The following is a 72,089-nucleotide window of genomic DNA, read 5'->3' as shown; positions in this document are numbered from 1 at the left end:
GGTCACCACCATAGGTTGTTATCCTGTAAAGGGGCAGTTACCCCGTGTGTTGGTGTTAATAAATGTGTTGCCTCCAAAGAGCACGTCTGCGACTCAGTTGAATCCACTACACATCTATCCTGCAGAGTTTTGTGAGCATTATCAACCCATTCCGTCTGTTGTAAAATGGATATTGAGAGACTATAGTCATTAGAACATCATTACGTGGAACTGTCATCAGGCAAAGTTGTATAATTGTTAAATTGCATACAATCCCTAATTTTTAAGTATTGTACCATGTAGGAGGTTATCCGTCTATGAGTATTATACTCTTACCCAGGTTTTAATAAAAACGAAATACTTAAGAAACATTCAAAAGTGACTTGGTTAAACAAACAGGACCATCCAGAAACACAATGTGAAGTTTGGTCATATTATAAAGAATGTATAATATTCAATATTTAATCATATTAATAAGAATGTATTAGATGATAAAATGACCTGGAATGCGTCCAATCTCAGATATTAGAGAATTAAGCAAGGCTGAATCTGGATAGTGCTTGGATGCATGTCCACTATTATTATAGAGGTGCTGTAGTCTGCTGCTGCACTACATTGTCAACAGAGGCCCGTGTTCCCTTTTTTTCATCAATCCACACTAACCAGTGTGGTGGAGTATGGTCAAATAACCCCCATGATCTTCACGGTGTGGGCAGGCTTTCATCCAGAAGTGGAGTGACAAAAGGTCCACACACATACACACACACACAATTTATTCCTGAAGGTACTTGAATGGGCTTGGTGAGACAACATTCTCTTACATGAGTACTGCATCCATTTGTGTACCAAATTGGCATCTCTGTATCAGTGTATCGTAAATCTACCCAACTCAAGATGGAATCTCCTGCATCATGTAATGGGTTGGTTTCTTTATAATCTAAACTTTGTACTTGCCTGTTACAATGGTTTCCATGTAGTTCATGAGAATTACAATATGATGTGCTGTACATTGTTAAGTTTTAGTTGTCCTTACCCCACACCTCCCATTAACACGGTTGGCTACGTACTGAGCGAAAGAAGTTCAACATACATACATACAAGTTGAGGTATTTGTGTTTCCTGAATGGGCTTCCACTTGGACTAAAAACGGGACTTATTATGATACATTGTTGTATCTGCACACAGCCCTTTGAAATATGTTTCTGAAATGCACGACACCACCGTGCATTGCATTGTGTTGTTCAATACTATAGTAATACTCTGAAATAAAGGAATGCTTCAGTCGCATCTGCCTGGCCACCAGACAATAAACCTCTACCTACCATGCGCATCTCTTAACGTAAAAACAAGTTGAAATCTTTTTTTCTACATGGTTAAAGGGAAGGAGGCGTGTAGCATGTGTATTCATTTTGTTATTCATACTCTCTAGAAAGACGCCGATGGTTACTTAGCGTTGTGCATTACTCTTTAGGGTAGGTATTAATGCTGACTACAAACGGTGTCGCTGTAGATAAATATTCAAAGTAAGGCACCCTAGCAAGACAGAATGGCAATCGTGTGGCGCATTTAACAGATCCAGGCAAGCACCTCATTAATGCCTTACCAGCATGTGTGCAGAGCAAATGATACTGTGCTGTGATGGGCTTACGGTATAATTATGGGACTTGCTTGCATGTTTGCAGCCTAGCAATGTGGTTCTGAGCCAGCTTTCTCCAGCCCTACGGATGTAAAAGGGATGGCATATCATTGAAATGGTATCAACATCATGATTAGCTCAGTTCTTTCCACTTAGCCGATCGGTTGAGCCTTTTCTAAGTGGTTCTAGCATATATATCATTGATGTGACATAGACCAGAAAAATATATAGAAAGCACAACTTTAAGTGACGCCTTGAAGATGACATTTGTATCTTACTGACTGCTAAAATCGCTGCACTGTGTAGATGTCATAAATTGTGTCTGCACCCGTGCCGTTAGTTGGCTGTCAGCTTTGCTGCTGTGAAAATACTTGTGTAGTCACAGTGCACATGAGTGCTGATCAGGTCACATTCCGAGTATAAACAGTTGCAGAAGTTGCGTGGCTTTCAGCCGCTGCTATGGCAATCATCTTGTGGACAGCGGCTATCGTGAAGCGCACACGTGTCTCCGTCGTGGCTTTGAGAATTGCCATACTCTGCAGGGAGCTTCTGCAGAATATGTTGGACCTGGCGGCAGCTGATTATTAAGGTTGACGACCTCGGTTGTGACTTCAAAGTAATGACTTTCAGGCACGTGCAGTCGACACTCGTGCATGACCCATGTCTAATGGATACGACGGTAATAATTTACAGCCCTTCGTCCCTTGCTGGATCGAGGCATCCACATGCCAAATCAGTTATAGAGGTTGTTTGACCATACCTCACCACGCTGGTCACTGAATATCATTGAATAGGGTGGGGGGATGGTTCCAGGATTGGTTCCGATATCATTTGAAACTTATGTTCGCCCTTGCTGTGACTCTAACTCAAGTCACTAAGTTCGTAAAGCAGTGCACAACCCCTGAAGCCACTACGAAGCCACGTCTCATATACATTGACTCTAAATATTGGCTAGTCATGTTTTAGTATACTCTAGAATACCAGTGACCAAGGATTAATTTATCACTCGATATTTTCCATAACGCTGCTAGTGTGGCTTGATGGAGAAATAGCCAGCGTAAGGCACTACCACTAGAGTGCAAGGCACACCTATCCATAATGCTAAAGTAGTCTACCCGAAATGTATAACATCCCTAAGCACTATTCACGCACGTTTTGTTGCATGGCACTGCACACCCCACCGTGGTATTAAGAGGACAAATTAAGGCGAGATGGATGTGGCGTGCCAAAATAATTCCCGCAACAGCATTTCGGACTGTTCCAGCTGAAATTAAGCACTAGCAGTGACTCAATCAGTAATTGCAAAAATAGCATTACTGTATATAGAATCACATTGATTTACACTCTTGCCGATTTCTTTCTGCTGAAAATGACCAAACATTTAATACTCTCCTTTGGGTGAAAAATGTATTATAGGACAGCAACAAATTTACATCAATACTCTGTTTAGCTGTATGTGTTTAACATATGATATAAAAAACAAATTGCAGGGATTCTTCAATGTAATATAAGCTTTACAAAATACCTTTGTTATAATTTGTATAAAATTCAATGGTGCTGTAAAAAACTAAACATGGCTATGTTTAGCCAATTTAAATTCTAGAATTATGTAATTTATACATTTATTTATGTGATGTTCTGATTTTATTCATTAAGACGCTTGCGTCATACTCCCTGGGATTAGTTTGCTAAGACATTTTTATTTTTAAAATTACCCATGTGTGGGAAATTGGACACTGTCAAATTGTTCACATTGTAAATTAACATTATCCAGTGATTCCTGGTCAACATCTGTTGCTCCTATAATGAAAAAATATTTCCATGATTTCGTTATTATCCATATCGTGAATGAGACTTTTTATTTAATCTCCCCGATGAAAAATGGTTTCTGATATTTTCGTATTACCATTTGCAAAGCTGTGAATAATGTAGCTGAACTCAAGCCAAGTAGGAACATTAAAACTAAGCATTCGATGCCATACGTTCCCAGGAACCTGACATTGTGGTCACCCATCCAACCACTACCCAGGCTGAATTTGCCCAAGTCTCCTTAAATCCTGACATCTAATAAGATAAGCTAAAGCTGCTGTTTGGTATTACCATGAGATGTATGGGATGGCTTTGAGCAATAGAGTAATACGCTTAATGTGACCGACAGCATAGGATGCTGAAGACAGTGGTGGATACATGGGTCCCCACTTCACCGACTTGCAGTGACCAGTTATCAATGGTGATGCATTTAGGAAAGACTAAATAGTGGTGATGCTAGATCCAAGCAAACTAATCTCGCAAAGGATTGTGGTCCCAAGCAGGCCAAGGTGCCCAAGATTCATGGATAAAATAAAGGTGACCAAACTGTAAGCTCCAATCAAATATGAATAAGTATACAAGCATAAAAACAGCGAATTAATGTCTCTCATTCCGATGTTAAGTGTATCTTACCTCATTGCCTCCAAATTTAACTCTTGTCCACATCTCTCATTTCACGGCATCTGTCTCGTGTGTATCTCTCTTCTTATTACTCTTTTGTATACATTTATCTAATCTCACTACATCTCTCTCTTGATGTCTACATCTCTTCTGGCATACTCACTGGAAGTTTATAAGCAGCTATCATATGCTTTCTATGATTATTTTACTTCAGTGGAGTGCAGCAGTCAGTGTACTGGGTTGATCTGTCTGTATTGATTTGTATCATTTTACGTATTGGAAATGAGCACCAAGCAAGCAAAATGCACTTCTTCGTAACTGTATAGATAATAGGAGGCTAGTTATTTTGGAGCTGTCGTACAGAGGAGAACTGTAATACATTGCTGTCATCTGCTGGTCAGAAAAAGCAAGGTTTTGTCTGGAAGTTTACCAAGTGCAATTACAAAACGAAATGGCATTTAAAAAAATATATATTTTAAACAATTTAGCACGTGTGCTATCAGCATTATATCGTGAAATGAAGGATCTGTTCCGTAATTTCGCAGAACGGTACAAAATACATCACAGGACTTCTCATTACATTCTTTAAGTGCACTTGTTTGCCTTTACACATTTGGGGGCACGCTTTCCCATACACTCTGCTATAAGGTGTCATGTGGCTGTAGTGAATGGTGAGACCCCAAGTTTCTTCAGTGTTCTGACCTCTGAGTCACCCAGCCACTTCCTAAATCCCAATTCTCAACAATGCATGGGAAGAAATAGATGGCAGGATACATAGTTTTCCTGGATGTCTCATCCATCTCCTTGCAGAGCTCAAAGCAATTACAGGTTGTTCTCTTATAGCGCGAGATTTGCATTCCTGAAAACGCCGTGTTATAGAAAAATCGCGTTATAATAAATAATATGTAATATTGGGTAAAGCAACAGTCCGTGATAACACGTGCGATATGTACACAGGCTGAACAACGACTGAGGCGCGTAGGTAGCATCTCGAAACATCCAGCAGCATCCCGCCTTGTGTGATGCTACGCGATGCAGCCGTACAACCACTTATTCCTAATCACGTGATGTAGTTCTGTTCACTCAATCACGTTGCATCCAATTAGCATCCGCGTTGTAAAAATGCATTCCCTAATACATTATTCACGTTATATCTAATTCGTGTTGTTATGAAAACACGCATCATAGAAAATCATAGGAGATCGTACTGTAGATGGCATGATACTTAGTTTCAATTCAAGATTGATACTTAGTTTCCTCGTCTCATCCATCTCCTTGCAGACTTCAAACCAATTAAAATATGTAATGGTCTTGGCATGCCATTAATGGGTGTAGATAGCAGACACAAATGGTCTAAGATTTGTATTTTTTTAGTGAACACGAGCAGGAACTAACATTGGAGCTATGGCCATCAAAAGTCAAAGCATGTTACTGCTCATGTCCATTGGTGGCCTCGAGTCAGCGATTGGCAGAAGCCCTGTCTCTCCAGAGGAAGGTAATTTGTATATGTTCCACTCAGAATAGGTGAACTCCTCTCATCTGTGAATATTACTTGCAACACTTATTAATTATGGGAGCCTATAGGGTCTGTGAGTGATATTATCCATGGCTTTATTCTGCCTATAAAGCGACAATTACCCTCCATTTTGTCCCATGTTGCTTTTTTTACAATGACTTCCTGTTATCGTGAATGTTTTGCAAGTATCCTATTATGCACAATTATGAAACATTTTTTGCACGAATATGTGGAGTGAAATCGTGGATAACTTTTCAGATAAAAAAAGATCACCACTGAGTCTCACCCCGACCAGGTTATAAACTTACTACCATATAATTGGATAATTGTATTGGTCAGCTCTGCCACGAAACAAACTGGGAGATCTTTTGTCGCTGCTGCATTGGTGTTATTTATCCTGTGTTACTTTTATTCGAACAGAACTCCTCGCGTTCAACACCACGTAACTCTGTCGCAACTCTCTTGCTTGCACTGCTCGCCTGCTTTGCTCCGCGCTCTCCTTTTCCCAGCCTCTCCACTGCTAGCCTGCTCGCTCTCACTCTGCTAGCCTGCCCGCTGCTAGCCTGTCTGCCATGCTCCACTCGCTCTCTCACTCTGCTAGCCTCTCGCTATATACTCTGCTAGCTTCTCGCTATATATTCTGCTAGCTTCTCGATTGCTAGCCTCTTGCTATATACTCTGCTAGCTTCTCCATTGCTAGCCTCTCAATATATACTCTGCTAGCCTCTCTACTGCTAGCCTGTCTACCCTCGCCTCTCCAACCTCGCCCTTGCCTCCAATGGGGGATCAGCCACCCCTGCTGGAGAGAACGCGGTGTGGCCTGGGACTTCTCTTGTGTTCACTCTTCTCTTCACTCCAACCAACTCAACCCTCTGCCTCACACTTTCCTTATTTATCCTCCTCCTCATTAAGTGGTCCCAGATGGCCCTCATTAAGCCGCTGCTCACGCGGCAAATCCGCCACGCTTATCGCCTCCATCTGCAGACTCCCAGGCGCCTCCACCGTATCTGCATTTGCAGCCAGCCAATCACTAGCATGCATCTCAATTGGTCGCCGTTCTCTGGTTGCTGTCTCTCTCCACACGTGTGTGCCCTGACGTGACTTCACTGTCCGCCACTCACACGTGCATGCACACTGTTTGCAAAACCCCGCACGCGTTACTCCACGACATATGTAAAGACAGTGCGGAGCAATAGTGGGACAGTATGGATCACCGGGACCATGGTTATTAATGGACGTGCTAAGGATGATTGATGGGACGAGCGTTTATAGGGTCACGTGAGGGGGAGCACGGGATCCAATTGGAGGGGGACGTGTAATTAGGGCGGTGATTGACAAGAGAAGGTGTGGCGAGGAGAATTCTGGAATAAGGGCGTGGCCAGACCGAGCGATAATAAGAACCAGCACGAGCCGGAGCTGTGGGCTTGAAGGGTGTGGGAAACTATCGTCGTTGTCGCCTTGGATCGGGTCATCTCCATCGTCTGCGAGTTGTCTTGAGACTAGAAGCTATGTTGTCTCTGAGCAGAGTTGTTTCACTACAGTGTACAGTCACTCGCGGTTACTTGTTGAGTTGTCAGTGGACTTTATTCATCATAAATATACCGAAGACAATACTCTGATAGTGCACTGTTTTTTGAGTTGTATGCCTTTTGGCGTGATCTGGTCCAACACCAATGGAGACTAGGCTCTAAGAAAAGCTGTCTCGGGTGTGGACCAATCAACTTCAAGGACAGTGCATATGATCATTATCAAAGTTGTTTCTTTTTGTTTGCATTTTGACTGCTTGTGTTGTGGTTATTGCAAACATGATCCCTTGTATAAAGGTGTCAGTTCTTGTACCAGTTGAAAGGGTAAAAACCTATTACTACAAGACGGTGTCCCTGAGAGCTACATTACACGCAGGTTAAACCTTGGTAAAACAGCTGCCCATTGGTTAGTACGACCCTGCTTGCCACTTTGGGGTCCCTAGTGGCTGCTGGATTTGAGATACGTGCGGTCATCTATGATAGAATCCACACTTTTAGCGCAGCAAATTGGCTGCATGATTTTCCGGGAACTGGCAACTGCAACTGTGTGTGGCTGCTTGCTTAAGCCTATTTTATTGTGGCTGTATTGTGACCATGGGGAGGACCTGCTTAAAGTTCATCTTAGCACTCTCAGCAAATGAAAGGACATCGTGCGCTATTACCATGGCAAAATGTAACCATCTAGGATGAATCATGCTCCACCACCTGTCCAAACAAAACCAAAGGCCCTTGTTAACAAACTGGCGTTGTCCAACCTAATTATTTTGTCCCTTATGATGACACTTGATGACAGCAATTAAGAACAAAATAAAAAAAAGTGTAGGAATATAACAACAGTTGAATATTACATATACTGCATCAGCAAAGGACGACCTGTACAAGCCAACAATATAATTATAATGAATGGGAGATTATCATGACAGTTACCATTGGATACCATCCTTTAATCTGACCACTCGTTGAGCAGAATTTGTACGTTATGCTTGTGGAACTCCACTATAAAAGTTGTGGTATTTTTGTAAAAGGCCGAAGTTAAAGTCTGCTGGCCTTTGGTGGGGTTTTTTGCTAGTTTGTATTTTTCTTCTTGCACTGCTGTACTATACAGACATTAGGGCACTGTATCATTGTGACTTCAAGACACATTTTTTCTTGGCTATATTGTGAAAGGCCAGCACAATGGAGCCAGTGCTTGGGCATCTGTGATCTTTCATGATGCATCTCTTCTGGCAGTCTATTTGAAACCTTGTGGTCATCGTGACAAATGGGGCTGATAAACATGCTTCCAACTGTGATATATAGAGTGAGCACATGGTAAATGGAAATTGTAAAAATAAAAAAAATCCCACCAAAAATGTGGAAATATATGTTCCCAGTGTGGCTATTAAACGCAAAAGGAAAACAAAAAGATAAGGAAACGTGAGGAATCGCAATCCAGAACATGAACTTGCACCTGCTATTGAGAACAGCTTAGAGGTGTGGATATGATGTATGTCTTATGGATAAAACTGCTGATAGAATGGCAAGTCTGCAGTAAGATGGCAGAACAGAACAGTGATAATTTTTCACAATGGATGTTGTACATTCTCCCGTCATATGTCCGAGTATTATCCAAAAACTCAGGTTTGATCATTCATGAAGAACACTTGTCAAAAAAATGATCAAATAACTTGCACGGGATACTTCGGAAAAAGGGTCCGACTATGCTGATTGGTTCTGGGGGTGCTCGTTAAACAATAGCCAAAGGTCCCTTGGAATTCATTATCAGGACTTGTGGTCACGTGTTCCAACCCTGTTTTCTCATGCCCATTGCAGCGGCATATATCTCGACACTTTCATCTTAAAATTTGAGTGAATCATAATTTAAAGTGCCTTACAGATACATTAGCGGCATTGCATGTTCTCCTTGCGGTCGCGTGGATTTTTCTCTGGGACAACCGGTTTTTCCCTTCTAATTCAGCAAAATGCTTTGAGACCATTTGGCTGCTATAAATTTCCACATGATAAGCCACTTCGTTGAGCTATCATGTGTGGCCAGGCCGCTTCTGTAGAGAGACCAACAAAGGGTGGGTTTAAGGCAGAGCCGTGATTGCTGAAAGTTTCTGACATCAGCGCTCGCGACCCGCTTCCCACTGGAACTCCACCCAGCTTGTGATTGGCTGTGGAATCTTTCTCAGGAAGGGGATCCATCCATTCCACATGACGAATCGAACCAAAAACTGCTTCATGATTTGTGGCCGAATTATTTTTCGGGGAAATTCTGAATGAAAAAAATGTGAAAAACAATATCTTTATTAATTGGACCCAAGGTGTGGAAAAAACAGTGTTACATTATTGTGCTGTACAGTTTATGTAACATAATTGTCGGTATGTCACTCTGTTATATCCACTGCCTAAAATAGTTGTAAATTATGTATCTATGTATTCAACCACAAATCTATTTTATGACAAAATAACCCTATGACCTGACTAGCATTGCATGTGATCTGAAATATCGCAACATTTTAAAATAATGCGAGTACCCAATACCGATTTTACTGCCTCACTTTCATTAAAGTGGTTTTAAGGATGCCTCTATTATTTAGTACAATGTGATTGTGTGAACAACAATTCAAGGCATACGATCTAAAGAAACTGAGTGGATCAAACACTTTAAGAGATAAAGATGAATAAACTCTGTTGACCCTGCAGTTTGTCTGTGTGTGTCCATCTGGCTGGATGGAGCTGTGATTTGAGTGCTTAGCTCAAATCCCAGTCCCTGCAAGATCTTTGGCAAGAGTGCCATTGTTTGGAGAGTGGACAAAGCTCATCTGCTGGCTCTTGTCACACTAAAGTAGATTTCTGATCATTGTCTCAACGTTGCAGATGTAGATGCTGCCGCCACTTTCACTTTGAATACAAATGCCGCATTGTGCACGTGCGCTGTGTACCTCGATGAAGAATATTGTATTCACTATGTCAAGCTCTCATTCACAGCTGAAACAGTTGGTATCTGAGAACTATCCCAGCAGATAAATTGTAGGAGGCGGGTATTATTTGTAGCCCCCCAGTAGCATTTCCACTGAGACGTCAGGGGTAGCACCCTTGTATCGTATTGCATTCGGTTCAGAGAAAGTAAAACAAAAACTTTGGAAAATCCATTAAGGGATCATCTGCTAAGACGCCCTGTGTGTTACAGCTTGGCATCCTCACACAAGAGAGGATTATGGCTTCATTGTGTCACCATCACCCACATGCTGAGAGGGCATGCAGTATCTAGTTAAACCCGCCAATGTTAATTTTGCATGCTTTTATTTAACTCACTCTGTTTGTTGTTGCCGTTGTCGTCGTTGTCGTATCCTAAAATCGTGTAACTCAATTTTAACCCACTTACCAATGTGGTATCGACTGCAAACTTGGTATGCTTATGTCATACTGATGACAATACTATATTCTATAAAAAAAAAACGTATTTTTAATCATTAATTTGTATATGTTTATTTCGGCTTGGTCTAATTGTCCACGCTCAACTGACGTTGGCTGTAAATCACCAGTCCCGGACGTTATGGCAAGCCTCGGGGCCATTTCATGGAGTCGTGGAGTTCCGCCATTACTCGTACGGTACATTTCATTAAAGCGCGTTTTAAAAAAAAAAGTATTTTTAAATGTTACTTTTATTTCCTGCCATGGCTAACATCAGTGGCGAATGACATCTGATCCAGTTCTCGGTCGCCCTATACCAACTTCCGCTGACCAGAATAAAGTGTGGTTAAAAAAACCTCTGTGGATGAGATTGTAGAGAGGCTTTGTGTCAACTGTGGATTGACAAGGGGCTAAACATTATTAAAGTACTATGTACTTTATCTTCAACAACAAGTTACGAGAAATAAGAGTGCCATTGAGAAAACACTGCTACGCTGTGCTCATATAAATATATATTTAAAAGCTTTCCAGATATCTTGAGTGCTAACGCGTAAAATTGTATTAGTAAAAAAAATATTCTTGTTTTTCTTTTTCAACATTGATTGCTTTTTCTCAACAGTGTTTTGCTCCGGTACATGTATCTTTTCATCAGCCATGATCAATCCACTGCTGGATGAGGGCCTCAAGCCGTAGCCATTCCATCGCGGTTCTGAGATGCAGCGAAGCAACCGGCACCTACTGATCTCATCGCTCCATCACTGCGGCGCACACACTCTTGAACACTCTCCCTCCTCTGGTTGCCACTTGGGAGTTATTCCCACCCACTGGGTAGCATCCCGTCTAAGTGACGTCTCCTGCATGAGCCCGCTTGCCTTTCTCATCAGTCAGAATAACCAATGTTTAACACAGTGCGGTGTAAAACTCCTGAAATGCTGCTGCAACGCATAGCGAGTAAAATATATATATACAAAAGTCCATGCCTATGCAGATTGTTTTTAGATGTATATCTGATACATCAGCCTATGGGCGTTTCAGAATCACGTTTGAACACATCATATGTTTAAATACATACAGTCTCGACAGGTGTCGACTTTTTGGGTCTAATCAGTGGAGTCAGTCCTATTACACAAATGCAGTTTATCTTGTCATTGGCAGGATACAGCCATCTAAATAAGGGCGGCCCATCAAGTGCAAAAAAAACCACGTTAAATAAAAAAACGAATTCATAAGCTCTTGCAGAAAAATATGGGTAAAACACATTTCCTGAAGAAGCACATTCTGGTCCTTTGTCTGATATTACTATCAAAATAAATTTTAACAATTGTGACCAACTGATAACTGCAGTAATGTAGTGATAGACAACTGTGGACCAGTTTTCCTTCTCAGTAGGACTCATCAGTACAGTATAGTTACCAATATTCGTCAGGAGAGTAAATTATTGTTGATTGTGTTATAAAACAGAAGGACCACAGTGCACTTCATTAGGATATGCTGATGGTTTCCCAAGTCTATTGTTCTGTTCAGATGGGTCACTTACAGATTTTTACAGAAATTTTATAGGCAAAAGTCCATTTCTACTTAATTTTTCTCATACGTAACATAAATTGAATACAACATGAGATTATGAAGCAGATTAGAAAAATATGTAAACAATTGAACAATGTCTGTAGTGTATAAATCACAGATGATAAATGTCTGGGTTATTTTTACATGTTATTGCCATGTGCTAATATGACAGCATTCCATGACAATTCGAGAATACGGAATATCATTCATTAATGAAACAAAAATTCATCAATTCAATTCAATGATACATTACACCTGAAAAAATATTTTATGAAATGAACAAAACGACCTCTGCTACATTAATAATTATCGGTTTCTTTATGGGGCTTGATCGTGTAGGTAAAACGTCCATCATTTATATACTGTACAGCAACGGCATGTTCAAGGCAAGCTGTCGCAATGGTACGTTGATATCTAGGACAATAATTGGCGTATTATTCTAAACATAAAAAACATACATAAAAGGTAAAAAAAAAAGAACGCGGCGACTTTTAAGGAGCGAAACGGAGATCATTTAACAGCTTGAATCAGATGTACAACAACATAGAACTGAAACAAACAGCTTGTTTTAAATATAGCCTCCCCCAAGGGGATATAAACAAGCCATGTGTGTGCTGCATGTTTGCTACAAAATCCTTGTAGGGATCCATCAAATGAGGTGTGCTGGGAATAGGTGCGTCGAGGTAGCTTTGGGCATTGCTGAAAAATGTTTCCCATGGATTTTACGGCCTAATTGAATCAACCGTGCATTGATCTGTTGTTAAACTAAAGCCTCTCCACAAAACTTATTGCAGGATTCATTCGTTGATTGAAAAATAACAGCTTTAAATGACGCAGAATCAATCCATCGAATGCATAAATCATGCGAAGTGCACCGCCTAATTACCTGCCAGAACATTAGCACATCATCTTGCCTGGATGTCGACAGGTTTTGCGTCTCCAGCAGCTATTTCTGTAGCCCCTAATTGATTGACTTTGAGCTTGAAAGAGAAATGGAAATCCGAGGCACAAACGTGATTGTTTTAACATGACTTTTTAAGCATCAGAACAATTACACCAACTTATGCGATGAAGTGGTCCAATGGAAAAGCATTTAGGGTTAAAGAATGCAAATGTAGCTTTTATGCAGTGCTTCTCCAGGCGTGTGCATGCATGCAGGCCTCCAGCGACTCCCAGTAACTACACGTGCCTGACAATACATTTGCCTCGCTCGTTTTGACCCTGTTGGACCCTGAACGACATCGGCCTTGGGACAAATGTCATGGTACTTCCTTCTCGGTGGCCTTGTAAACACACAATAACAAGATCTGAGGGGCAAGTTAGTGCTTTTAGCGAGCACCTATATTATGGCTGGTTACGGCACACAAGGGGATTGCGTGGCCGACACCACGTCAGGCCACCTTCATCTTCCCAGTGCTGATGTTTACACACCACACCACGTACACGTTTTAAGCCGAGTTAACCGAGGGGAAGTCGAGCTTAGTTGAATGAACAACACTTCAGAGCGTTGTTCGTTCGCAGGAATTGAACACAGGTCGCTGGGATTGCAAGAACAGGGTGTTAAATCACTATACCACTGCTTTCCACATACAACAACAACAACAACAGTCATTCGCCACTAAGTGACAGTGATGTCACCACGACGCATGTGCCAGGCGACGTGCACGTTAAGGAGGTCACGGGACAGATTCAGGTGCCATGGGTTGCCTGACTGAGATTACTTGCTGATGCACCACCTGTGCCCCTTACTGTGCCACACACGTACACACGTGTGCATACACACAGTGGAAACAAAGACACAGATCCTCCGTATAGCCTGCACAGACTGTTGGGGTAAGTGCTGTTAGCGACCACCTATGAAGGCTGGCACGGCACACGAAGGGGTGAGTGGCCAGCACCACGCCCGACCGCACCAGGTACTCATTTGAGGCTGAGTCGACTTAGGGGAGGACCAGGACCAGTTCAGATAATCGTCACTGGTGTTGGCCGTGAGCGAGAATCGAACTCTGGTCACCGCGAACCACTACACAACCACTCCCCATGTGCATAGACTGCTTTGTTTTCTTTGATCCCCCGTGTAGCCTTAACAGACTGTTGGGGCAAGTGCTGTTAGTGAGCACCTATAAAGGCCAGCACGGCACACGAGGGGGTGGGTGGCCAACACCACGCCCGGTCGCCTTTGTCTCCCTAGTGGCCATGCTCACACGTAACACCAGGTACTCATTTGAGGCTGAGGGTATATGTGTGCATACACTGTGCACATACAGTGAGGGGGGAAAGTATTTGATCCCCTGCTGATTTTGTACGTTTGCCCACTGACAAATAAATGATCAGTCTATAATTTTAATGGTAGGTTTATTTGAACAGTGAGAGACAGAATAACAACAACAAAAATCCAGAAAAACGCATGTCCAAAATGTTATAAATTGATTTGCATTTTAATGATGGAAATAAGTATTTGACCCCTCTGCAAAACATGACTTAGTACTTGGTGGCAAAACCCTTGTTGGCAATCACAGAGGTCAGACGTTTATTGCAGTTGGCCACCAGGTTTTCACACATCTCAGTCAGTCTCGAAACCCTAATGACTTGGAGAAGATCTGCAAAGAGGAGTGGGACAAAATCCCTCCTGAGATGTGTGCAAACCTGGTGGCCAACTACAATAAACGTCTGACCTCTGTGATTGCCAACAAGGGTTTTGCCACCAAGTACTAAGTCATGTTTTGCAGAGGGGTCAAATACTTATTTCCCTCATTAAAATGCAAATCAATTTATAACATTTTTGACATGCGTTTTTCTGGATTTTTTTGTTGTTATTCTGTCTCTCACTGTTCAAATAAACCTACCATTAAAATTATAGACTGATCATTTCTTTGTCAGTGGGCAAACATACAAAATCAGCAGGGGATCAAATACTTGTTTCCCTCACTGTATACACATATTCAGGGTATATTTCAATGTAAATATAAGCACATTTACAGAGGTAGCAATTTCAACAGCCTGTTTGTATGAGTGGCTACAATACGTTTCATTTTAACTTCTAAATAATCGTAAGAACAGTAATAATGACAATACAATAGTAGCCTGACCTGAAGACTTGTGTATCCTGCATCATGCATCAATATTCACGAAGGAAGAAAAATATTATAATTGTTACACGTGTAGCTGAAATATGTTACTGATGAAAACATTTACCTCACATATGTTCACAGTTCATTAGTTTAACATGTTTCCCATTATTAAATACGTGGTATTGCAATGTAATTTATGCCGTTTTTTTGTTACTGCAAAGTAGCTGATGAAATTTTCCAAACGTAATTTCCAGCAAATATACCAACTTCTTAATTATGCCTTGCAGAAAATGCATATGCGGTGCAATGGCAGCCTATTTGAAGTCAATAAATTGTTTGACCCATAAACACATGATTCAGCCTTTTCCTTTTATTTGTGACGTCAAATTGATTTTGTCGTGTTGTTCTGGTTCATTTTACAATTAGGGGATGACTGCATCTGGCAGCGAAATAGTATACATTTCCTCCTCTCCAAATGAAAATTACCATTTGCGTGAATATACCTCGCCTCGTTGCCCCATGCCGCACATGCTAACCAAAGTGTCTGCTGTTATTAAAAAAAAAAGTATAATAAATAAACATGTACAACGCAATAAAATGCGTATCATGGGAACATATACTAACTTGTCAGCCACTGTCCTCTTCAGAAAGATTTGTGTCGGAATTAATCATTAAGTTGACATTCTTTCCTCTATTTCAGTGATTTTTATATTTGATGCACATCCCATAATCGGATATATTTAGCAGTAAACAAGATTTTCTGCTGACGAAGGGCTTTACTGACCATTAATAAAGTAATTCCACTGCAATAAAGACACTTCCCTGCATGGTGGGCAAAAATACTACCCAATTACCAATTGTGGTGGTTGTCAGTAAGTACTGCCAAGACGTGAATCAGAGGCCTTGTATTGTATTTCTCTTTCACGATTTCCAATTATGGTGATGATCAATCGAGCTCGGTCTTGGCATCAGGTGCAATTTCCCACCCTGAAGAAAAACCAAATTGCAATCCTCGTGCCCCTCTGCCTTATCATGCTTACCAATCTATTTTAAAGCAAAAATTAAGCCGTTGCACATTGTATGCACATGCTGCATTGTAAAAAGAAATGAAACGTTGCACTGTGTTGTCCCCCGTGAGTGCTGGAGTTTGAACAGCCCTTCAGGATTTTTTTCTCAGTGTCTTCTCCAGTATCTACAGAGACAGACCGGAAACTGATCTGCATATGATTGTAAACAAATAGTATTTAGTCAAATGCCAATTTGCCATCCAGTAATATGGCAGAGCATCAGATTTGCTGAGTCTCCATGAAGTTGGTAGGAAGTTATACCCTAATTGTCTAATGGAGAGTCTGGCTCCCATCAATGGATAGTGGAGTCTCCACCACTGGCTCACAGCCATTGGCAAGAAGAGCTCCGGTAAATAATTGTTCGAGCATTGGGATACTTGAAATCGTTTCAAGTATGCTTACTGATGGTTAACATTCGGCAGCCTGTACGTGTATGTATAATGGCTGGGCTAATACGAAACCATGCACGGCAGATAGAATCCGTCTTTATCAAAGCGGCGATATTAATGTTTCACTTGTACACCCGCAGGCTTGGATCCTGGATCTCGGAAGTGCTTGCTCAGGACCCATGCAAGAGATCATGCCCAATACTTCACCCCTCTTCCTGAATGCAAATGCATTTTTGCTGAGAATCCAATAAAAGAGCTACACTTTTGGAAACTTGCCTTTTAATATTTCTCATTGTGCATAATGTAAAAATCCCACGTAATATCACTTTACATGAGGAACGCTTAGCCAGCATATATGTACACAATATATTTTACATATTTCTATAAATTGCATAGTGATTTGGCTGATGTCCATCAATGTATCACCTGGAAATGATATGCTTATGACAGTTACATTTTAAATATGTAAAACGAATCGCTTTTATGAGAATGTATACATGCATGTGCATGTATAATACATATGTAGCGTAACAGCGCTGGCTGGTGGACAACAGCAGCAACTGTGGTGGACAGACGGCACACACGCCGGTGAGGGTGTGCACGGGCGTGTTGGCAGGGCAGAGTAACTGGGGCAAGGGTCACGGAGGGCCCCGTCTGGTGGCCCCTGGAACCTGCTAGCAGGTTCGAGAAGGGAGGCGCGGCCAGGGTGGAGCCAGGCCGCGCTGGTAGCATAAAAGGAGCCGAGAGCGGGGGCTCAGGGCTGCCGGTTCTGGGATTGGACTCGTCTCGTCGTGGCTGTCGTCTCGTCGCCGTCGTCGCTGCCGTCTTCACTTGACATTGCGTGGCCAGATAGTTGTTGGCTGTCTCCGTCAGCGCCGTCAATGTTAGACGGCTCGCGTTGTGTACAGGCTAGGCGAAGCGACTGTGAAGAGTGTGCAGGCGAGACCGTGAATGTCATAAATAAAAGAAGGTGCCTCCTACAAACCTCGTCTCCGAATCACTGACACTACACATACACAGTGTACATGTATCATGTGTCATGTTATTTTGATGATGAATAAAGGTTTGTGCTTTTCAGCAATACAGCTTTACTTATTTCCATCCACATGTTGGCTGCCACTGATGATCTATATCTTCAGGCTGTCACTGATGTTCTTAAATATTACACAAAAATGCCAAATCCTTTAATTCCAAAACGAACTGAGATAAACAACTATGTTTCTGAAAATAAAGCCTTGATAACAATCGCACTCGCTTGGTAAAAAATATACAATTTAATTTCCCATTTCCATACATGTTAAGTTTCTTCTGCAGAGAGATGTTCCTATATTCGGTTTATGTGTGCATATATATATAGCGTCCACATATGGCCTTCAAATATAACGATTATAACAAACAAACAATCTTTGGACTTCTATTTGCCATACGTGAACATTCAAAATTGCTCTCACGCGCAGTTCTTTACTTGAAATCTAAGCATTTCCATTAGGGGCGACAGAAAAAAAAGGTGAGAGAAAGTGCGACTCGCATAATGGTGGCGAGCGACAGTCCTCCGCTAGCTGCGCGGGGCGGGGGGTGATCAGTGCCAGGCGTGCCGAGCAGAAAGGCAGCAATGTGCATGCGCTCAGCGCAACGAGCATGGGCATACTGCCACTGCAATGACAGCAATTATCAGTTTAAAATGAGAAAAAGAAGAGAAAAAAACATCTTCGCAACCAGTAATTAAAACTTGGCGAGCTTCTGAAAAATGTGCGCAGGTCACATCAGATCATGTTTAAGATTTTTGAGATTCACTTTAAAATGTCAAAGACTTCAACGTAAAATCTAAAGAAACGTACTGACGGCGAACGATTGTCTCGTCAGCAAATGAGACATTGGCATGGATCCTCTCTGTTCGACATGGGTCCTAGTTCAAAGCGAAATTATTTGATACATTACACGAAATACGGTAATCACGAGTGTCATTGTGGAGAATGACAAACCAAATAAGCTGACAACTCGCCTCCATCCCACATCTATTTTTCCTCCTATGAAGCGTTTTTTTGCACACATTTAATCAGCTACACGGCCATGTATTGTAGCAATAGTTTAATATTACCATAATCCGGACCGATTTTGAATTTCAGTGTCTTGTCATTTGCAGACGTTATTATTGTTGGAATTGGACACAGATAATGGGCCCCAAATTGTAGAAGTTGGAATTCCACATGTATAGTGCACAGAGGCAGACGTTGCTGCGTTGAGCATTGGTGACTATGCTGCACTGATGAGTCCCAATGAGAATGAAACGCGTCTACAGGCGTCTTTGTCTCACCGATGCCTATCAGCGAGTCGCATTTGCTCAAACATATTTTGATGTTAATCGTAGACAAGAGGACAACAGTGCAGTTCTTTATGCTGATGGTTTTTGCTTCGTGTATACATTTCTGCTTGCTCGTTTGAAACGTATGGTTTTACGGCCTGCACGTTTTATTTTGTGATGGTGTGGTTTTCTCATTATTTACAGATACGACTCACATTTATTCAAAAACATCTGGCCAGTGTGGACTAGTTGGTCAAAAATATCATGTTCGGAGCTCCCTCTAGTTTAGACCTTTCAACTAACATGAACTGTGAGCAAAACATTGCAGGGCTGCACCTTTACCTTTTATACTGAATTCAGGCAACAGGCAGCGGTGCGCAACTGCAATTCAGCACTTTGGAGATGGAGGTCAGAATGCAAGTGAGCCTTCCAAAATCGCTGAACCGTGAAGTGGCTAGGAGATGGCAGTACAGTTTGTGACCTGTCCGTGCAAATCTTTGAGTATTCGTCATTCAAACGCGAGTTTTTTTTTTATTTTAGTTTACTATGTATTTTGTTTTCTTCCTTCATATGAATATATACAGAAATAATCGTATTCTTTGGGTCTTTCGGTAATGCCATGTAGAAAGACCCAAAGAATATGAATTCTTGCAATCACGAAAGCTTGAAGTCAAGAAAAATAATCGTGTTGACCAAACATCTAAATTCACGATCCTCCTAAAAAAAGAGTCTTGCAAAGGATGCATCTCGTCTCAACTTCCCAACAAAAATTCACCGTGAACATTTTTGCTCGCGAGACGGTGTAAAGTGACACAAAAAGCAACGCGACGACTCTTGGCAGATCCTCGTGTGCTCTCCCCATTGCGTACATGTCATGCACCTTCAACTTGGACGATGTCTTTATGGATGGATAACGATTTATTTGTTTTACCCCTTGATGGGCTTCATTGTGACAAGGTCTGTGGTGCCCCTTGCCCATTTGTCGGAATGCGGTGCTCTCGTCTAGCATCACAATTGTCGCGTCCTGTCAAAGCACCGTGTGCACTGGCAGTCGGCCTGCGTCAATCGTGTTGCAACTGAGACACTCAGATGTGCATCGAAACCCTCTTGTCTGTAACAGAAACCTACATTTTTCGACGAAGTAGCTTGCTTTTAGATAATAGTTATCGTGCACTCTGAGTTGCATCTTCAATAATAGCACACGGACCTGCAATGCAGAGGTCACCGGTTTGATCGTCGAGCTGTAACAGTGGCACAGGTTTCTTCATCTCAACGCCTCTGTCCCACCCAGCAGTATGTATGGGTGCACAACAGATCGTCAGGTCGTGTGTGATGGAGTGAAGTGTAAGTTACTCCCACCTCTTCCAAGACTTCTGGCCAGCGTAGAAGAGTAGGCCAAATCTCCTCCAGAGGGGACTCGCTAGCGCTCCCTCTAGTGGAGAGGCCCTTCTTCCAGCAGTGGCGTGAACAAGACATTGCGCAGTTAAAATGTTACCGATTGTTTTAACAACTGTGTATAACACGCATATTCATATCATCCTCCTCATCGTCATCAAACATCGTCTATCCAAATTTCGATTTAAAGCTTTCGTGACTGCAGGAATTCATCTTCTTGGTTCTTTCGGTAAAGTCACGTAGAATGGAAATAATAAAAAATAAAATAATAAAAATAAAACATAATAAAATAATTCTCACGAGGTTTCGGCCACAACGTAAGCAGCTGCTTGCGTTGTGGTCGAAACGTCGCAGCTGCTTGCGTTGTGGCCGAAAGGTCTTTACCGAAAGAACCAAGAAGATCGTCTATCCACTGCTTGATGCAGGCACCCCCACGGTCTCACCGACCCTCTTGGTCCTGCGATGCCACAATACGCCTCGCTCGCTCAAATTAACTGATCTCGTCGCTTCATTCCCATCGGTGGTCATGCCCTTGGGTGCATTCACCCCTTTGGCTGCAGTTCCACAATTTGTTTCCAATTTTTATCAAATCAATATCACTGTGCACTGTTTAATCCCCCCCCCCCCCCAAATAAACCGAGGGATCGTACCGCTCTAAACAGTATCATAATGTAAGACATCCATCCGCATGGGTGGGTGACCTGCAGCCAGTGGTGAACATTCTACATTCCCATGGCGAGGACCAGAATAAATCAGACCCACTAAGAGATACTCACCCTAAGGGCTTAGTAGGTTGAGCCGACTCCCTGACCTTGATTTGAGTCTGCAATATCCTGATTGTATCCCAAGTGCTCCTAACCACTGTCCCAGTATATAACAGAATATACATCTATTCTGCATACCCGGACTTGTATGTTTATTTGTTCTGATTATGGTTATCCATTTTCCTTTAAAGAAACATACGCTTGTGTTGCCCTCTGTTGCCTTAACTCTGTAAATACGCTGCAAGAACATGCACACTGAGTATCGTTGCAACTGCATTATTAAACGCCTCTTCTCAACTCCAGGCTCCAACTGAAGCATTTACTGGGATTAATATTTAACCGCAGCATCTCAAGTAACTTTGCATTGTCACTCCCACATAGCGCGTTTTTATCTTTCATTCCACGCATTCTCTGTACGCTCACAAACGTAATCGGGCAAGTTAAGCCACAACAATGCCGTGATCAGTAACATACACCACAGAACGATTGGTTGTCTGTTTTAAGAAAAGAAAATTAAATGTTATTGATGTGGAATGAGGAAAAGCAGTCGAGTTTAATTAAAGATAACTTGTTCCTCTGCAGATTTTTTAACAGAACTAATTGTGGGTCATGGGTGGTGTGTCAGTCAATGCAATCTGCGTGTGTAAAGGAGGCAGGCTGTGCATGTTAAATACAGCTCACGAGAGGATGGAAAAATGTGGCTACCGACATGAAATACAAGACAAAGGTTTCCTTTTAATTGCCTTGGCAGACCTTTGGGGCAAGTGCAGTTAGTGAGCACCTTTGAAGGCCAGTATGGCACACGAGATGGTGGGCGGTCAGTACCACCTTTGTCTCCTGAGTGGCGATGTTTACACACCGCACAAGGTACTCATTTAAGGCTGAGTCGACCTGGGGGAGGCCCAGGACTGGTTGAAATAAACGTCGCTGATGCTGGTGGCTGTAAGCAGGAATTAAACTTGTGTCACGGGGTTCATAGCGCAGCGCGCTGACCACTGCGTGACCACTCCACACATATGAAATACACACACGCAGACAAAGTATAAATCTATTGAAGGTTAAGGATTTAATGAAATAACACATATTCTAGTTACAATGATAATGTACAATCCTTTGTCAATCCACTGCTAGATAAAAACCTGCCCATGCTATGTTGGTTATGAGAGGTTATGTGACCATACTTCACCGCTGGTCATTGCAGATGTATGAAGGGAGATGGAGCAGGACTGCAGGAGAGGTTCAGTAACTACTCGCCACTGATGTTAGTCATGGTCAGGAATCGAACTAAGATTATGATGTCCACAGCGAAGTATGCTAACCACTGCACCACTGCTTCCCTCAGAACAAAATAAAATAACTGTAGCATAGACGAACTATGGTATGAAAATTAGTGTTTTTTTACAATGTTATCTTATTCTTTATAAGTAATACTGACATTTTCCTCAAAAGGGCATGTCAAAGACACATCTTTGTAATTTCTCTTAGCGACAATGCGGGTAGTTACTACTGGTACAGCAAATCCCACGCTTACGCGGTCACGTGCTTGCAAATCCTAGTTAAACTTATAATCGCATTACATTGGGGCATTTAAATGGGCACTGCACGGAAACCTCGGGGGTTTGTCGAATGAATGCGACGGCCTGCTTCTGGCAGGCCCGTGTTGTTTGTGACAGCGATGAAAAGAACACAACAGGTGACTTGCGCAAGACCGCATGATGGCACAGTAAGTCCCTTGACTATTTTCGCATAGGGCTGTATTCATAATCCAGTCTTATTTAATATTGTTGGATGTTTTTGCACCACTGTGATACTGAGTACAATGTATTAAAATACAGGTTTTTTGGGGTGAACGTTCAACATGATTTTTATATGTCAAAAAGATCCCCTTTCAATTTGGAACTTTTACCATTAAATTGTTCTTCCTCTCAGACAAAAGACTGCTAAATTCATGGGGGTCAGCTGCTTGGTCATTCTGCATGCGTGTACTTACAGTCTCTGCCTCTTTGCTTGTCTCAACCCCAGCCCCCTGTATCTCTGACCTTAAATTGTTGACCTATTGTAATGCATGTATTTTGGGATTTTTATATTTAAATAGAACGATAATAAGTAAAATTACATGAGGGAAAACATGCATTTTTTTATTGTTTGTCTTGTTTAATGTATTGTATCTTATTTTCGAATGTAACATTTAATATAGTTTGGTATCTAGTCGTGTAAATAGCTTAACAAACATAATTTAGCATTCCTTATTTTTCAGGATTGAGTTAGTACCTTCCATGCCACATTATCTATAAAAAAAACTTTGATGCAGACGCTTAGTCAATGATTTTTGTTAAGTGTGAAAGACATCGATTACAGATATTATGTTGAATCTGTAAACCCACTGTTCTATCTTTTTTTTACATAGCCGCCGAAGCTTAAGTAGACTTCAAATTTGTAACATTGACACTTTAATTTGCATCTACAGCGAGATAAAAAAAAATGCTTCAGAGGTGCAGGAAATCACAGACAAGCGGGAAGGCAGCCAGGACCAGCGCCAACAATTGCCCAAGATCTGCGGTCCTATATTGGGGTGTTTGTACAAACTGGGAAGACATTGGTTCTCTTGGATCATATGTTCTATGCCCAGCGCTTGACTTTTGCAGTTGCTGTACAAAATGCATAAAAAAATAATCTATTACCTGCATTGCAACGACAACATCATTATACACAGTCCTGTTTCCTTATTTACTCCAGGTATCTCATTAGAGACTTACTGAGGTCAGGCACAATATAATCAAGGACTGGGCGGTGCGTCCATGCAGAAGTCAATATCTCTTCCTACAGCCCAGTGCATAACCGATGTGTGGAGGGTTTATTGGGCACTGCACCTCCGATTATCACGGTTGGCCACATACCGTGCGAAAAAAGTTCAACACGCACAAGGCACCGTTATGGACTAGGTGGTATAAGTAAAAAAATCAATTAATTTAGATACCACTAGAGCACATATAGTAATAGTTTTAATATATAACAATAATTTCTAAGTAAAAATATTTTCAAACATTTCATCATAAGCTTAAGTGACTCTGCTTGCACTGGTGCACGTGCACAAATCAAAACCACCCACCATGTTTTTTGTCATTAATTATTTTTTTAAAATAGAATACAGATACAGATGTCTATGGTAATATGGCAGTGTTCATGATTAAATATTTAGTGTGGATATGAAGGTGCATCATTTTGGGTCAGTAGCCCGTGTTAGGCATCATCTTAGACATGGTAAACCTACCTCCAGTACAAGTTGGCAGTAGAGAAAATAGGTTGCTGATCCATTTACCGCATATGGAATTGTGAGCGATATTATTATAGTGTAAGCCTTACATGCAGTATAAATATACACCACAGTGAGTTGATCAGCAGGTCGTGTGCGGTGGGGTAAAGTGTGGGTACCGCCACATCTTCCAAGACGTCCGATAAGAGTGGGCGAGGTAGGCCACGTTCTGCATCACCGACAGGGCTTGAAGATCATTCCGCCAGCAGACACTGCAGGTCTGCACCTTTGCCTTGCGTTACATACAAACATGAATTTTATTAATTTAATAATTAATTGCTTGATTGTATTCGGGTTCGCTAGTTTCCTTGCGCAAATAACGAAATGCTCAATATCAATTTGGCTTAAAATCCCAAATAAATCCCTCCTGGAAAAAAAAGCATCGAAACTAAAGAGGCTTTTCTGTATGAATTCAAGTCTCATACTGTTTTTTGTTTGCTTGACGATGGTGATAAGTAGGTCGTTTTCAACATCGAGCCTGTTGTTGTGTCTGCGGATTTACAAGCATTCGCTTGACTGGAACCACGATGCGCTCTGTAAGCGAATGCTATGGCTTCCCACGCATCAAGATGAACCTTGCCATTTGGCTCATTACCACGGAAGCTTTACACGGCTGTAACATCATTCAAATGCTGCAGGCATTTCGTCAAGAGTACCAGAGGAATACTGGCTAACAAGCTAAAGATTGTGCGTTGCCAGTTCCTGATTTATTAATTCGTGGATAAAATAACCATAATGGCAACAACGAATACGAAAGTATCCATGAAATAACTACAAAGAACATGCAACGTACCTTTGAACCCCCAATACATTTCTACCCAAATATGTATTAATATTGCGTGTAAAGTGACATTCTTTCCCGATATTGTTGGTTACTGTGCTTCTTTTGTATTATTTGTTATAATGAATGACACTTGGTAGCATCCAGAAAAAAATAGCTGGCAGTGTGAAGCAGAGCTTAAAAACATGAAAATATAATCTTAAGCAAGGGGATTCACTGTCAGCTTGGATGAAGCAAGCTCACCTCCACGTACTAAATATCACCTTTGTCCACGACTGTACAAAAATTTAAGAGCTGAGTGGATGGACACTTTATTTTCAAACAGAGGTCGTGACCTTTTTTTAAATAAAATTTGTAAAACACAACAATATACATGTAGGCCCAAGAAGGGCCTACATTAAAATTAGGTCTACATGGCCCCTCTAGATGCTGTGTATTTATAATAGGGAGCGTGATCCTTATTACAATACTTATTTATAATAAGGACCATGGCTAAAATAAGCTAAAAAAATTGGTCGTGCATAATTCAATAACAAGCACCAATTCCAATCATAAAACATACTTATAAAAATAAAGACCAACGTCATAAATATATGAGTTCAATTCCTGTTGAGGGGTGGAATCAGCCCATCATTGTTCTTGGGTTGATAAAATATCTACCACTTCTGTAGGATGTCATCATTGGTCATTCTGTAAAATCATTGGTCTCCACAATGTGGAATTTCCACAATTGGCTCAGGTCCACCAACAAAGATTAAGGCTACATCAATATTTTGAGTGACGAGACATTTTTACTTTTGACTTGGTTTATGAAATAAGTATTCAATGGGTAAAAGGTTGCTTGGAAATAATAATTAATCTTCTGTCACCGAGTGAAAAAAAACACCTCAACATATTGGTTGATTGCCCTTCGTCAAAAGAATGTGAAGGTCATTGAGCAGCAACAACAAAACATGTCATTTGAATCTCCTAAATTCTTACTATTGGTCATAATCTGAAGGAAATAAATGACCTAAATATAATGTAAGCAACATTTTACTTAATATATATTAATAAAAAACAGCACATTATTACCAAAAGAAACACCAGCAAAACGATTGTAAAATACTTTGTACACAATATTTAATCATAAACCATTTCAATCAGACTAAATGAGACATCGTGAGCCAACAGTTAAACACCTCGGTAAGTAGTGCTGCTATTTAAAAATGCTTTAAACTTTGTTCGTGGTGTTGGCTGCTTGTGTTGATTATGTTGGCATCTCGAGCCAAGCTTCTTGGCAAAAGTGACTGGAACTTTGAAAAGTTTATTGGAGGAGGAGACACGTGGCTCTGCCATAATGGGGGCTGACTTGGCTTGCAATAATGGTGATGATGGCCAAATGAAATGAAGATGACAAGCTTTATTGATGTTGCTCTCAGAAAAAATGCTCCCTTCATTTAATCGTTGGTTCTCGCTTAAAAAAAATCACTTTCAAATTTGAAGCAGCCTGTTTCCTTTTCGCACATTATAAACGTATGTGTGCGTGCATGCCTGTGCATGTTAGCCAGTGGTGGAGTGAATGAGGCGACTGGATGCAAGTGTGCAATGATAATAATAACCTTCAACTTGTGTGATTTTGTTTCAGAAGGAAATGCCTAGAGCGTCCCAAATGAATGAAGACGCCTTATTGTCCTTACCGAACCCTAAACAAAAGCCCCCTTTTACTGTCGCAGCTGCAAAGAAATCCCAAACCGAAAGAAGCAATCAGGAGGACTGCAGAGGTTTATCAAAGCGAAATCTTGTGCCGCCCCCAATTGTTACAATAACAGAGACTATTGACAGACCTGACATTGAAAAGCCTATCAGGAAGGAGAAAGACCACAGTGATGAGAAGTTTATACGAAAGCCCGTAAAGCTGGCTCCACTGGACCTCCCAGATGACGTGAAAAAGTCCCAGCTTGAAAAAATTGCTGTCGGATACAAGGTCGACGTTTCTCGACCGGGGAATCACATGCCCGGGAGCGACTTGTCAAAAGCATTCCATGCACAGCGAAGGACTCTGGCTCCATTAGTTTTGGACACGATGGAAGAAATGAAACGTAAAGAAAAGGCCTTGTTGGTTGTCCCAAAGGAAGAGACGATTTTTCAAAACAAGCGTTGCCTCGGCGCCGAATTGATGCCAGCGAGCAAAAGTCACTTTCTCCCGCAGAAGTCGGGGCCTGAGTTTTCGCCGGGCGGTAAAACAGCGCGTGAAATTAGATTTCGGGAACCACGGAAGAACGTAAAAGTTTGCGTAAATAACGCAGCCGCACCCCGCGAGGGTGCGCATATATCTGACGCATCCCCATCTCGTTGCAAATCGGAGATAGAGCGAGCGGGTCTCAGACAGGTTTCTGAAGCGACGAGAGCCTCCGTGCAGCAAGTGAATGCCGCCACTAACCTGCCAAAGGCCAATCGATTCAAATCAGTCGGGAATATAATTGAGAATCACACCCACTTCGAAGGGAAACCTGGGTCATCTAAGCGCACAGAAAGAGTCCTCAGCAATGCAAAGAAACTGTTGGAGGCGTCATCAAAAGCACAGCTTGTCGAAAAGAACGGCGATCATGCAAATTAATCTCTAGCCAGTGGAAGCATCTGAAAACGAATCCTAAGAGCTGCAGAAAACCGCGCGCTAAATTGATAACGTGATTGTTTTGGTGCATTAGCACAGTGCGCTCATGCCACAGAAAAATCGAATGTGCGTCACGTTTAAATTGACTGTTTATTGACTTGACTTTGCTTATTTTAAATGTTTGTTTAGCGTTCACACGAGATTAGTTTAACGTGTATGTGTGCGTGTGTGAAACACATGAGCGGTAGTATAGCGGTTAGCGCACTGCGCTACAAACCCTGACAGCTAACACCAGTGACAATTATTTGAACCGGTCTCTGGGCCTTCCGTAAGTCGACTCAGCCTCAAATGAGTAGCTGGTGTGATATGTTAACATCGCTACTGAGAAGACAAAGGAAGCCAGGCGTGGTGCTGGTCACCGACCCCCTCGTGTGCCGTGCCGACTTTCATTGGTGCTCGCTAACAGCACTTGCCCCAACAGTCTGTTAAGGCTATACGGGGGATCTTTGGCTTTTTCATTTGTGAGACTTGTTGACCAATGTTACATGGACTTAGTGAAAACATTGTCTGCTATGTAAACGTATCTGCTGCTGTAATTGTTTTCAGAAATATATATTAAAATATTAATTTCTGAAATGCAAACTACGTATTTAATGATTACTTTTACAAATGTTTAGATTTTTTAACTGCAAAATGTCCAATTCACAAATAACATGAACTTGTTTTGACATTGATTACCATGGCTTTCGGCACCATAAATGTTAACATGAACCACCATTGACATCAGTGTATGGGTCGTGTTGGTTATACACACAGGTAAAGTTCATGTTTGTCCCACCATACATTCGGACCATAATACATGCTTTTCTTTGGTCCTTGAGACCACTTCATCTACATACCTCAGATTAGCACGGTTGGCTACGTAGAGTGTGAAATAAGTTCAACATACGTACATCTCCAGTACAAAATGTGAACATGTTTTCTCCTCAGCTTTGCACAACTCAAAGGACGTTCCAGGTGCAAGTAGATTTGCAAGTAAAAAAAAAATGCTCTGCCTTTTATTCGCATGCTGACCTGCAAATTCCGTTTTTACTCCTCCCTGCGAGGGTCCCACGCCGTGAATGGAATTACTCATTCTGAAAGGTACGCAGGAGGAGAGAAACGAGGAGCCCGTTGGATACGTGCCGCTCTGTGTATTCCCCATAAAATCGTTTTTTTGGGTTAGATCGCCGAAATATAAATGTGCCGTCAAGCTCGCCACCACCCGACACATCCAATTAGTAACGATTTTGTTCACGTGACAAATATTGGCTGTGTCAGGTGGTGGTGGGTTTAACGACACATTTATATTTACGCGATCTAACCCAACAACCTTTATTATGGATAATGGATAATGTTGGTCGCGAAAGCCTACGTGTTGAACTACTTTTCGTATTCTCCGCCACAATGCGGCAACTTTGAGCGAAAGTATAATTGTTAAGTTTGACCTCCCAAGCCGGAGGTGGGGAAGGGGGAGGGTGGTGTTGACACACCTTTAATGAAAATAAAATATGGTTGCACGATCCCTGGAATGATTGCGCGACCATCAGTCACGAACTACCCGGGTCGAGGTGGCCACGTGGCTCGCTGGGGGTGCTTTCAATCCCCGTGTGAGAGCACCGAGCCATCATCGCTCGTGAGATTGTGCGTTCGCCATCACGCGATTTCAATGGGGCAATTTAAGGCAATATAGTTGGGGGAAGCAATAACAGGGTTATAGGCCAGCTGTTTGTCCGAATTAAGCAAAACAGAAACAATTCTAGATTTGAAGTTTTCGTGACTGCCAGGATCCATACTCTTTGTTTTTTTTCGGTAAAAATACATTAAATATAAACAGAAACACTCTTCCCAGTTTTTTGTTGTCGTGCCAACGATGCAGCGGTGGGTGTAAATGTGCGAATGCCTCGGGATTCAATTGGATTCTAAAACAATTGTGGTGAGTAGTGGGGACAGTTTTGCCAAGCGCAAACGCCACGCGCAGGGACAGGTTGACCGTGCCGAACCACATTTCAATTGCGGCTGCGAAGAAAACCTTGCAAACGATGAAGCGCACGCGAATTGTGCATGGGATTTCCGCACACATTGCAAACAATGAGGACGCCGTGTTTTCGCACAAGCGCACGCAAATTGTGAATGGGATTTCCGCGACAACTTGTTCGGCATGCCTCTATAAAAAAAGGAGATAATAGGATTATGGCTGTATATATATAAATATATAAAAGCAAAACTACCGAATTATCTTGCACTCACTGAGACAGAATCCAATAATAACTATAATTACATTCTTTACAATTTCCTCATGAATTGCTTGTCATATACCCACACTCTAGTCTAATACATATTGTACCTTTTGCGAACATGACGACCTGAGTTCAATTCCCGGCCATGGCTAACATCAGTGCCGAGAAATATCCGAATAAGTCCAGGGCCCACAAAGCCCCACGACCTTCACCAATCTGAACGACTTAGTGTGACGAAGTATGGTTAAATAATCCCCGTAGCCGTCATGGGAATGGGGTGACCACCAGTAAGCAGTGGATTTACAAAGGGACTGTAAAATCACGTGTTCTCTTTTGAACATCGCATGGAGTATCTCCAACCAGTTGTGCGAGCTCACGTTGCAATTATAATGATATGGCAAGTTTATGAAAGATTTTGTAACAAGAAAATGTAAAAAAATAAACCATTCCTACACGTTATTTACCTGTATTTACATATACATCATGAATGTCATGCATGACACACATTGATGCATCGACTAACATAATAATGAATACCATTGGAACCTCATTTGCCAGTAAAAAATATGATAATTGTTTTTTTACCCTTCTATCTGGCAACAAAACTGACACCTTTTTTACAAGGAGTCATGTTTGCATAGACCACAATACCTGCAGTCATAATGCAAAAAAAAAACATAACTCTGATAATGTGCATTGTCCTTGAAGTTGATTGGTCCACACCCGAGACAGCTTTCCTTAGAGTCCAACCCATGTGAGACGAGGCTCTAAGGAAAGCTGTCTCGGGTGTGGACCAATCAACTTCAAGGACAATGCACATTATCAGAGTTATGTTTTTTTTTCATTATGACTGCAGGTATTGTGGTCTATGCAAACATGACTCCTTGTAAAAAAAGGTGTCAGTTTTGTTGCCAGATAGAAGGGTAAAAAACCAATTATCATAATAATGAATAGTTGCTGCAACATATTATAATTAATATGGGTTGGATGATATTTATAACTTTTTGCTTGGATGCAATTTTCACATACGATGGGATAATAGAAAAACGTATTCACGCAGCTACTCTTTCATAAACCTACTTTCTGCACTGCATCATTCAAAAGCTTGCTTGTCCTGCAGGTGAGTGTTGCACGCAGATCCACCAACCCTTCAAGCATACCCCACCAGAGCCATCAGTTAAAGCAGGTATTAACTTTTACAACGAATTAAGTTTTTAGAAAATGTTGGCAAGAAATTGCTTTTTATCCCTCCATCGGCCAAACAAGAGTATCACTATACTCTTTGGTTCTTTTGGTAAAGTCACGTAGGCATAAAATAAAATCAACCACGACGGTTCGGGCGCAACACAAGCATCCATCATCAGGTGGGAAAGCATGGCCTGCTGATGATGACGCTTTTGGTGCGCCCGAAACGTCGTGATTTATTTTATTTTATACCTACGTGACTTTACCGAAAGAACCGAAGAGTATGGATTTCTGCAGTCACGAAAGCTTCAAATGAAGGTTATCACTGTAGAACGACAGCAGCAGCGATCATATGTCGAGACTGGTCGCTAGAATGTGGAATTTCCACTGCTGGCAAAGGAGGTGGGCACTATCCCGTGCTCATTTGAGTAGAGACTATTTGACTTTTCAATGTATATGTATTGCTAAATCGCCAAGAATGTAGCAACGTGCTTGTGTAAAGTAATGCTTCTTCAGTAGTTTGTCTTCATTAATTATTTTCGAGAATTAAATCGTATCAAACCTTCTTATACTTTCCTGTGAAATGCTTTCCATTCCTCAAATTTAAGGTTCCTGCTCGAATGGGCATTGGTTGGTATCCATCTTCTGTTTAAAGGTAAAGGTGCAGCCCTGTAACTATTTTCTATGCCACTACTAGCAAAAGGGCCTCCACACTATAGAGAGCTCCAGAGGGCCTCCTTTGGAGGGTATTTTGGACTTATCTTTCTTGCTGGTAAGACATCTTGGGAGAAGTGGAAGTGCCCACACTTTACCCCATGACACATGATTTTCCAATCAACCGTGGTGTAACCAATTCAACTGCTGGGTGGACACAGGTGAGGAATTTTTAAAAACTGACCCAGTGCTTCAACTGCAGCAGTTGGAAAAAACCCCGAGGTCTAAATCCACATTCTTATTGACTTCCTTTAAAGTGGTCGTCTTTTTTATTTACTTCCAGATGGATGAAGGGCTGGATCGACTGCTTCTTTAGATTTGAGTGAATAACCTTCTGATTGAGAGCTGCAGACCCTTAACAGTTGCACTGACCGGCTAGTTGAGAACTCCCGTTTTGATTTAATGTATATAAAAAAGCTAAGTAGAACCAACAGGGGGAACTGTTTTACATTTCAATGCATTAGATCAATCATAACCATTATATTAGGGGCTGCACACAAACCCTGAATGTACAACGTGTGCACCATCTGGCTCATCAACAAAGATGGTGCGGTTTCCCGAGCCTCAAATCACATATATTGTTGGTAATATCCATCAAGCAGCGATGCATTCATCTTGCATCCATTCCATGCCGTAGACAAAACGATGCCGAAGCTTGCTGCTTCTGAACCCCGAAATGTCGCAAACTGAGACTGACCATTAATTGATGGATGATTAACGCTTCATGTTATGTATAACCTTGCATTAAAGAAAAGTATGGCGCTCCGAGTACTGAATCAGTCGTTAGTCGCTATTGCTTTACTCAAATTAGAGACAGGAGTCAGAGAGCATGGCTCTTGTCCATAACATTGGGATACCCAACCGTGTTTAAATGCCACACCCTGCTGATGAGACGTTGTGAAGTTGAAACCCATTCAAGGTTGCAATACTTAATTACCAGAATGATATTGTTGTTAAATCTTGACTTAAAGCTTTTGTGACTGCAGAAATTCACTATATTGTTGTTGTCGTCAGTCAGTAACTTCCCGCTGCAGGGCAAGCACATCCCCCATTCGCGTCCATTCCTTCCTTTAAGTCGGTGCTCTCTGTCCAGCTTCCTCTCGGTCTCCGCTCCGTCGTTAGTTTTGTCTCTCCTCAGTCGTTCTCGTGATGCATGCTGCCCATTTCCATTTGATTTATTTGCTGCAAAACATGAATATTTAATAAATCCTGTAGATCAATGGATGGAATTACACGTCACAGATTAACAAATCCTAGAGATTAAACAAAAACTATTGAAAGGCATTGATTGAGAAGGCCCATTCGTCAATGGATTAAAAGTTGCAGTATTTAATCTTGGAGATTTAACAAATCCATTTATCTGTGGATTTATTTGTTTTATTCAAATTTTCTATGTTTAGCCATTACGTTCCCTCTATTCTGACAATGGGTTGCCAAATCTTGTCAGAAATTGTTTAATTGGTATGTTTTGTATGTTTGCTTTTTGTTGGGCGGAGACAGATCTACATTTTCTTACATTTTCGCTTTCCAAAACCTCACTTGTACCAAAACTCATAAAACGTAAGAATCTATTTGTCACATGAATGCCTCAAGACATATAATTTATTCAACATTTGCATATTGCATGCAGAGAGTGCAATTGCCCTTTGGACGTGACTTTTAAAAGTTTCACATTATAGACTGAGATATTTTTTTTACTTAAAAAAAGTTACGTTCACACAATGCTCACATAATATGTAAAATAACGTATAATGTCTCTCGGATGTTGGGCTTGAACGCGAATATCCTTCGCAAATTAAAATAGTTATTTTTAAAACTACAAAATTGTGGTTAATTCTGTGTGTCAGATCAGTCGAACAAAGCCTGGAAGCAGCATTGACACAACAATCATTTTTTTTGTTATAAAGTCAACTCTCATTAAGCGTTGAGGCTTTTTCATAAAAAATCCTGCATTGGGTTGTCTAGTCCGTATAAAAAAAACTACAACACCTGGAGACAACACATATGGCAGGATCGCTCTAATACACCTCAACATATTGATCAGAAACCAGTGCACAGGGTTTCGCAGTTGCGCTGTATAGCTATCTCCCTTGTGTCATCCGGTCAAATTGGTCAGCGTGATGTCCGACGTTTTAGACAACATGTCCGACGATTCGCTGCACCTGCTGAGAGCTTCTTCCGTTCCTGAGAAACCACCGGCGAGCAATCAGAAACCAATTTGCTTTACTGCCATCTGGTGGGCTAGCCTGTACCCTGTAACAGATTCGGGAGTCATGCACATGGTGATATCTGTATACTGTACTGCGATCCATCAACAGCACCTTCAAAGTGGGTTACAGGCATTCATCAACACTCGCAATAACATGAACAAGCCAGGCAAAACAGTCAAAACTGCATTCTTGTGATCAGTAAACAGGCACATTTTTCTCGGGTGTCACCTCCCTTCCTGATCAGCCACGCAACGAAGGAGTGCAGGGTGTATCCCTCCAATGGTTTGCTTATGCCACTGCTGATGGAAGGATATCAACTATCTACTCTAAAGGGTATGTTTGGTCTACTCTTTCACAATGGGCATACATTTTGGAAGAGGATGCGAGTAGCCACACTTTACCCCACCGCATGCGACCTACCAATTTCCTAACTATGTTGTACCCATGTATACTGCCCAGCGTGCAGAAGTAGCGGGGTCAAGAAACATGTCCATTTTTTTTCAACTGCCATGCCGGGAAATCGAACTGGCAATGTCTGGATTGCAAGTCCAGTCTGGTAACCATTGCAAATCAAGTATACTAACCATTGCAAGTCCAGTGTGCTAACCGTACAAAAATAAAATTCCAAAATAGACACCTGGGTCACAATCTTGGGCCCCATGCCCATGAAAAGGCAATCTGGGAGCCCGTGATACTGACAGAAACAGCTTTGGAGGTGCACGCAAGAAAGCAACCACCAATTGCGACAAGCTTCCCAGGCTCTCTTGGACCTATAAGTGAAGTCTCAAATCCCAACCTTTCCACGTGCAGCTGTGCATGTTTGTTTGTTGTGCAAATATACAAACCTGGTTCCAGCAGGGCATAGGCATCAACCACATGCGGTTGTTGCATTGGTATTTTAATGCCTGATAACACGGACGCTTTGAATACTGGGCAGCAGCAGCTAATATTTTTCTTTGCAAAACAGATAGTTGTTTGTACTCTGAAACATTTATAGTAGGAAGCTGCAACATTGATACAAACCTGTATTATACATCTTCTTGGTTCTTTCGGTAAAGTCACGTAGAAGGGAAGTAATAAAATAATAAAAATAAAACATAATAAAATAAAATAATAAAAGAAATATTATAATATTATATAATAATATAATAAATCTGTATTATACAATTTCATTTTGCATTGTGTTTTTGTTGATCAAATTGTATTTCATGTTTTTTAAATCCATTATTGGTCAAATTGAACCAGTTTCAGAATGTTTTTTTAAGGGAAGCCAATGGTAGACTTGTCTCACGACAAAATACAATTAGAATAAGTGTGAAATAAATACACGTGCCAGTGTTTGTTCCTTAAAGACTACTTTCTCTTCAGAACAATTGAATAAAAGAATGTGAAATGTCTCCTGTATAAGCCATGCCCAGAAAGCACCAGATATAAAAAAAACTGTACAACATCTCTGCAGACGTGAGCATGAGTAAATCACATGTCATGAATTTACTAAAGTTTCGCCAAACGTTTTGCTGACAAAGTCCAGATGTTGAGCAAAGGAGGCGAGGGGTCTGTTCTCGTGTGCACTTATGCCTGGAGCGCTGCCTTTCATTGGCGGAGAGGGGATCGGTGTGTGTGTGCGTGTCTGTAGGCGAACGTCACAACTTCTCAAAAAAAAGTTTCTTTTGCTTTGGGTTTTTGTGTGTGTGTCTGAGCGGTGGGGGGGTACTCACAGGAAGGGGAAAGAGAGAGGGTGAAAGCAAGAGCAGAAGAGAAGAGAAAAGCAGGGCCGTTGTGTAGCATTGCAAACGATCTCTCCCTAAACGGCCGCGTGTGATGGTGAAAGTGCATTCCGCTGGTAAGCGTGTGTAGATTTGGAATGCAAAGCAGTAAAACCGTAAACATCATTAAATTATCTCCAGCATCATGGCTGTACTCGGAGTTTAAAAGTTAACTGGTAGGAGTAAGTAAAGTTTGTGTCTTCATGCCATTTTTACGTGCTGTTGTATTATTGTCCATAGCTTGCATGCAAACGTTTGTCAAAATCATGTGGTAAATATTGTTGTACTGTCTGATTTTTTTTTACACAATAGCTTTTTTTTTCCTGTGGTCGTGGTGATAATGTCGTGCACATGTGTTATTTGCTGATAACCTACATATCAGTTGTAAAAAAAAATGTTGTTTCTGGAAGAGTGTTCCACTCGCCAAAATCAGCGTTGACAATTGTGTGTGAGACACGGGTGTCATCTTATTTGCATGAGGTTTGCATCAGCTACAAAGAAAGCTACAAATATATTTGGCCGCATTGTGTGTTTGGGTGGCATCATTTTTAGAGGATTCTTCAGAAGTTTTTCTTTAACTTTTTATTGTCGTTATATCTGTTTATATATTACTTTTAAACCGCAGTAATCCTCCAGCAGTAAGTGACAGACAGCGAACAGCTTGAAAGTATAATAGTGTGCCACCAGTGGTGATTAACGTGTAAAACGACTTGGCCAGCAGAGATAGAAGAGATTATGTCTGTTCCTACCGTGCATGATGGTGCTTGCTCCGATTTTAGGAGCGATTTGGTTACATTGATACTTCCCTGCACTGATGTAGCATTTGCGGTCATCCTTTACTGATTTCCAGGTCAGCAGCATGCTTTGCTATTTCTTCATTCCCCGCGTACTTTTTTCTCGCAAATTAAGTGTAAGTACTTATTCCAGAACTGCACTGTTTTACTTTAAGTAACATGGGTGCAAACGCGGTGTTTTAATGTCCTTTAATCGTTGCAAATGTAAAGGGAATTAAATAGCATACCACCTTGCATACTTATAGAGTTGTTTAAATGTATCCATAGGGGCAAGTGAGTTAGCGAGCACCTTTTGAGGTAATTGTGGCAAATTAATTGCGTTGGAGCTACAACCACAGCTGATCGTCGTTCATTGTTGCCTTCATCTTGATGTTGATACATCACAGTCGGTACTCATTTTAGGCTCCGTTTATTTATGGCCAGCTCAGAGAAGGTTGACATGCCAATTATCAGTGATGTACCTGGCCTGGAATTGAACCATGGGGCATTGAAATTTAAGTACAGGGTAATCCATGAACACCATAAAACCACTATGCAAATTGTACATGAACACACACAAATACGCCCATATAGCCTGAAAGGACTGTTGGGTCAAGTGCTGTTAGAGAGCACTTACGAAGGCCGATGCGGCACACGAGGGGGTGGTTGGCCAGCACCATGCCCAGCTGCCTTTGTCTCCCAGTGCTGATTTTTTTGTCACACCGCATCAGGTACTCATTTAAGGCTGAGTCGACCTACGGGAGGCCCAGGACAGGTTCACATATTGATCTCTGATGTTGGCCGAGGGCGTGAATTGAACTCGGGTGGCATGGTTCATAACGTAGTATGCTAACTATTGTGCCACCGTTCCCCACAGGAACATGCACACACACACATGTCCATGTTTAATGTGAGTGTGGGCATTGCTGTTTTTTATTGCTGAGTAACCATTGTTGTTGACAACTATTGTGCCAGGGGCTCACCAGGTGGTACATATTTTACTGATCATGGAGGGATTATGGATCCATCGGCCTTGAATAAGATCTTTCAACCTGTCCTTTTTTTTATTCACACTGCCCTTTATAAAAGCTCTCCAGATCATTTCATATAGAAAGCAGGGAATGGTGATATTTCCGTTGGTATGTCCACAACAGCAAAACCACTGTACAGTGCAACTACTTAAAAAAAACATAACGTAGCGTGCCATATTTCTACTGAGGGGAGGGAGGGAAGGAGCCAGGGAGGGAGAGGCCTGTTTGTGTGCACACGAAGCATATACTTGGAAGCCTCAATGCATCTCTAAAGTGTGTAATCTAAATAGCATTTCTTTAGTGGGATTTTTTTTGTATTTTAAATGTGCAAAGCTCTAGGATGGTGATTCAAATATATGTATAGTTTATGTTTCTGGATTACGTGATATTGCAATCATTGTACTATACACTTGAATCTAATTGATGTATAATTAAGTTCTTGACCTATTTCTTCTTCCCTGAATCTGAAAAGATTATTTATAATTGGAGCTCTTATGTCACGACTCATGGCCCTACACATGGTCAAAGCAGCTTGCGCAGCATCCCTATGAAATGCCAGCAAGTAAGACAATCTTGTTTATTTCATCTAATGTCAGGGATGCCCTACATCTTATTTGTCCTGGCGGTTTGCAGTGCGTCCACGAGGAGTATTTTAAGATGAGCTTAAAAGTGGCGAGCAACTGTCCCATTGCACGCTTGGCGATGTTTTGCAACTTTATATGCCTTTTCTCGGCACTGAAGACCAGATGGTCGCTTTTGAAGCAGCAAGTTAGAAAGTTTTATATTATTGCACAAGTGTTCTCCTTGCCCAAGTATGGTTAAAATTGGCTGAGCAGCTCTGCCGTAAAGATCCTGGAGTGCTATGCAGAAGTGGGGGGGGGGCGGCGCGGGAACGAAAAATGTCCATATTATCAGCAGAGTCAAATGCAAATAGCCCCTCGTGTTGCGACCAATGTGTGAAAGCGTCCTCAATCAATAACAATAATAGCTCATATTCTCAGGTTTTTTCGGTAAAGTCACGTAGGTAAAACATTAAAAGTAATGAAAGTAAAATAAAACAAAACAAAAATAAAAATAAAATTCGCGACGTTTCGGAGGCATTTTTATTTTTGTTTTGTTTTATTTTACTTTCATTACTTTTAATGTTTTACCTACGTGACTTTACCGAAAAAACCTGAGAATATGAATCATTGCAGTCACGAAAGCTTCAAATCTAGAAACAATAATAGCTTATACCATTACGAGTGTATCAGCCCTTGTGCTGTGTATCCGGGGAGAGAATGCTAACAATAACGTGCGTCTGTCCAATACACGGGCACTGGAAATCCAGTGGAACAGCAGTGCAGTGTGTGCCAGTGACCCGACCATATGATCCTTATGGCGGTACCCCGGGGTAGCAAATAATAGAAAATGGGCCGAGGCAATTAAATATTTCATTTCTGGGACACTATTTTTTCCAGGGGTGTTACTTAACTCCGCGACTGGGGTACCAATCGCCAAACATTAGCATAAAAAATCCGTTATCGAAACATTCAACTTTGAATAGTGCATCGTGCAACAGCTCGTCGAGATGAGTCGATTGCCGCATCGCCGACTCATCAACAGACTAAAAATGACTGCATCAAGGACATTATGCGAGAGCTGGGGCACTATGGTAGTCCCTGGGGTACCGCCATAAGGTTTATATGGTCAGCATGTGGCATCTTCACGATCGAAAACCATGAACATGCGTGCAACGCTCACTGCCTTGGTGGTTGCTCTTTGCTGTAATCGTGATGAAGTCAGCGGTGGCTGGCCTTAGGATTTTACCACACATGCACACGCTATTTTCCATGCACTGGTCTACGTCTCCGATGTTCCCTAGCACCAATGAGGAGCAACTAATAGGTGGAGAATTCATGCACTGGGGGAGGGGTGGGGAGGTGGTGCGTTGGCTCGTGCACTCTGCTGTGAGACCCGGAGATTCGAATTTTATATTCCAGTCACGGCTGACATCAGTGGCGAATGACATCTAGAACTGATTTTGGGTCTCCCTTCAACGAGCAGCAATGACCAGCATGGTGAAGTATGGTGAAAACAATCCCTGGCGTGGGGAAGCCTTCATCCAGCAGTGGATTGACAGAGGGCCGAAAATCAATCTCGTCGTGTTGGATCCGTGTTCGATCTGTGTTCGGTATGAGCGTCACTCAAGGGCACTGCTGGGCTACAAGACTCCTGCCCCTGATTACCTGACACATTCCAAACGGGCAGACTTATAAACAAGCCGAAGCAGATGTAGCATCCGTCCAATGAATCAATTCCTTATGGTCTAAATAAAAAAATAGATCGGCAAAGTTGCATAGTACTCAACGTCATTGCTTTAAAAAAAATACATTCTATGGTCGTCAAACGCTTGACTCAGCAGTTAGAAAACACGTTGGAACAAGTCACAGTTCCCGGTCAACTTTACTCAGTGTCGTTTTGGGGTCAATAAAATTGGTTCTATTTTGTAGGAGGTCAACAGTGGTTGTCCTGTGAATTGATCTCCCCCTCCCCCACAACTGCATGGAGTGTTCACGATTAACTCAGAAAGTGCCGATGGTGATTCACGCACACCACCACCGCCTGCTCGTCTGAACGAGGTTTACACTTTTACTCAATTTTGACTTTGTAAACAATCATGTTCGCATAGTTACCGAAATGCGGAATGCTAATGTTTTCTTGGAAGAGTGCAGGTGCAAATGAATGCAGCCACTGTCTCGCTGTGTTTCGCCAGGGGCACAATTCAGAGCGCAAGAAGCTCCTCTACCTTGCCGTAGATGAATCAAACTACCACTCAACGGCGACACCCATGTCTCTCCTCTGCATGTGCTTGAAGCTGATTGCATCGTTCACGTTTGTTGACATAACCGGTTGTCTCTGTGCCTCCGTGTTTTGCAGGGCAGTAAGAAATGATCGCCCTGCGCAGAGTGTGGCTTGTGCTGTGGATATGTATTGCATCTCTAGAAGAACGGACGGAAGCTGAAAGAGCTGGTAATGGGTGCGGATGTGTGACTGCATGCTTGCTAATACACCGTGACAATAACGCTGCAATGATTTCCCGGGGAAATATGGTTGTGGTGCAGTGGTGGTGCTGCGATTAGTGCATTGCATTATCAACCTGGTTATCCGAGCTCGATTCCACGCCATGGCTAATATCAGTGGCGAGTGATGTCTGAAATAGTCCTTGGTTACTCCTATCCTTCACTTCCAACCCGCATTGACCAGAGTAGTGAAGTATAGTCAAACAATCCTCAAGACCAACACAGCGTCGGGAGACCTTTATCCAGTAGTGGATTGCAAAAGGCTTTAAAGTTTGTGTTATTTGAAAAAAAATTGGTGTAACGCACTGTGCTGAACAAGTTCCAATGGAAAATATTAAACCATTAAGGTATGTTAACCAGAAGCATTGCTTTTTTATTACAATTTCATGCAATTTTACAACAATTTTATCGCATTCAATACACTTTGAGAAAAGACTATTAAAACCCATTTTGTACTTTTTCTAACAACTTACTGCACTCATTTGCCTATTACACCCCCTTAAAAGGAAAACAAATATATATTTGCAACAATTCAAGCAATGGCCCATTTTCATAGCACACGGTATTGCAGCTGTTGTCTTTAAAAAAGAAACAATTGATTTGGTGATGCTGCATTTCCAATGGTCCACAACCACCAACAACAACAAACTCAAACATGTTTGTAAATAACACAGTGACCTTAAAAATAAATAATATGTCATGATAAAGGACCATTGCCTAAAATGTCGCCTGTTTTTTTTTCCTTTTAAGGCGGTGCTATTGACGAATGTGCTGATGCTGTTGTACCACCGGTGTGTGATCATTAGGATCTAAAGTGTATTGCACTAATCATTGTGATATAACGGTTTGTGTGTGCGTGCGCACACTGTGGGTCTGTATAGCCTATAACACGGAACATTTTAAAGTTGTTTTCTTATTGTGAAATAATTGAAATGCAATATATTGCAATGTTTGATTCCCACTGCTGTTACCATTAAAATCAAACATTAACCATTACTTTTAGAAAGTAACTAAAATTGCTAATATAAAACAATAGATTTATATTCTATTACGAATGGTTCAACAAGAGTCATTGTGTAAATTTTAGATATGATATTCTCAAGTACAGCACTGCGAGTGAGTCAACAATACTTCTTGAAGAGGATTTGGCAAAACATCCAAAATGCAGGCAAAAAAAACTCAAATCGACTTTCGTATATATTTGCGTACGCGCTTATTCATATATTTCTCTCGTAATTTAATTAATAGCATATATAATCACAACTCTCTTCGTCCATCAACCTACTGGCTTTTCAGCTCAATATTGCAAACACACTCTGTACTGGTTTTGACCTTCTGAGTCTCATCAGAAGCATTGTTAAACAAATGCTTCTGGGTTTCCAGATATTATTTTCAAGAGCACTCATGTTAAAATAACAATTGAATGCAATTATTGGACTGTTATACAATGGGACAGAAACACTAAAAATATTGATTCCTTTGTGTCATCACATATTTACACGAAATTCTGAGTACTGCAAATGTGCATTAATATGCACAATGCCACATACTAATTTAAAAATAAATCCCATTATGGCAGAGTCACACAGAATCATTGCAGAACATTCCATACATTGTAAAATGCATCCAATTATATATTTTCTAGAGCTTCAGTGGTGCACCAATGAATCAATTCACATTGATACTTCAGCTTACATTGAATGTGTAAGATTTTTTTTTAAGATGTTTTTTTTAAGTGTGTTGCACATAGTGGGTCCAGGTGACATTTCCAGCCACTGTAGGCCACTACATTAACCAAAACAAAAATAATATTTCAATAGATATTTTTTTAAATTACAACCTTCACTGATGACAATTCGATCAATCGTGATGGGTGCAAATCGTTAGACCCCTATTACATACACAGTTTATAGCAGTACCTTTACTCTTTGTCAAATTAATAAAAATGCAATTCAGTTGTATCAGGGGTTAGTCAAGTATTACGATAATTGACAGGTTTTTTCTGGTCTTTTTTCAAATTATTTAAATTGTGCTTACGGCATCATGTCATGGGACAAAGTATACAATATTAGCTCTTGCAGAGCAGTGCATTACCTCATATTAGAGAATGGGTCCACAGAAGTAGATATCGCAGGACTACATCTGAGATCCAAATAATCTCTATCCACAAGAATGGTCTGTGCACCTCCTCACATGTCCTGCTGCAGAGAAATGCCCATCAATAAGCAATCAAACTGATACTTTAAAATCTCAGAAATGATGGAAATTTGTCAAATGAAGTGAAAACTAAAAAAAGATGATGGGATTGAGGATGTAGCTTAATCACGGATGGCTGCCCAGATTCAAACCCAAGATCTCAGCAGTGGCAGCTCACTGCTCTGACCCCTTGAGCTACCGGGCCTCCTCAATAATGAAAAATTCGAAAAATTTATATTGCCTGATGTGCATTGCTTATTGCAATGTCCCATCTCAATCCTATTCCAAAAATGCATTCATATTTGGAACATATGTACAATAATATAGCGAAATCTTGACTTGAAGCTTTCGTGACTGCAGGAATTCATATTCATTGGGTCTTTCGATAAAGTCACGTAGAACAAAATTTGTTTTACAGAAAACTACGACGTTTCGATCGCAACACAAGCAATCAAAACGTCGTAGTTTTGTTGTTAATATTTTTGTTCTACGTGACTTTACCGAAAGACCCAAATAATATAATATAGCTATATATTAAATCCCAATATTCAGAACATCACCTACATGCATTACTTACGCCTTAATATATGCGCAGCCGAAGATCAATTCACCCGGAAATCTCAGACGCGAAGCAGAGTATCGCCAGGATTATGAGGTTAGTGGCCACCATCTGTAAAAACGGGTGTTATCGGCTTCTACAGGGCTAGGTTGTGGGCACCAGAGAGGGCAATTCATTGTTCTAATTCACTTTTAGGCTACCACATCTTTGCTCCCGACCTTCACATGTACCGCATGGTGAAGTATGGTCAAATGACCCCATATGACTCACTCGGTGTTGGCCAGCCTTCATCCAGCAGTGGATATCAAATGTACTGCACGTGTGCATATACACAGTAATCTCAGTTAAATATAATTAAACACACTTGACTGCCGCGGATTGTACAACTAAACACCAAGCTCGACTGTGGCGTTAGCAATAGTGCAGCTGCCTCGGGCCTGGGTTTTGAATTCCTTCCTATAAGTTTATTTCATTGGCATGTCGCCGTGGTGTCATGGTTCGCGCGCACCGGGCTTGCAATCCAGAGGCCCGCGGCTCGATCTTGATCTCACGGTGCGGCAAATGAAAGCAAATGGAAACGTTGCATTAAATCCCCATCACACCGCCACTATCCACCAATCGTCAGATGGTGTGTGGTGGAGTAAAGTGAGTGAGTTACTCCCATTTCTTCCATGACTTCTGTAGTGGAGTAGTGGAGGTCTCATCTGCCACGAATGGAGTTATAAAGCGATTGCAGGCTGCGCCTTTACGCTGTAAAATTCATTTTACAACATATGAAAAGTGGATATGAATGTAAGTCGCGTGTGCCATTGCAATGCTTGTACGTACAGTAGTACGATTGTGACTTGATTAGCATGGAAGCTGCATTCTTGTCTTTGTGACCATAAATGCTGGAGGCATGGAATTAAGTTCCATCAGATAAGGGGGGGGGGGCTAAATGGCAGCTGTTATGGTGAACCCTCCTGGGTATGAAAAGAAATATAGTGCAAGCAGTTTGTCAAAGTCGACAACACAAAGCAGTTTGTGCTTCTTAAACCAAAGATTAAGTTGTTGAGGTTGTTATGGTTATCGAGAGCTTGTTTCAGTTTGTCATCAGCGTTGGCCCTCCTCTGATGGACAATGCATCCCCAAACAATATCCTACCTTAAACTAGTTTAACGTGACAATTAAATTAATTAAATGCAATCCCATCCCATCCTTTATCTCTCCGAATCAAGCTGTGGTTGGTCCCATTAGCATGGCATTTCTCAGCGTGAGCACAAGATGCCCATCATGACTGTCAATGGGGGAGGACCCAAATCATCTTGCTTTCACAGAGGCACAAATAACCAATGCTTGTGAGAGTGTGATTTGAAAAACAGTGGGAGCAGTAGTATAGCGGTTAGCGTGCTGCGCTATGAACCTGGCGACCCGGGTTCGATTCCTGCTCACGGTCAACACCGGTGACGATTATCTGAACCGGTCCTGGGCCTCCCCTAGGTCGACTCAGCCTCAAATGAGTACCTGATGCTGTGTGTAAACATCGCCACTGGAGAGACAAATGCGGTCGGGCGTGGTGCTGGCTACCCATCTCCTCGTGTACCGTTCCAGCCTTCATAGGTGCTCGCTAACAGCACTTGCCCCTACAGTCTGTGAAGGCTATACGGGGGATATTTGTCTTTGAAAAACAGTGCAATTTTTATTCTAATTTCAGCATTTTACATCATTATTATTATCAATATATCTGTCTGGGTGGCACTGCGATTAAATTACAATACTAACAATTGGAAGTCGGTAATTTCAAATCACAGTCGGGGATTTAAGCAGCTTGTTATCTTCCCTGTATCCCTCTAGGCTCTCAAAGTGAGTACCATCTTGTGAGTAAACATTTGCAGTCACTGTATGAAGGAAATGCCCCCACCATGGGAATATTGAATTTGCATTACTTGCTTAGAGCCACCAACAGAGATGAATGCTTCCCCATTGCTTGAGCATAGAAAAATACAATTTGAACTAATATTATCAATCATAAAGTTAGAATATATGAATGTAAATATGCCGTGAAGCCACCTCTATCCGATACAGTCAATTAGTAAGTTGAATTCCAATAACAAAACATTCACGTGACAAACCTTAATGTTTTGTTCACTCGAAAGCCTTGGTGTTACATTATATTACAACTGCCTAGAAGTTCAAGGTTATATTTCTGTAGCTCTCTGATGTGACTTTTGAGTCCTACCATACATTGTGCAGCACGACGTTAAATGTTTGCCCCACATAAACCCGTGCTGGAAGAAAAACTTCCAAGAAGACGCTCCCAGCACATGGATCGAAACGTCAGACATCACGCCAAACAACACGCGATACAACGCGAAAGCACATTAGGAGATATTATATTGCCGATCGTTGTATACGCACAACTGCACTGAAGCTCAATTTCTTTCACCATTTTTACGTGTAGGATGTAGAGACCTCCACTACGACCTGGTGTTTGTCCTGGACGGTTCTCCCAATGTTGGCCCCGAGAACTTCTCCAAAGCGCGTCTGTGGGTCTCCGACTTCATCGGCGGGCTGGAGACGGGCAAGAACAAAACGCGCGTGGGGCTAGTGTGGTTTGACGACGCTCCGCACACGGCGTTCCGCCTTGGCAGCTCCTTTGGACGAGAGGGCATCCGCAAGGCGGTGCGCAACGTCCGCTACCAGGGCGGCGCCGTCACTCCTGGCGCGACGGCCTCGGCTCGAGCCGGGGCGGCTCTCGTGTACGTTGCCAAGCACAGCTTCTCGCGGGGCCGGGTCCTGGGCTCGGGTGGCCCTCAGCGCGTGGCCGTGTTGGTGACGAGCGGCAAGAGCCGCGGCGCCGCGGCGGAGGTGGAGCGAGGCGCACAAGCCGCGGTCGCCGCCGCCGTGCGCGTGTTCGTGGTGGGCGTCGGGGACGTGCTCAAGGAGGAGATGGAGGCGATGGCCAGCGACCCCGACTCCGGGCACATCTTTCACGTCGAGGATTTCGGTTCGCTGCAAAGGGTCACCAGCGTCCTTCGTCAGAAGCTCTGTGAAAGTGAGGCCCTTTTTTTCCCTGCCCGTTTTGGCGCGATAGTTTGCAAAATTTAGAAACTTTACTTTGGCAATCCATTTACGTGAGATTTCAGTTATATGCAGCATTTTTTGAATGGGTTTGTTAAACGTGCAGCTATAGTGTGCATCGTTCATTCATTAATTGCAAATTGCAATTCAATTAGTCAGATCTTTGAAATAAAAAGCAATCTCGTAAAACGGTAATGTAGCCTTGGCACAGCCATTCAGACACTGCACTATGAACCTTGCTCTCTGAGTTTGATCCCTGGCCACAGCTAGCATCAGTGGCAAGTGATATCAGAACCAGTCCTGAGTGTCCCCTTCATCAACCTGCAATGACCAGCGTGTTGAGGTATGGTCAAATAGCCCCATGACTCACACGGTGTGGTGAGGCCTTCATCCAGAAGGTATTTGACAATGGCATGGGATTTAGTATCAATTAATATGTTTGCCTTTATACTATATTAATTTAGATATTTGTGTATTTATATATGTAATTCGTTATTGTCCAATGTAAATAATAGATAGATAGATCGTTTATTGTCATTGTCACCAGTACAACGAAATTTAAAATGCTCACCAGTCAGGGCATCATTCATAAATTAAATAAAACAAGAAAATAAAATTAAATGAAAAATAATCAATTTATACTATATATAAAAACAGCCCAAGTATACCCACATACCCACATAAGGTTACATTTTGTCATTGCACATCTCTATTTCACATTCAATTGTAAACACTATTACTTAATAATTAATTAGCATTATTGAGTGTGGTGATCGCTGTAGGATAAAAGCTGTGTTTGAATCTGTTTGTCCTCGTTTTGACTGATCTAAATCGTCTGCCTAATGGCAACAGCTCAAACAGTGAGTGTCCAGGGTGTGAAGAGTCCTTTAGAATGATCTGTGCTTTTTTGATGCAACGTGAACTGTGTAGTTCTTCCAGTGTGGGGAGATGGCAGCCGGCGATCTTTTGGGCTGTGTTGATGACCCTCTGGAGCGCTTTCCTCTGAGCCACTGTGCAGCTGGTGTACCATACACAGATGCAGTATGTAAGAATGCTCTCGATGGAGGCTCGGTAGAAGGACACCAGCAGTTTCTGTGTGATGTTATTATTCCTGAGGATTCTCAGGAAGTAAAGTCTCTGCTGGGCCTTTTTCAGAAGCTCAGTGCTGTTGGCGCTCCAGGTCAGGCCCTCCCCAGTTGCACGGTGAAGATTTAGAAATGGAGCCACATGCACTACCGTATGCATCAATTCGAAATGTATATACACTGGCTCACTCTTAGAAGCCAAGCAAGGTATGGTGATGACAATTGGAGTTTGACTGCTTAAACATTCTGGAGGAAAAAGACTTGTTTCGGAATAGCCATGGGCTGATGACCCTGAATGTTACGTTATATTTAGATGGCGAAACACACCATTGTTGTTGATATTTCACTGAGGCCATGCCGAACCAAACTCCACAATTTCGAGAGACGGGGTGGGGAACTCGAGCCCCTCTGTCACAACTGGCCACAGGAGGGAATGGTGACCATCCTCTACTGACGAATCCTAATAAGGATGAAATTGGCGTGAAGTTGCTTCTTCATCTTTCTGCGAAAAAAAAAACCACAATCTCAGCTATTTTAAGCTGGTGGCCATCACAAACCTTTGTACGGAATATGCCCAACAATGATGATACAATCATGCAATGCAACGTTTGCTGGATGTATGATGTTTTCCTCTTGCAGCCACCGTTTGTGTATACACTGTTAGACTTTTATTTATTTAGCACTCATTTGTGCAAGAAAGCGTTGTGTTCCATATGGTGACAGCTCTGTCAATTCCCAAGCACGTGAAAGTGCTATATATATACAGGCTCTAGATCAGTATTGATGTATTTCCAACATGTGTTTGTCTTCCGAAGTATCGTATTTGTTTAGTGATAATAAGTTACCTTCCCAGTTGCATAATTAATCGATGTCGCTCTGCACGTGACGTGCGACGTCACGAGTGTATGTCACGCAAAATGACACTTCGGTGAGGCAATCACGCACCATGGCATGTGAGGTCATCACCTTGGCTGAAAAGGCGTACTCATTATCGCTGGTTTTTCATCGCCAAGTATCAATTTGCCTGCTTTTCTATAGGGCAAGTTCCATATAGCAAGACAACTTTAAACTACACATTTAATTTTCACTGGCGTTATCATTGTTGCAGGGAATAGATGGGCAGATAGGTGCATAGAGCTAACGCATTAACGATTTCAACCTGAGTTGTTAAGCATTAATACGAAAATAAATAATATATACCACTTCTATAATCATCTTCATCTTGTTTATATTCCCCCTACGAACATTTATGTATTAAAAAAAACATTTCTCGTTTGTGTGTAAAATCATGTATGCAGTAGCATCCAAATGCACGGTATTGTTACTCCCAGTGCAGAAGAACAAAATGCATAATATATTGAGTCCGCTTTGCAGATGATGAAATGTTTGTGTGATGGAATAGAGGGGGCAGTTATGCCTTGTGAACTCAGCAGAATGTGTCAGTCCAACACTCGGTGTGAGGCATCCTCTCATGTTTCATTTTATTCTTAAATCTTGTTTCAATTATTGTGACACTCCCAACCACAAGCTGCACGAACAATTTAGAGGTGACGGTTGGTTGAAACAGCATTTTTGTGAAACGCTTAACCAGTGAAAATTCTCGCCATGTCACGTGTCACAATGTTCCATGTAAAATGGAGAACATTGCGGGAATCAAAAGCGTTTACCCATAATGTTCTCCATTATATTTTATGCAGGCTTGTTTTGCTCAGCTCCAATGCTACAGAGTTTATTCTTTGTGAAGCGATAATCATTCGTGACATCTCGAGCTTACGTGGATAATGAGTATTCTGAAACCAAATGTACCACTCTAAATTAGGCATATTACAAACAAACAAATGTATTCAGCAACAACGGAAACGATAACTTTTTGTGTCTAAAATCAAAAGTGCCGAGTGGTGAGTCGCAGGCTCCAAGCGCTGAGCCCAAACCACTGAGAGCCTGGGTTTGAACCAGGGCAGCCACCCATAGTTAAACTTGATCATCCAGTGTAGCAAAATTAACTGGCTACTATTTAACTGTTTGTATTTTAGCAAGTAAGGCTCACTGAGCTATGTAGCTCTTTTTCAGAAGCGACTGGCCACAAATGATAGCTCAACGAAGTAGCTTATCACGTGTAAATTTTATTCTAAATTGGGAGGGAAAAAAACGAAAGACCTGGAAAAAAATCCACGCGACCACGGGGAGAACGTGCAAACTCCAAATATACAGACGCCAGGGTCTGGATCGAACCCATGAACCCCTGTATACTAAGCGAGGTAGTTAACATATCGCCACCATGGCGAGATGTTACGGGGTCAACCGTTAAGTGTCATTTGTGACTGGGTTGACACAATTTGGTGTTTTCGCTTAACTTGGCGACGTACAATTTCTCAGAATATTAAATGTAGGTTTAATTGCCCTGCGATATTATGTGTGGAAAAGCGCAGCACCCCTGGTGTGGATAAACAATCTCCTGTGCATGTATATATCATGGCTTTGTCTTTTCAGATACACTAAACATTTTGGAAGGCGTGATGTGCTCATGTTTTCATCTGCCTAGGTCGCATTGTACGTGCACGTTGGTGATAAATGCTTCGCCTTTCTAGCATAGTTCAATAAACTGTTGAATTTTATGTTGCTGCTTTTGGAATCATTGTGCATTAACAGCCATTTATGTTTTTTTTCCCTTGCCAGACGTGGTATGCCCAAGTTACCAGATCGAGAAACAGAGAGGCTCAGGGAAGCGCATTGACATTCCAGGTGAGAACAATAGAGGCAGCATAGAAACTGCTTGCATGTGGTAAAAATGTATACCCATACGTGTTGCTAAACATTTTAAGTTTTTTTTCTACACTTTATTTAATGAAGAATACTTTATACTGCTTGGCACTCTGCTTTGAAACTGCTTGTGGGGGCTCAAATTCATCTAATGCGTCCGATTGGTTTCCTTCACTACAACCTAATCGGCTTTTATGGAATGGGTGGCATTATCATTGTACATGTGTCCCTAGCTCTACGCGATAGCAGATGTGTTCCAAACCTGCGCACAAAGCAGAACCGCACGAGGAGGCAGCTGCCTGCCGAGTGGCACACACGGTTCACATAATGTTGTCCTACGTCTGACCGTATAGTCACAGATGAGGGAATTCAAACTACATAGAACAACTTTTGGGTAGAAATAGGAAAGCCACACCGAAGCGAAATCGCACAAATCAAAAGCCGCATAAAGAGTGAAACTTGTAGGTGAATCCATTGCCTTTATTAAAGAGAGCATTCATGCTTTGTGCAGACCAACATTCATCCATGATCTACCAACGTATGAACAAAAATAGGCTTTAACCCTTTCTGAAAATAATACATGTGTTAAGATGTTCAAACACCAAATAGACACCAAACAGATACCCACACATTCTTTTGGTAAAACATTCAAACAAATATGCTTTGATAATGTACGAATTGTCTTTGAAACGGATTCTCCTTCACCAGAGACAGCTTCCTTTAAGGCATTGTCTCACTACCAGTGTTAGACCAGAGAATGCCAAAAGACGCATAGCACAATTGCGCATTCATAGCTCGGGTTGAGCAGTTATATTTCTGGGACCCATTTTAATGCCTTGCAATAGATGTCGCTTTGGTGTTTGAATTTCTTAACACTTACTCATTGGTTCTTTCGGTAAAGTCACAAATGTAGAAACGCCATTTTCACCTGAGGACGAGTGCTGGTGTTGCGTTCGAAACGTCGTGATTTATTTTATTTTTATTTTATTTCTACATATGTGACTTTACCGAAAGAACCAATGAGTATAGTAATTCCTGCAGTCACGAAAGCTTCAATCCTAGATTATCTTAACGCCTGTATTATTTACAGCAATGGTAAAGCATTTTGCTTTTTTTATCTAACATGTTCTTAATGAAGGCCCTCACTATGTTGTGTCCATCACGGGGGTTGTATTTATGTATGTATTTTGAACTTCCTTTGCACCGGACGTAGCCAGCCGTGCTAATCAGAGGTGTGGGGGAAGGACAACAAATTCAACATAAAAAGCAGTTCTGAAGAAGGGAGTTTTCAAATCTATATTTCAAATTGCATAGCTCCAGTGGCTGCTTAATATCGGAAGAGCATTCCAGATGATGGCAGAAGCACATCTGAAAGTGCGCGATGGAGTGATTGTCTTTGTTCGATGAAATGCCAAAAAAACATACTTCACCACGCTGGTCAGTGCAGGTCATTGAAGGGAGGTGGGGGGCAAGACCAGATCATAATACCACTCGCCACTGATATTAACCGTGGCCCAGTATAGAATTCAGAGTGCAATGCATTAACCACTACGCGAGCGATCCACTACCGTTAAATGTCAGATGATACCACTGACGTTGCCAAACTTGATACCACATTTGGCAAAGTATATCTGCCATTTCTTCCAACAATTTTGTTAGAAAGTTGATCCAGCAGCAGTTCTTTGTAGAAAAACCACACGTTATCTACGAATGCCAAAGCTCTACGTACATGCCCTGACAGAATTGTATTTTAAGCTTCACAGAATCGCATCACCCAAGGCACCCCTGGATGGAGTAGCATTATCTATTATTACGTTGTTTCATGCATGTGTGTTTCTCCAATTTTATCATAGTTATGCTGTGAGTAGCTTGGCACAGGCTGCTTAATTTAGATTTCTATAACCCACGAAGTTGAATTTCACATCAGTAAACTGTCTGAAAGTTAAATGGTTTGTCACCTGTCATCATTCTAGTATCTATCTTACCACGTAATATAAAGTGCGATATTATACTGTGCAGTAACAGAAGTAGTTACAATTACAATAGAACCCATAATGATGTTTTAAAAGCAAATAGTACACATTGTTCTTTGTATGGTCATCAATAGTTGTGCTAATTATATTAGCTTACTTCACTTTAGAACAGAGCGTGAATTTGAACCCACAATGTCAGCCATGCTCATTCGTTGTTTGAACATTGGCATTAACCGCATAAACCACCCAGTCCCCACTAAACAATTTGCATTTGTTGATTTTTAACTGTACGGTGGTATGGCAAACCCACAGTAAAATGTTCCATGTCTAGAAATGTATGCATGCTTACCCTATAAACATTACGTATTTCACTTATAAAACTGTCTCACCAAAATGAGAATTAACAAGCATACCGGATATGAAAAGCTTGACTTGACTTTGGCTTTTGACAGTCTGAAATTTAATATAAATGTAGTGGGCACAAACGGACAGTGTAGTTAGCCCGATGGACCACCACCCTTGGTTAACATCTGGTAAAGAGGAAGTTACCCCTTTGTGTTAGTACGTTGGTTAATAAATGTGTTGCCTCCAATAGTAAGCCTGAGCCTCCATCTGTACCCACTACATAAGTGGATGCATTGGTAGGTTCTGTACATTAGCATTCCTGCCATTTGGCCAATTAGTAGAGCCAATGGATGCTAATGGGTTTCTTTGAGTTTTTGAGGATGGCGGCGATTTCAGATCTTGCCACGTCTGCTGGGATGTGACCTAAACATCTAACTTTTTAACATTTGGATCTGGCTTCTTTTTTGACAGGATGTTGAATTTAGCAATTAGGTTAACTTTACATTTGGTTGACATTGTCGCGGCAGAAGAAACAGTCATGTTATCTACAAGGTCCCAATCAGATGTGTACATTTTATCTGTTAATTTTAAGTATGATTGTAAGAGACATTTGTCTAAATTATCAAGTTCAAAACGGAGCAGTCCTAAAAATTATCATTCACTTTTTTCCATGGTCATTAATAAAATCCAACCTATGAAGTGCATGTCTTCATCACAAAAGAGATAACAAATCACAATTGATTCTCACCTTGATGAATATGCATTTAATTAAGTATATTAATATTCATTTCATGTTATCCTAAATAAAAAAAGTGTTGCTCTTACTCTCGTTCCAATAAAACGTAAAAAAATGGCAATGCCCCTAAAGCTATGAATATATTATATATATTTTTAAAGCATTAAAAAAACCTTTCATTCATATACAGTAATTTACACCATATATATGAACACCTATAACATTGAAACTCAACTACCCTTTCTGGTGAATGTAGTTGGTGTCTGTTGACATGAGCCCTTAATGAAGGGGGCCCTGTTGGGAGACCCACAGATGTGCATCTTACACAGCGAATGAATCCCGTGGCACGTCGGCATGGGCATCGTCTCAGCCACATGTGACCTGGTGTGCGCGTGCACAAGTGGTGCGCACATGGAACGCTCGACTACGTGCGCACTGTATTCCCCTTCAAGCTGCGACGTGGCATCCCCGTTATACCGTGGGCTTTTTCTTTTCTCGCATACGTCACTCGGATTGTAGTCTGACATGCTGGCTTCCGGATATGGGGAGGGGTTAAGACATTCGTCTGTATTTTCCTTTCCTTTAATAATCTTGCTACAGTGCCACATTCACATGCAATGTGATAAAAAAAGACGTGTCGTTGCAAATACGTGTGATTCCTAGATGTGCTTGCACTGCCCATGGATTATTATTATTATTTACATTATACAGATAGCTCAGAAAGCATTAAGTTTACATTCATTTGAAGTAAACATATGTTTTACATTTTTATATTTCTGCATTTGAGCCAGCAGATTTCCGCGAACATTACTTAACTCATGCAACCGTAGATGCTAGTTTTATTCATTGTTATTTACGTTCCATCATCTTAAGTCACTTTGTAAACTGTTCATTGGCTTAAATGCATTTTGTTGCATTATTCTTTATCTTTGGGCCCGAATCATAAAGCTATGTTTTCCATCATTTAGACACATTACACCCACTCCACCACTTTCCACATTTCTGTGGGACTGGCCGAAAGCCGGTGGGATTAGTGCGGAGACAGCAATGGAGGACACTTTTCCGCAACTACGCACATTTAAACGTCGACATTCCGCCACTGTGCCGAATCGCTGGAGTCACACAACGCGAGTGTGGCTGAGGCTTGTGTGGGGAGGGCTGTGAGTGCATCACGGCGGGGCCATTCCGCACAAAATAGGTTTGTGCATGAGGTTTTTTTTTGTCACCTCCATTACACAACTCTTTTGTTACCGCTTTTATACATCCGCTTTCGAGCAGGACTTTGGTGCTCTAAACAATTTGTAAAGCAGCAGAGTGGAAAGCTTGCACGCACTTAGAGATGACAATGAGGATGAAGACCGCCGTGGAGTTTAGGAAGATGATGAAGGTGGTTGTTGATAATGATGCAATGGAGATGATGATGGCAAAGGCCACGTTAAGTCCTAGCATTTTTTTCAAATTTTTGCATCTGGGAGGAAATTGCAGTGGCCAGAGAGAACCCACAGACACATTCCATACGTTTGCTTTCCCCTGTCAATCCACTGTCTTTGATCTTCAAGTTTAAACGTGGCGAATAGTGGCACAGTGGCTCCTGCATCGCACTGTGAACCCAGGGATTTACGTTTTATTACAGGCCACCTCACAGGTCAGTGGCGCCTGCTCTGAGCCTCCCCTAGAGCTACTCGGCCTCAAATGGTTATCTAGTGCGCTTTGCTCTGTTCACACTTGGTGGATCGCCATGGGAACGGGGTTGGTGTGGATCGGTGGACTGCCGTTGGATGTATTAATGGTCGTTGCAGCAGCAGCATCAGCATTCATCATCTTCATATATTATCATCAACAGAACCACTATCATCGTCTTCAATTATCATAATCTTCACCTATCATCATCGCCATTGTTTTTAAGTCGCGTTAGGTAGTTTTTGGCTTAACACTACATTTCGCACGTGTTATTAAGTGTGTATGCGTGTTCATGTGTTAGATGAAGCAAAATAAATTATACAAGAACGAGCGGAGGGACGGGCGGCTAAAATACAGCAAGTTGGCACTGTAGGGGGTATAGCTAGGGCATCTACCAGTTATCTCAGTCAGCCAATCAATGGCACCTGGGTCTGTCCCGTGACCTCCTGTCAGCCAGCCTTCGATACTTCACTTGTCCTCAAAGTACACCTGGCCTGGCACAGGCGCCGTGGCAATGTCACCATCACTTAGTGGCGAATGGCGGGTATTGGTGTTAGATGGTTGACGCCTCACTGGCCAAGTTGATTCGTCAGGGGGTACACGCATACTGATGTCAGCATGCACAGCCCCAAGCACTCTTCGACATTCCCCGACAACTACTGCTGATTGGCTGTGGGATGTTTTTTTTTACAGAATGGGATCCCATCCATTGTGCATGGAGAATTTGGCCAAAAATCCACTTTGGTGAAATATTTGGCTGACAAAAGACAATCCCCCAAAAAAACTCTGCACGATTGTAACTCCTCCATATTATTGCTTGCAGTTTCGTCTCAACTGAAAGAACTACAAAATAAATTATACCTTCAAAAACCCGAGCGGTCAAAACGAACTCAATTCACTTGACGACCAGTTTTAATCACTATCACCCAGGTTCGAACCCTGGATCTCAACAGTGCCAGTTCAGCACTCTGGCCTCTGAACCACCGAGCCACCTTCTTCCCTTGTTATGCCATGTGGCGTGACCTGAGTGTTTTATCGATTATGATAGATTCGATTTGTAAGCCTGCTTTTTCTTAAAATTAAAGACAGCTGTGGAATGTTAACAGTGTACTTCATTGTCTCTGTTTTAAGCTCCGTTCTGCCCTCAGCACGCCGTGTATTTGACCCAAAATAAGCAGCCTTTTGAGTAAGTGCTAAGCGCGCCAGTGCAACCTGCAATTTCACTCCGCTGCTCATTTCCAGCCTAACGCATGTTCAGCCCAGAAAAACACTTCTATTCCTTGAGCTACAAAGTAGGAAAGATTTGTCCCCACCCATCCCTCTCCCTGTTCTCAACCACATAGTTGGTGTGCTTCCTTGAGCTTCCATCGCGTGCTTTCAAGTGTGCTTATGCGGCCGTCTGGAACGCTCTTCCTTCTGATATTGAAAACTAATTTCTTTAGAACTGCTTTTGTGTTTAGTTTGCTGTACTTTTCCCGCACGGTTGGCTACATACGGTGTGGAAGAAGTTCAACATGCCATAATGACAGGCTACCTGAAGGAAATATACTTGAGGGAAAGTATAAATATTCATCAATGTAATATTTGAATTATGTGGCATCCATCTTATTGGGTCTTTCGGTAAAGTCACATAGATAGGTTAAAAGAAAATAACAAAAAATTACAAAAGTTACTTTAATAATGCCTGAGCATTTGGCCAGTGCCACCTGTATATGCAGAAATGCCGGTAAACGTCTGTTGTACTGTTATCTTCCTTTAAATTGACATAGCCAGACAATTCTGAAAGATAATTGTTCACCACCTGGATACTACGAAAAGCATTCATGCCTAGAAACTCATTACATTTGAGTGGGACTGATAATATACCCACCTAGACAGGCCAAGCCTCAGTACCCAAGCATTACATATCACCCTGCCTTCTGTGAACATAATTAGAGCAGTATATAGGTACGTGTAATTTGTTAACAGCCAGATAATAGCTCATTGATACCAGGGGTCCAATTCATGAAGAGAGCATGCTAAGATTATTTCATATCAGGCTCAATATTCCATCGGCGGAAGTCTTGTGGAAACATAATTCACCAATGTACTGGGAGAAATGGTATTTGCCCCATTCCACAATGGCTAGCAGCCGATATTCAGCTTGGGGGAGGGCTAAGGGCATTCCAGCATGTGCATCATGATGCCATGATGAAGCCTCACCTCCTGATTGTTTTTTTTATTTTTCCACAGCAGTAACAAGGCACAGTCGTGTAGGACTGCAATGAAGTGCTTTCCAGACACATGTTGATCGATTGCACAGATTTGTAAAATTCTCATTGGGATGTTAGGCCTGCCAGAGAATAATTTCCATTGGCATCACTTATTTTATCTGGGCACTATCGTTTCCTGCCACATTAAAAACACTTCTGAAAAATAATTGTCTAAACATCCCATTGCAAAAACATAATGAAAGTGTCTCTTGAGGCTCAATGAGGCTATTCTCAATAAAAGCGTGATATAGTCATAATTATCATCATTAGCACCATCATCAGCATCAATCTGCACTCATTCTGCCACATCCAACCTCCATTCTGGGAGGATTTTAGCTCCTGGAATTTTTGTGGTGGGGCTTCTGACACGTCTTGTGGCCAGAGGGCCACATGAATAGTGTGGAATGGGTCTCTATGCCCCCACTCCTCCATGCCGTGAGTGGCCACCCCCATGCAAGGCAGTGGCACGAATAGAGCGTTGAAATCATGGTGCATGAATTGTTTAAAGTTTCCACAATCCTGTTGCTTTGCCCTAGCTTCATTTTCGCCTCACACCCACTGGCCCATTTCACAATGCGGACTGATTCATAACAGCATGCAGTCTGCAATCGGAGGAAAAGGGTCCTCCATGAATTGGGAATTACAAATTGGGGCCAACTTGCCGCAAAAATGGCCATCATTATGCCAAATGTGTTGGAATTACTACCAAAAGCATTTCATGATTTTGTCCCCTGAAGTCTTTATCTCAAAGGACATGTGTTTAAATAAGCACACCAAACGACAAACGAATTGTACTGTGTAGACAACACATATGAAAAATATAATTTAAAGAAATTACGAAACAATATAAAAAATGAAAGTGTAACGTGATAAAAAAAAATGAAGTAGTATAACAATATCTAAACAGCAATGCGTTTACAGTTGTTTTTCTTGCCTTCAAAATGATTTGCATTTGTAATTGTGAAATAGTGCTTCTGTGCAATCAAATCTGAGGCTATTGGAGCAGTGCTAAATGTAGTGGTGTTGGTGAGAATATATGCAAATTAAAGTTCACAAAATATACTGTTATATTTTGGAATATGATAGCAATGTAGAAGCATATCCTAAATAAATAAACAGCTTCATTGCCATTTTGCAACTGAGTTAACTGGGGTAATAAGGACGTATTTATAGCCATGCAAACACAACTAAATCAACCAAAGCAATTTCCTAATTACTGACAAAGGAAGGGATCTGGACAGTGATTTGACCATGAGTAAAACTAGGGGCGGAATATAAAACTATTTAAAGTTGTTATGGCTGGTGATTGGTATCTGACATAATTGGCATGACGTGGAGATGAAGGACTGATCGTGCATGGTTGAAGGATAATGTGATGTATTAATTTACCTTTTGAAATTTTTAATGGAAAAAAAATGTAACAGCCCTTTCTCAATCCACTGCTGGATGAAGGCCCCCATTCCATGTCAGTTATGAGTGATGTTTGGCTATAATTCATCACAATGGACAGTTCAGATATCACTCGTCATTCACATTAACTATAATTGGCAATCGAGCTTAGGTCACCAGGTTTATAGTGGAAATACCAATATATGTATGTTAAAATAAAGATGGAAATCTGTATGTATATTTTTGCTGTGTATGATTACATTTTAATTGTGACTTCATAGTTATTTATTGGCATTCATTGGTATGTCTAAAATTATATTGACTGCCTAAGTGTATATTTTGAGTTCGTCTGGGTGCTCTTGTTTTCTCCTCACATGTAATCACAAAGCTTGGGCAATTGTTGGCACCGGCTCATCCCGTGGCTGTCGTCCCGCTTGTCTGTGATTGTTCGTGCTTCTGAGTCGTTCTGTCGTCATGAGAGTGAGCGTATACTGTTTGCGGTACAAGTTGAAAAGTATGAAGACTGTTTTGAAATATTTCAGTTCTGTGCATTATCACCAATGTCACTTTGATTTGGCGCGTAACAATTAACCTCCCCCCTCCACCCCCGCCTCATAATCCTCCATCCCCAGAAACCCCAAATCTAGTCAAAATGCTCCATTAGCAATTGTCTCATATACAATTGGATGCATGTATCATGTGTAAATTGAAAACTAATTTCTTTAGAACTTATTTTTGTGTGTTAGTTTGTTGTCCACTCCCCTTGCCTCCGATTAGCACAGTTGACTACGTACGGCACGAAAGAAATTCAACAAACAGACATAAGTAATACTTAATTTTAATCAAGTAATTGATGAATAATTGCACACGACATACATCACAAAAATTATAATAGCCAAAGTCAATTATATATGTTTATTGGGTTAGATCGCGTAAATATAAATGTGTCGTTAAACCCACCACCACCCGACACAGACAATTAGTAAGGTTTTTCACGTAAATAGAACATGCCAATCCGTTACTAGTACAGCACACCGGTGTGTTGGAGAGCAAATCCACAACATTTACAATCTGAGTACTGTAGCCAAAGTGTTGAACTCCGGAGAGCACCTTTCAAAATGTGTCTGCGAGCTTTAGTGTATTGCTTCTTGTATTTTAAGCACTGGCATTTGCCAACGGACGTTGTTGCTAATATCAGCGACTGACAATCTACAGTTGAAATGTCAACTATCCAAAACATTTCATAGAGAGAACAATTTAGATTATGCAAATAGCCATTGGTATAATTTAACACGGCGATAGTGGGTAGTAGTAATAATATCATGATCTGAATCCTGATTGTTTAGAATTATCAGTATCAACACAAATCCTCTCACCATATCTGTTACATTTAAGACTCTATATCGGTTAGTTAAAATATCAAGATTTGATTTTACTCTCAATTTACATGGGAAATTTTTTTTTTATTCTATATCACTAAATCAGCAGCATTTATACAATGTATTATAATTGCTGATAAATGTATATATATATTTTTTAGAATAACTACATAACAAATAAAGTGCTTAAAAATGTGTACGTTTAAAATCCTCTTTCAGCTCGTTGACTGCACCCTACGTGTGTGCATGTATATAATACAATGGTCGCAGTTATATCATATGCGGATATCATTGAGACATATTTCCAAAAGTAATGTAAAAGTATGTAATGTTCATTTGTCAACGGACTATTTTTTATTATATTATTGGATTAATCGTATAAAACACATGAGGAATATTAAGAATTCAGTATTATTTTTATAGCACCCTCGGTAATGAATACATTTACATCCGAGTGTAATAATGAATACAATTACAATCATTGGTTTCCTCCGAGTTCACGTGCTCATGCCCCAGAAAAATGGAGATTCCAGAATATTTAAGCTGTAAAGCATGTGCTATGGCCTGAAGCTCACATTATCCATAACCATACATGTGCATCAAGCGTATATTTCAAAGTACATTTTGTGTAAAGGTGTGAAAGCAGCTTGCTTTCTGTATTAAATATATGCACGTGTGCTATATATCTACCTTCAAATGACACCACAGTATTCATATGCAAGTAGCAGTTATGCAATGCAATGCTGAATGTTGACAATTTCCAAATGTCTCCCATATTTAAAGGCACCATAAATTTTATGAATGTTCCAGCCATAAATCAGTGGATATGCTGGCTACCTTCTCTCAACTGAAGATGGGCCACTGCACGCAACATTAACCTACCACATTTATATTTCCGTTCGAAGGCAGCTTTAATGACAGAGGTTGTGATATTTTTTTTTCCCCTCTCAAGTCAGTACCTGTTATACCAGTTTAACTTGGAGTGATTTTTTTTTCATGTAAGCTCAGAACATAAACGGGCAGCTCATGAAAGCTGAAACTGCTCCATTGCACCACCATCAGCTTCTTACCGCTCACATTTTACAGTTACTTCGGCATGCGTGGACGTTTCCCGTTACATTAAACATTAAGGTCCGTGAAACGACTCTGCCATCTGTTGCTGCCTCTTCTGACGCAGGATTCGACCTCCTGGAGAGGCTGGCTCTCCTGGAAAATGTGGCGCAACCGACCGAGTCTGCACAGGACGAGAAAGCCCGACTCCGCCTAAGGGGGAACCCCATCTCCCAGCCCACTGAGTAAGTGCCGCATCTTCTGGCGCATGACACGTCCTCGCGGGCAGTGTTGTGAGCAACCTGTGGAACGCTTGTCACTCAAATACGCATTTGCAGCCACAACAAACGTGATCGTCTGAGTCAACGATGTGACGGAGAACCCCGGCGTTGATATTTACGCAGGCTCTTTGGAAGGCATCAAAGAGTTGATGCCGTAGTTTATCCTGTAAAGACGTACCGGTAGTCGCCAGCAGTCCTTGTTTTGCCAGGATTTTTTTTTATTGTTGAGGTCGCTATTCCGAGAAATTTGTATGTCTTCCCGGGAACTTAAGAGTCCCCAGTTTTTTTCAGTTGCAGAATAATGCACCAGTCCAGATATATGCAGTTTTTCCCTCTGATGGTACTGAGATATTCTTCTTCCCATGATATGTCCCATTTTGTTTTGTTTTGTAACTCATCGGCAGCAACTTTAGCTGTAGCAGAAATTAACAATTAAGGTTTTGTTTACAGAAGACTTCAGTGGTCAATAAAATTACCGTCAATTATTTGAAAAGTCAGCAGTGGTTGCCCCTACTATGAACAGACTGCTCCCCACCCCCGCTATGAGAACGTGTGAGTTCCAGTTCAACCACTGGCTCAGCCACCGACTGATCCGTAGTAAGGACGTATGTATGTAGAACCTTTATCGTACCGTACTTAGCCAACCGTGATAATCGAAGGTGCGTGAGCAGTCAGTGTGCAGCGACCCACTGGCACCCTGGCTGCTCGTTTTCCGCACAAGTGAAACGGAGTGACTTGATTACGCTAACATGCTAGTATGCACAGCTGCACACATCATCAGCGACATCTTCACTCCTTCCAATTTACAAATCGCCCCTGTTTGCTCGATGGAGAAAAAAAAGGATGAAGGTGCTTATGTAAGCAGCTGTGCAAGCCTCAACGTGGCAATGTACTGAGGACATAACCGTGTTAGCACCTCCTGTTGAAATTAGGTCAACACCAACATCTTCCTGGAGCCCATTAGCTTGCTGTGGTCTGGCTTGCCTTTAACAATTGTAGATTAACACTCAAGTTTCCTTCCTTAGACAGTTTGCATGTGGGCCTTTTTGCAAGCCTGGTCATGTTTTCAAAGCACTTTTGTCCTGGTTGTCATATATTGCCTAATTGCTTCGTTCCTGACATAATGCAACAGTTTTAATAATTCGTATGTGTTCATCTCTTTGTCACAATATGCATATGTTGAATGTGTTACACTTGTTTTATATATATAACGTGGGATGGTACAAAAAAATTGCTGAACAGATTCATTGAGTCCGTTAATTACGTCTCTCAATCCTTTCAATCCTTTGCTGGATAAAGGCTGTACCTCTCTGTGCCTTCATGGTGGTCATTTTTACCATACTTCACCACACTGGTCAGCTTGGGTTTGCGAAAGGGAGGAGGCAGAGGAACAATTTAAATGTAACTCGCCACTGATTTTACCGTAGGCGCATTCGGGAATCGAACTCAGGCTCGCCCGGTTCATAGCGCAGTGTGCTAAGCACTGTACCACTCTTACATTCTCAAATATATAAATTATGTATGCATAGCCCGATACATAGAGTAAACATACGTACAGTATTACATTACAGTGTACTGCGTAATCATGTCGGTCAATTGGTATTCGCATCGTTCTTATAGTCCAAAGGCTATCACGTAATGTGTTGTGTTTCACAGACATAGTCTGCAATAATTTAAAATAAGGAGACAATGTTGCTACGTGTAATCCAAATTTGCTTAACTTGAGGCAAATTTTTTTGCCATTTGGCAAAATTCGGATGATAACCCCGGCACACCCTGGCGAATGTTTTACAACTGACGCCAGGGGCTCTTTCACAAGCACTGTGAAGCAGACGGCACGTCGTATTTTTACAGTTTATTTCCACCCGCGGTATTAACCACGACGGCTGCTGAATTCGAACCACAGACCTCTGCAACGGGCAGCGAACGCACCATCGCTGCCACATCACAGCCCCATGGGTAGTGGTAAACGGATATATATTGCACATTTACTGTTCAAATAGCTCATGTTGTAGAGCATTGGGTTGGAAGTCAATTGTGCTTCTGGGTATGGATACACAGCTTCGTGACATTGAAATGTGGAGTTTCAACCGATGAGTGATGACCACCAGTGGAGTTGAACGTTGCCGATTACGTACTCATTAGAGCGCGTTGACGCTTTTACTTTGATATTGCGAAAAGTGCAATGTCTTGTTAAGAAAGTCAATATCATTCCAACAACCCTGATTGTACTGCCAGGGTTGTATAAGGGCAGCGCAGATGTATGTGTGCATACTAAGCAGTGTGTTTGTTCAATACTTCTGTTTTATGTTGTTACCCTCTCTTAGATATGTAGCATTAATGTGCACACTAACACAATATTGGTTCAATTTATTGACTGCGTAAGCAGTGTTAAATGCTCCATAGAAAAGTAAATTAATAATATAATAAAATTATGATGACTCATACAGAATATCATTCATTATTGTAGTATTCTGTTCGAAGAAAACATTTGTCAATGGAACAAATGAATACATACATTGAAGACCATTAACGTGCATATTGAATATAAATGCTTGTGAGTGTGTATATACATTATAGTAAGCATGCCATGAAAGGCCAGCTCTGAATTAAGAAGCCCTGCTAAATGTTCTAGAAATAATGGCAGGCACATAAATGATCACAATCCTTAGCCCCATTTTATTCAGACGGCAGCCATTAGGCTGTAGGTTGTTTTTTTCCGTTTCAATGTATTTACAGCCAAGGGCGTAAAAAGGTTTCGCTCTGGCTCAGTGAGCACTAACCACTTTTTTTTTGCGAAATTGCCAAACATTTTGTCTGAAATTTCGGTCTACCAGCTCAGTAAAAAAAAAAACATTTCAGCCCTTCCGTTTACAACTGGCCAGCTCGGGTTCAGTCGACTTACACATATTTTTGTAAAAACATAAAATGAGTTGAAATTCATAAAATATTAATATGCTGACTCTGGTGATGCTCGATTTTATTGGAGCACAAGTGTTTTTTTTTGTTATAATGCAATGCACACTTTGAGTAAAACGTTGTTTTTTAGATGTTGCCATTGGCAATCCAGAGGTCGCCGGTACAATCACCCGGCGCTGCGGTTGAAACAATGGGGAAGTTCATTCAATCTCCTCGCCTCTGTCCACCCAGCAGTGTAAACCACAGTTAGGAAATCGCCAGGTCACGTGTGGTGCAGTCAATTGTGGGTACTTAAATGTTTTCTTCCAAGATGTACTACCCACCGTGAAAGAGTAAGCCAAATGCCCTCCAGAGAGTCTTCGGCTACCTTGCCACAAGCAGTGGTGTGAAAAGATACATTTCACGGCCGCATTTTTTCTACTTTTACATGTAAAATTGCATTGAGTATAATTTATACATTCGATTGAACTAATAGAGAAGAGACGAGTAATAAATAATGGTGTTTTTTTACTCCTGTAACATGCTCAGATAGATAATTTCCCAATGTCCCAGATTAATGTATATACTAAGATTTGTTCTTCAACATATAAATAAGCACATGCAATCATATAGCGTAATTAACAGTGCTACCAAAGTCCTGCCTTAAAATTGTCTGTTACAAACACTGAACACTGCCTTATGGTTTATTATATAACATTTTATACAAATGCCCTCTGTTAGGTCTGCTCTGGAGAAGCCTAGACCTAAAACATTAGCCCATTGTGAAGGTTAACCTCATAATGCAACATTTTCTAATGACGATGGGGGTTGTTTTGTTGACCATACTTCACCTTGCTAGTCACTGCAGGTTGGCGAAGTGACGGGGTGAAGGGGGGTGGTTAGCCATGGCCAGGAATCGAACTATGATTGCCTGGCTGAAAGTACGGTGTGCGAATCAGTGCACCACAACTCAAACCCCAAGAGATATAAACGGAGTAAATTTTGATGGGGTAAATTTTCCCACTTAAGAAATCCTTAACAACACACGCCTTTCAAAGCATTAAGTCTAGACATTCCACAGGGCTGGTGTGGGTGCGTATGCGTGTGTACTTGCGTGTGTGCTCGTGTGTACGCGTGTGGGTGCAAAGTAGGCGCCACACACATGCTTGTGGTATACGAAAACCACATGTGTAGAATTGACAATGCTTAAGAGGTCAATATCACCATTCTGTGCCCAATGCCAGCATGCTGACTTGAACCTGCCTATCTCTTGAAGAAAAAATAAATTAAATATATGATGGACAACATATCAAGCAATGGCCATTTTTTTCATCGCCGAGAGATGAGGAAGAAGTGTCATTGCCAGGAGCATGCATGTATGTATGTACGTTGAACCTCTTTTGCACTCTACGTGGTCAACCGTTATCATTGGAGGTGCAGGAGGACAACGAACTAAACACAAAAAGCAGTTCTGAAGAAATTTATTTACAATCTACGTAAAGAAGTGCATAGCTCCAGTGGTTTCCTAATATGGGAAGGAAGAGCGTTCCAGACGACCGCAGAAGCGCATATGAAAGTGTGCGACGCAGTGACCGTCTTTGTTCGATGGCGAGCCAAAAGCAGCTGCGAGGGTCACCGGAGGTCACGTGATGGTTTATGCTCTCACCTATTATTATTTATTTATTTTCCTTTAAGGGCAGTGCTATTGACGTTTGTTTTGTGTACGTCTGCACAAATGCAATTGCAGTATCACGAAACATACATCTCTTTTCAGCTTAATGTAACTCCTAGTTATTTGGATAAGTGACGTCTCAAAATAGAGAGGCCAGAGAGGTAGAGTGCATAAAAAGTTGGACACTGCACTTTGCACCGTGCGTCCGACATGTATGTGCTACGAAGAAGGTCCGTTATCAAAACGTGACCTACTTTTCGTTTTAATGCAATGTTATTGATAAATGTCGTACGTTTTTTGTATATTTTCCCTGTGCATCGCTGCCACCGCAATGTCAGAAAAATAGAATTGTGATGCGGCTATGTCACTTTTTGCTGCATTTATCTTTGCGAATATTACACTCTCTTATTTTGATTAATCAAGAATTTTCATTAGAGAGAGTGGTTATTGTAAGACATTGCGTTGCGTTGCATTACCATTAACGTGATTTTCTTCGTTTGTTTCTTCAGCAAGGTTTTCCCGCATGGTCTTCCCGAAGAATATACCTTCATAGCAGTGTTTAAAGTTCAAAAGAGCTCCCAGGAAGATAATTGGATTCTGTGGCAAGTGGTTGATAAATTTGGCATATCACAGGTACGTTGCCTACAAGTATGAATCACTCGCACAACACAAAGCACATATTATACTGCTATCGACCATTATTGTGCCATTACATTTCAGCACAATAATACGTAATAACTGAGAATTGACATATTCACCATCTTCACGTCGAATGAGATGTTAATTATTTGTGGTCATCACTTGATTCATGAATGCATTTTTGGTCTTGTTTGTAGTGTCTCGTTGGTACTGCCTACCTGCAGTAGCCTGGTAGTTCAGTCAAACCAAACTGCCGAATAGAGGATACACGATCCATAATTACCACTCCTAAAACTGAATAAAACAAACAGATTGTCTCCTTTATTACAAGCATACAAGCTGAGGAAACAATCATAATGAATTTAGAAAATAATAACGGTAAAGTCACGTAAAGACTTCACCGAAAGACCCAAATAATATGAATTCCGGCAGTCACTAAAGCTTTTAGTCAAGATTTAACAAATATGGAATTCACACTGCTGGTGCTGGTTAAACCCAAAAGGGTTTGTGACCCTTTAGAATCATCCCTTAAGTTTAAATTACCGTCCACATTGCAGTTGCAAGGAGCCCTGTCCTGTTCATCTTTCTACCTCTCCCCTCCCTGCTGCCTCTCAAAGGGGAGTTGATGATAAAAAGCGCCATTGTGGCGAGATGTTAACTACCTCGCCTTGTTTTCAGGAGGTCGTGGCTTTGATCCTGACACTGATGCCTGTATTTTTGGAGTTTGCAGGAAGTTGTGGGTTTGATCCTGACCCTGATACCTGCTGTATATTTGGAGTTTGTATTTTGTCCCTGTGACCGCGTGGATTTTACTCGGGTTTTTCTCTCCACATTTAGAATCAACTTGCATCTAGAGTATTTGGCTACTATAAATTACCACGTGATATGCCACTTCTGAAAAAGAGCTATATAGCTCAGTGAGCCTTACCTGGTAAAATAAAAGTTTCTCGGTTTTTTTCGTCATTTCCCTTCATGTGTTCATTTTTATTCCTCCAGCATGATCAGGGCTCACCTGGCTGCAGGCATCTTTGGCACAAAGGAAACCCAGAGACCCGTCAGCCTTGGTGGTTAATGTTAGATAAATTACGGGGAAATTGGGTAATATGTTACGCCTATAGTCATATATAACATTAATAGCCAATAGCATTAAGGGGCTCTTTTTCACTTTGAAGCAAATTGAATTCTAAATTCATATTAAAAAAAAGATTTACTGTGGTGGAGCATTCTATGTAAAAACATAAATAAATAAACTTTCATTCTATATCTCCATGTAAAAATACGTTCGTCATCCTGTCGCCCTTCTGGACTTAGAGTAACATTAGCAATATATCTGTTAATGTTATATTGTATCTGTTTGTAGTGTAGTCAAGGTGGAACACTAGTCAGCTGATCAATAGTGTATTTTTGGTAGGATATAATGTGGGTACTATCCTCTCTTGCAACCATTCTGGTCCAGGCTTTGAGCAATAAATACTGCAAAAAAATGAATGTCCCATTTCAATGGGCACAGATACATTACACAGAGGTTTTTTATATTTTAGATACATTAATTAATATTTTACTTCTGCACATCTTATTAGCGCGGTTGGCTACGTACGGTGCGAAAGACGTTCAACATACATACATACAAATGTGCTAAAGAATTTAGATGTTTGATATACAGGGGGGAGATGTCTTGTGACCCCCATTTAATTCTCTAAAATGCATACCTGTCAACCCCTTATCGGTGCCTACCTTATTACAGACCAATTCAGACCGTATTGGTCACCCCGTGCCCTTATAAATCTCACACCAGTGGGCTGAAGTAGTAACTAATTGGCGCGTTATTTACGTGACAAACCTTACCCGCTGTGTCGGGTGGTGGAGGGTTACGAAACATTTATATTTACGCGACCTAACCCAAGAACCTTTATTATGAATAATATTGGTCGCGAAAGCTGACGTGCAAAAGAAAAACAAAGTTAGGGGTCAATTATTTGGGGGGTCACAAGACATCTGGACCAGCCTGTACAATACTTACCTGTTCTAGAGGCAAACCCAGCCATGCCCAGACAACTCACCAACCTTGTGAATGAAAATCCCTGCAATAAGCTGTTGGCCCTCCATCTTCTCGTTCCCTTACCCCGGCTCTTCAATCAAAATAATGCACTCATTAATTACAATACACAGATTTTCTGGCTTGAACACAACAAATGCATTCCCCCATTTATGAGTGATGAGCCAAAAAGCTATTTCAAACTATAATGATGCGTTGTGGAAAATGTTGGACTTCAAGCTTACTGTTTTAGCTCATCCTCTATTATGTACTGTTTGTGAATTATTTATCATTATGCAGTCATAGAGCCACTGGTAATATTTTCCCTTCCTCAACAGCGAACCCTCAGACAGGCTTGAGAATATATCACGAAGCAAACGTCAGAGTGCTTTCCCATGCTCAACTGGGCACTGGGCAGAACACATTGTCTTCAGTTGTCTCGAGACAGTAGTGTAAAGCTACACAACCACTGGTGACTTCCCAAAACAATTTGAGTTACGTTTTATTGACCCTAAATTAGAACTCACGACTCAGTGATTGTGAATCAGGCCCTCTGACCAGAGCACCACCAGGATCTGTCAGGACCAAATCCCCAGCCGCCAGCAATAGACAGCACGTGTGAAGATGTCATAGATAAGAATCAATGTGTTTCTTGAATCGAGAAATGGTATAATGAGAGGAGAGGAGGAAATTCCAAAGTGGAGCAATGTGAATAAAGAGACGAAAATATACACTTTTTGACCTGCAGTGTGGTGGGTGAATATGGTATTAATGAGATAAAACAAACAGCCTGGTGGTAGACTGAGCGCTGAACTTGCAATTAATCAATACGATTGTTGCTACTGTTTCCGCAAGGTGTCCTTACGACTTGATGGCGAGGCGAAGACTTTGGAATTCTCAGCACTGGGCCGCCAGCGTGACCGCGTCGGAGCCGTCTTCAAAGGTCCCTTGGTGGGCCAGCTCTTTGACCAGCGCTGGCATCGTCTGGAGCTGCACGTGGAGCCAACTCGGACCTCTCTGCACGTGGACTGCCAACCCGGCGTCACCCGGGCCACGGAGCCGAAGGAGGACATTGCCATGGATGGCTTGACGCTGCTTGGGAGCTCTGTTAACAGCGATGCGTCAGCAGAAGTGAGTGCAGGGTTGCCATACTGCATGTGCTACTACTACCGATGGCAACAACACCGCCAACACCGATACCACTGAGAACATCAACAGCAACAAGACTGACATCAATAACACTGACAATAACACCATCATCATCACACAATATTCACACACTTTTGTAGAGAGAGAATGACCCAGAGGCATGCAATGAGCCACACCAACAATTGCCTAAGCTCTGTGGTCCTCTTTGTATTAAGCTGTTATCGGACAATTCATGAATGTTTACATGTGGGAGGAAATCTGAGCATCCGTAGAAAAGTCACGTGTGTGAAGGGGGAACACTCTTTCTCATACAGATGGAGCAGGTGGAGTGCACTATTTTAATGTACTACCTTCTCCTAGCAAGCCAGGGTATGACACCTCAATGCACATTGGATACGAGTATCACAACATTTTTTTTGTGATCCACCAGCCCTCGCTGCTTCTGCAGCACTGGATTACAGGCATGTGCCACGAGCAATGCGAATCCGTTATGCTCAGAGTGGCCCCCCGAACAAAATGTGTTCGTAACTTTGATGGGACCAAGTCAGATATTCCATTGTCACTATCATCAACAGAAAATCTAAATTCAGCTGTTGAAGGATTAATGATGCATCGTAAATCTGTGATTTCCGTTCATGTTTGAACGAGAATGGATTTTTGTGCTGTTATATTTGTGCACAGGTTGACATCCTTAAACTCGCCATATACTGCGACTCCAGGCACGCCGAACTGGAGAGCTGCTGCGACATCCCGGGATTTCAGGTACGCACGTGACAGCATGTCCCATTCGCTAATGCCTCCACAATGCTCGGAGAACTTGCCCGTTACAACCTGTCTTAATAATGGACTTCCAACACTAATGAAAATCCATCCCCACCAAAAAATAATAAGTCAACGGGTCAAAGTGTCTTTTTTCGCTGCAATTAGCAAATGGGGCAGCACTCATCTGAATTAGTCGCCCTTGGGCAAAGGTGAGAATGTGTCTTCGCACAGGGCAACCACTGTTAACTTTCCACAAAGTGGCACTCACTGTATGGACCAGGGCTTAATTTATTACTCGATGTTTTCTGGAACACTGGCAAGCTGGCTTGGAGTAGGGATTATAAGCTTAAGGCCCTACCACTATTTGCACGAGGTATACCCAACCATAATACTGTAATCTTGTATTATAGTGCCGTATGTTCCTGTAATCCTATGACCAGATTTATACAATTGAATGCAGCATCATGAGGACAATGTAAAGGCGAGATAGATGTGCCGTGTCAAAATAACTCCCAGTACAGCTCTGGTAGAAATTAAGCACCGGTATCGACCGTGGAGGAATGATGGGCTGAGTGGGCCCTCCCTGGGATTTAAACTCACAACTGTCCATTTGCGAGTCAAATACTCTCCCTCCAGTGCCACATTTGCCACATAAACTGAACTAAAATAAATTGGCTACTTTATCATAACTTCCAAGCGTAGAATTAAATAAGTATTAATTAAATGATGGATGGAGGCTGGTGTCTATAAAATAACCAACATTGCCTGGAACAATGATCTGATCTGATGCTTTTTTTATTGGCAGCGCTGGCATGGGTTTGGGCAGTAATGCATTTCAAATGAGTTGGCTCATCTCTTTTGTGCATCTCAGAAGAACATTTTAAATAAAAGTGGAATACAATATTGACCACAAGATTTGTGGCCTTAGACCACCAGGAATCATTGATGGAATATTAATATAATCGTGTTGCTAGCTGACCTAACTTTAATGCGGTCTGTAGGTGTAATACTGCCAAGTACGCATACAAAGACAAATATCCCACATATAGCCTTAACATACGGTTACATGTACACACCCACACACACAGCAAATACTAATTAACTAATCATGCCGCTTCAGCAAAGTATATCAATGCAGTACACATGTTGTGATGTACGTTATCCAGGGGTCAATATTGACCTTGACCTATTTGGTTTAAAGAATGATTATCATATCCTTTCAGAAAATACAATATTAGTATTATTTGCACATTACATACATACATACGTACCCACATACAGCCATGATTACACATTGGGTATGGAAGACCTCTACTGATCAAGGAGGGTTTCCTGTTACATAAACATATGAGGCAATTATTTCCACATGTTTGATCAGCGAATGTATGAACGTGTGAACGCCAGTGATAGCGGTTATAATTTGTATAAAGCAGAAGCAG

The 72,089-nt window shown here is 41.5% G+C and overlaps 1 protein-coding gene across 1 annotated transcript; it reads left to right on the top strand.

The window, feature by feature from the left end:
- Nucleotides 1-35,868: 35,868 nt before the first annotated feature.
- LOC144935775 (collagen alpha-1(XXII) chain-like) lies at nucleotides 35,869-71,479 on the top strand. Its single transcript, XM_078862515.1, has 10 exons — nucleotides 35,869-35,961; nucleotides 40,608-40,700; nucleotides 45,946-46,577; nucleotides 47,496-47,745; nucleotides 50,327-50,392; nucleotides 61,342-61,459; nucleotides 66,575-66,698; nucleotides 69,595-69,870; nucleotides 70,570-70,650; nucleotides 71,456-71,479. The coding sequence occupies exons 2-10, from the start codon at nucleotides 40,619-40,621 to the stop codon at nucleotides 71,477-71,479; spliced, it is 1,653 nt and encodes a 550-aa protein (XP_078718641.1). The 5' UTR covers nucleotides 35,869-35,961; nucleotides 40,608-40,618.
- The last annotated feature ends 610 nt before the right edge of the window (nucleotides 71,480-72,089 follow it).

Source organism: Lampetra fluviatilis, chromosome 14 (genome assembly GCF_964198595.1).
Source record: "Lampetra fluviatilis chromosome 14, kcLamFluv1.1, whole genome shotgun sequence".
NCBI lineage: Eukaryota > Metazoa > Chordata > Hyperoartia > Petromyzontiformes > Petromyzontidae > Lampetra > Lampetra fluviatilis.
This window is presented reverse-complemented; position numbering and strand designations above follow the sequence as displayed.

Coding starts and splice junctions, on each gene's coding strand:
- LOC144935775 (XM_078862515.1), top strand. CDS start 40,619: ATGATCGCCCTGCGCAGAGTGTGGCTTGTGCTGTGGATATGTATTGCA. Junction 50,393..61,341: donor GAAGCGCATTGACATTCCAG/GTGAGAACAATA, acceptor CTTCTGACGCAG/GATTCGACCTCCTGGAGAGG. Junction 66,699..69,594: donor ATAAATTTGGCATATCACAG/GTACGTTGCCTA, acceptor TGTTTCCGCAAG/GTGTCCTTACGACTTGATGG.